The following is a 72,089-nucleotide window of genomic DNA, read 5'->3' as shown; positions in this document are numbered from 1 at the left end:
TTTCTCCTTTTTAGCTATGTCCAAATTACCTGTTTTTCTCACTCAGTAATTATTTATTGCACTAACTTCAGAATTAGTTACATTAATATTTTAATCAGTTAAATTAGTAGATAAAAAAGTTGAGGAACAGATGTTTTTAAAATAAAACTAAACACAGTCTTTTGAGTTTTATAATTATGTTCTGTTATGTAAAGATGCTTGATGTTTTTATTATTTATTTTCTAGCAAAAGATTAAGTAGACAGAGATCAGAGTATAGAATTGTTTTGTAAATGACATCATTAATTTCCTGATACATCTTGAAGTGAATATAGTAACATCATAAGATTACAATACATGTGACTATACCTAGAATTAAACATGCAAGATAAAATATACAATATTCACTGGTAAAAAATAATATATAATACCTTCTGTTTTATTATAAAAATCAGTGAAAGGCCACTGGGAAATAAAAACAGATTTAGTAAAAACCTTGGGATGATTTCATGAAATGCTTTTGTCATTATGTATCCTTGAAAGAAGCAAATGTGTAGTCTTAACTATACCTTATTCCATGAAGACTGTATTACTAGAAGTCTCCCTAAATGTATATATTTTCCAAATTAAATTTCAAATAAAGTGTTGCTTTTGCTGAATATGGACTCTATCAACATTACCTTAAAGTTCTATATTAAATGCACACAGCATCCCCATACTAGTTGGAACAACTCTATAGAGAGCTTTGAAAATTCTTCTTGTGAGGAAAGGGATAATATGAATATAGCAAGATTTTGTTGCTATGACAACTATGACTTCTCTATTTCTAGTCTTATTTGCACTTAAACTTTCAGCCTTCAGGTTGTATTGCCATTTTTCCTTGCTAATCTATCTGATACAAATGTGAAAATGCTGACTAAAATATAACAAGGAAAAATATTCATAGAGTTTTTAGAAATATTATCCCTCATTGAAAAGAAACTTTAAAGTAAAAAATGCTGACTCTAGCACACTGAATATTTATTTCCAATAATACTACAATATATATATGTTTATAGGAAATGTTATTAAAAGTATACTGTTTTGTTAAAACATTGAGTCTTAGAAAAAATCAACAATAGCAAAACAAATCTAATATCCTCTCTTATAAATATATTTTACCAAATAACACAAGAAAGATTTTGTTGGAGTCAATGTATTATCTCATCTCACTTATTGATATATATGCACATCCATCTATATCTACATATTATGTAATTGACCTAAACATCTTATTTGTAGAATAAATATATACATGCACACACATATGTTTGTGTGTGTGTGTGTGTATAAGTCAGGCTTCCCTGGTAGCTCAGTTGGTAAAGAATCTGCCTGCAATGCTGGAGACCCAGGTTCAAACCCTGGGTGGAGAAGATGCCCTGGAGAAGGAAATGGCAATTCCTACTCCAGTATTCTTATCTGGAAAGTCCCATAGACAGAGGAGCCTGGCAGGCTACAGTCCATGGGGTTACCATGAGTGGAACATGACTTAGAGACTTAATCACCACCATAGGTATTTAAAAGTTACCATTTCTCTGTAAAAAGTGTCACATCTATAGCCATGCTTTGAAGTGATAGTTTCGTTGTTAGGTCATGTCCAGTTCTTGTGACCCCATGGCCTGGAATCTGCCAGGCTCCTCTGTCCATAGGACTACCCAATTAAGAACATTGGAGGGGGTTGCCGTTTTCTTCTCCAGTATATCTTCCTGTCCCAGGAATCAAATTAGGGTCTTCTGCATTGCAGGAGGTCTGCTGTATTGCAGCTGGAATATTTAAAGTAAAACTATTCAAATTATTTAGAAAAGATTTTCCTGGCTCAGCAAGTTTAAATAATTTACATAATTTAATTGAAATGATTAAATATTGCTAGATAAATAGGAAATCATAATTTGTATCTGTAGGTATTTTATTATCACTCAAAATAATGTTTGAGTCAGAAACTTGGTCTAGAATGTTTTTTATTAATCTTTTAGGGATTACCTGATAACTTAGATACAGACCTGATAACTTTAGATTGATATTCAGTCTTTGAAAGAAAAAAAATGTACCTGAAGCCCTGGCTTGTGCGTGCATGCTCAGTCGCTCAGTCACTTTGGATTGTTTGCGTCCCCATGGACTGGCCTGTCAGGCTCCTGTGTCCTTGGAATTTTCCAGGGAAGAATACTGGAGTGCGTTGCCATTTCTTCCTCCAGGGCTTCTTCCCAACCCAGGGATTAAACTCAAATCTTCTGCATCTACCACACTGGAAGGTGGATTCTTTACCACTGAGCCAGTTGGGAAGCCCAAGCTTACCATGAGCGATACATCCATTTTTTTGAGTGAACTAAAGCAATAATCTTTTAAGTCATGAATGTTTTAAAATCACTGATGTTTAATCTATTGACTTTTTACAGGTATAGGTAGGTAAGTTCCAGCTTTTTAGAAGTTCTAAAAGAGTCAGTTCTTTGATATTATTTGTAAAGAGAAAAAATTATCTTCGCTAAAAATTTTGTGTGGGTGTGAGTTTGTGTGTGTGTATGTCTTTACATGTATAGGAGACTATTCTAGAAAAATACATTTTGTTTTTGGAAAATTTTAGAACGAAAACTATAGTGTGAAAACTTTATTAAGTTGTGGGTTCGTGATCTGTACTTTAAGCAGAAGAGGTTTTTATATAAATTCATATTTTTAGATGATTTCCTCATAGAAATGTTATATAACTTTAAAACAACAACAACAAAAAAAACTAAAATACTCTGATAGTAACCCAGTATCCACAAAAATCTAATCTCTCATGAAATCTCACCTCCATTGTGCATGCCTAATCAGGAGGGATTGTTTTTGCTTTGGCTCCATCCCTTCATTCTTTCTGGAGTTATTTCTCCACTGATCTCCAGTAGCATATTGGGCACCTAATGACCGGGGGAGTTTCTCTTTTGGTATCCTATCATTTTGCCTTTTCCTACTGTTCATGGGGTTCTCAAGGCAAGAATACTGAAGTGGCTTGCCATTCCCTTCTCCAGAGGACCACATTCTGTCAGGCCTCTCCAGCAGGCATGGTTTCATTGAGTTAGACAAGGCTGTGGTCCTAGTGTGATTAGATTGACTAGTTTTCTGTGAGTATGGTTTCAGTGTGTCTGCCCTCTGATGCCCTCTTGCAACACTTACCATCTTACTTGGGTTTCTCTTACCTTGGCGTGGGGTATCTCTTCACGGCTGCTCCAGCAAAGCACAGCTGCTGTTCCTTACCTTGGATGAGGGGTATCTCCTTACCGCCACTGTTCTGAACTTCAACATGGGATAGCTCCTCTAGGCCCTCCTGTGCCTGTGCAGCCACAACTCCTCGGGTTGCTTCTCCCGGCCTCAGGCCCTGGCCTTGGGCGTGGGTGGCTCCTCAAGGTCACTGCCCCTGTCCTCAGGCACGAGGTGGCTTCTCCTGGCCACCCCTGATCTCGGACACGGGGTGCCTCCTCACAGGTGCCACTGGCCTCGGGTGTGGGGTAGCTCCTCCTGGCCACCGCCCTGACCTCGGACATGGGGTGTCTCCTCCCAGCTGCCACTGACTTCGGACGTGGGGTAGCTCCTCTCGGCCACTGCCCCTGACCTCGGATGTGGGGTGTCTCCTCCCAGCTGCCGCCACTGACCTCGGGCGCGGGGTGTTTCCTCCCAGCCGCCGCCACTGACCTCGGACACAGGGTAGCTCCTCTTGGCCGCCGCCCCGACCTTGGACGCACGGGAGCTCCTCTCCGCCGTTCTTGTGCCGTCACAGCCTGGCACTCTAGGCTGCTGCCCCTGACCTCGGACATGGGGTAGCTCCTCTTGGACGGGCTTAGTGAGCCGGCTCGCAGCCGCCTGCGCTTAGTGGATGTAACTGGTGATAGAAGCAAGATCCGATGATGTAAAGAGCAATATTGCATAGGAACCTGGAATGTCAGGTCCACGAATCAAGGCAAATTGGAAGTGGTCAAACAAGAGATGGCAAGGGTGAACATCGACAATCAGAGAACTAAAATGGACTGGAATGGGTGAATTTAACTCAGATGACCATTACATCTACTACTGCGGGCAGGAATCCCTCAGAAGAAATGGAGTAGCCATCATGGTCAACAAGAGTCTGAAATGCAGTACTTGGATGCAATCTCAAAAAAGACAGAATGAACCTTGTTCATCTCCAAGGCAAACCATTCAATAGCACAGTTATCCAAGCCTATGCCCCAACCAGTAATGCTGAAGAAACTGAACTTGAACGGTTTTATGAAGACCTACAAGACCTTTTAGAACTAACACCCAAAAAGATGTCCTTTTCATTATAGGGGAGTGGAATGCAAAAGTAGGAAATCAAGAAACACCTGGAGTAACAGGCAAATTTGGCCTTGGAATGCGGAATGAAGCAGGGCAAGACTAATACAGTTTTGTCAAGAAAATGAACTGGTCATAGCAAACACCCTCTTCCAACAACACAAGAGAAGACTCTACACATGGACATCACCAGATGGTCAACACCGAAATCAGATTGATTATACTGTTTGCAGCCAAAGATGGAGAAGCTCTATACAGTTAACAAAAACAAGACCGGGAGCTGACTGTGGCTCAGATCATGAACTCCTTATTGCCAAATTCAGACTTAAATTGAAGAAAGTAGGGAAAACCACCAGACCATTCAGGTATGACCTAAATCAAATCCCTTATATTATACAGTGGAAGTGAGTAATAGATTTAAGGGTCTAGATCTGATAGATAGAGTGCCTGATGAACTATGGAATGAGGTTTGTGACCTTGTACAGGAGACAGGGATCAAGACCATCCCCATGGAAAAGAAATGCAAAAAAGCAAAATGGCTGTCTGAGGAGGCCTTACAAATAGCTGTGAAAAGAAGAGAAGCAAAAAGCAAAGGAGAAAAGAAAAGATATAAGCATCTGAATGCAGAATTCCAAAGAATAGCAAGAAGAGATAAGAAAGCCTTCTTCAGCGATCAATGCAAAGAAATAGAGCAAAAAAAAAAAAAACAGAATGGGAAAGACCAGAGATCTCTTCAAGAAAATTAGAGATACCAAGGGAACATTTCATGCAAAGATGGGCTCAATAAAGGACAGAAATGGTCTGGACCTAACAGAAGCAGAAGATATTAAGAAGAGGTGGCAAGAATACACGGAAGAACTGTACAAAAAAGATCTTCACGACCCAGATAATCATGATGATGCGATCAGTAATCTAGAGCCAGACATCTTGGAATGTGAAGTCAAGTGGGCCTTAGAAAGCATCACTACGAACAAAGCTAGTGGAGGGTGATGGAATTCCAGTGGAGCTATTTCAAATCCTGAAAGATGATGTTGTGAAAGTGCTGTACTCAATATGCCAGCCAATTTGGAAAACTCAGCAGTGGCCACAGGACTGGAAAAGGTCAGTTTTCATTCCAATTCCAAAGAAAGGCAATGCCAAAGAATGCTCAAACTACCGCACAATTGAGCTCATCTCACATGCTAGTAAAGTAATGCTCAAGATTCTCCAAGCCAGACTTCAGCAATACATGAACCATGAACTCCCTGATGTTCAAGCTGGTTTTAGAAAAGGCAGAGGAACCAGAGATCAAATTGCCAACATCCACTGGATCGTGGAAAAAGCAAGAGAGTTCCGGAAATCATCTATTTCTGCTTTATTGACTATGCCAAAGCCTTTGGCTGTGTGGATCACAATAAACTGTGGAAAATTCTGAAAGAGATTGGAATACCAGACCACCTGACCTGCCTCTTAAGAAATTTGTATGCAGGTCAAGAAGCAACAGTTAGAACTGGACATGGAACAACAGACTGGTTCCAAATAGGAAAAGGAGTACGTCAAGGCTGTATATTGTCACCCTGCTTATTTAACTTATATGCAGAGTACATCATGAGTAACGCTGGACTGGAAGAAACACAAGCTGCGAGAAATATCAATTACCTCCAATATGCAGATGACAGCACCCTTATGGCAGAAAGTGAAGAGGAACTAAAAAGCCTCTTGATGAAAGTGAAAGAGAAGAGCAAAAAAGTTGGCTTAAAGCTCAACATTCAGAAAACAAAGATCATGGCATCCGGTCCCATCACTTCATGGGAAATAGATGAGGAAACAGTGGAAACAGTGTCAGACTTTATTTTTGGGGGGCCACAAAATCACTACAGATGGTGACTGCAGCCATGAAATTAAAGACGCTTATTCCTTGGAAGAAAAGTTATGACCAACCTAGATAGTGTATTCAAAAGCAGAGACATTACTTTGCTGACTAAGGTCTGTCTAGTCAAGGATATGGTTTTTTCACTAGTCATGTATGGATGTGAGAGTTGGACTGTGAAGAAGGCTGAGCTCCAAAGAATTTACGCGTTTGAACTGTGGTGTTGGAGAAGACTCTTGAGGGTCCCTTGGACTGCAAGGAGATCCAACCAGTCCATTCTGAAGATCAGTCCTGGGATTCCTTTGGAAGGATTGATGCTAAAGCTGAAGCTCCAGTACTTTGGCCACCTCATGCGAAGAGTTGACTCATTGGAAAAGACTCTGATGCTGGGAAAGATTGGGGGCAGGAGCAGAAGGGGACGACAGAGGATGAGATGGCTGGATGGCATCACTAACTCGATGGACGTGAATCTGAGTGAACTCCGGGAGATGGTGATGGACAGGGAGGCCTGGCGTGCTGCAATTCATGGGGTCGCAAAGAGTCAGACACAACTGAGCTACTGAACTGAACTGAACTGAATCAAGAGGGAAGAATGAGGCAGTAAAGTTAAACTACTACCATTCTTATAATAGCTACAAATTTACTAAATTTACTACTATTGCTAATGGCTGCTGTATACTATATAGGATTGCATAATCCTGTATTAAGTAATTTGTGATAGGTGCCTATATCATCTTTGACAGGGGAAGATTCTGGAATTCAGAAAAGATAACTAATTTCTCCAGGAGGAAACAATATGTACATGGCATATCCAGCAGTTTAGACACCAGTGTAACTGAGTCAAAGTCCGTTGTTTCTAGTTAGTTGAATTGAATTATTAAATGAGGCAAAAAATAGTCAACAAGGTATAAGAAATAATAGAGACCTCATTTAAAATAAAGTCAAGAGGACAGAGGGGAAACTCTAACACCCTACAAGCCATGTTAGTATTACTAACAGACCTATGAAAGTCGTGCCTATATAGCTCCAAAAAGAAAGTTACTACTTTATTACCTAGCAGGAGGAAAGAATTTTTCTTTGTCTAGAAACAGCCCAGCAAATGAGAGTCTGTCAAAACACAGCCAAGCAAAGGCACTACTCTTTGAATTCCCAGTTTTCTGCAATGTACTCTTCCGTTATAGTGTCTCCTCCCAGCTCCCCCTTCTCTTCTGTCTTTCTGTCTCGCCTGGGGTTGGCCATAGATTGCACATCCTGAAATGTAATTCTTTACTGTTCCTGAATAACTCAAATTGGTTCATGAAATAACTGACTGTTTTTATTGTTTTAGGTAAATAAAAGAATAATCTATCATAATTGGAAATTACATTAGTTTCATTGAAGTAGTAGCAATATCTGACCTTGGTAAAACACCTACAAGCACCCATTGCTCTGTTAAGAAATTTAAATGGTTTCTCATGTAATGGACAAAACAACTCTGTGTTATAGCTACCCTATGTACACCATTTTATATTTGATGAAATTGTGGCTTAAAGAATTTAAATGAGTAAAACAATTGAGTTGCTCAATTGTTTCCAACTCTTTGTGACCCCATGGACCATAGCCTGCCAGGCTCCTCCATCCATGGGATTTTTCCAGGCCAGTATACTGGAGTGGGTTACCATTTCCTTCTCCAGAGGATCTTCCTGAACTAGGGGTCAATCCCCAGTCTCCTGCATTGCAGGTAGAATATTTACCCTCTGAGCCACCAGGGAATCAAAATGACATACACATTGTAAATTGTGATGCTGGAATTTGAATTCAGGCAATCTGACTCCAGAAAACAGATAGATATTGTTGGTGAGGTTGTATCCTTTGAATTAAGAGTGCTTGACTTCTTATCTATAAATTCTAAATTTCTGCATGATTTTGGATAAGTTGCTATATTAGGGTTAGGGTTCTTCAGAGAAACAGGATCAAGAGGATGTGTATATATAAAGAAAAAAATTTATTTTAAGAACTGGTTCATGAAATTGTGGAGGTTTGGTGAGTCCAAACTCTGATAGAGACAGGCAGGATGGAGGCTCGGGGAAAAGCTGCAGATAGAGTCCAAAGGCTGTGGAATCAGGAAGAAACAATGTTGCACATGAAGTCTAAAGATCATATGCCAAAGAATTCTCTCTTGTTTCAAAAGGTCAGCCTTTTGTTCTATTCAGATCTTCAACTGATTGGATGAGGCAAACTCAAAATATGGAGGATATTTTCTGTTACTGAAAGCCTACCAACTTAAACATTAATATATGCCTCATCCAAGAACACCATCATGGAAACATTCAGAAATATCTTTAGCCAAATATCTGGGCATCATGACCCAGGCAGGTTGACACATAAAATTAACCACCAGTTTGGTACTCCACTTGTACTTAATTTCCCTTACGTTTTAAGACTAACATAGCATTATTTTTTAATGGAGGTGAAATTCATATAATGCAAATTAGCATTTTATATGAGGAATTTAGCTGCATTTAGGACATTCACAGTATCTTACAACTACCACCTCTATTGAATTCCAAAATATTTTCATCACCTCACAATGATATATTTACCCAGTAAGTAGTTAATCAGTACCCATGACAGCTACCAGTTTTCTTTCTGTCACTGTGGATTTATCTATTCTGACTATTTCATGTTAGTAGACCCACTCCAGTGTTCTTGCCTGGAGAATCCCAGGGATGGGGGAGCCTGGTGGGCTGCCGTCTATGGGGTCGCACAGAGTCAGACATGACTGAAGCGACTTAGCAGCAGCAGCAGCAGCAGATTTGTCTAATATTGACATGTGTCTGTTTTTTTGCATTTAGCAATATTTGGGGGTTCACATTGCAGTACCATAGCATGTATTAGTATTTCATTCATTTTCACCACCAAATAATATTATAGTATATGCACATATCACAATTTATTCATTCTTTCATTTGCTGATGGACATTTAGTTAGTTTCTATCTATAGGTCATTATGAATAGTGCTTCTATGAACATCCGTGTACAAGTGTTTTTTTTTTTTTGGTACTTGTTTACAGTTTTCTTGGGTATATACCTATGGATGGAATAGCTAAATTATATGATAATTTCATGTTTAACTTTCTGAGCAAGTGTCAAACTCTTTTCCCATGTCTGCATCATTTTACATTCTTCCAAGCAATGCACAAATATTCCAATTTCTCCACATTCTCCACAATGTTTGTTATTTGCTATTTTTGTGAGGTAGACAGATTAATGCTCCATCATCAAAGATTTCTATCTCCTAGACTTGGAAGCCTGTGCTTGTCACCTCACCTCACCTCATCAGGCAAAAGAGACTTCTCAAGCTCAGGAAACTGAGATGGGGAAATAATCCTGGATAAAATGAGGTGTGTGCTTAGTCACCCAGACATATCTGACTTTTTGCAACCCCATAGACTGTAATCTGCCAGAATCCTCAGTCCTTGGGATTTTCCAAACATCAATGCTGGAGTGGGTTGCCATTTCCTCCTCCAGGGGCTCTTCCTTACCCGGGGACTGAACTTGCATCTCCTCCGTCTCTTGCATTATAGGCATAATTGGGTGGACTCTGTGTAATCACAAGTGTCCTTTAAAAAGTCAGAGTAGGAAATGTGAGGACATTAGCAGAGAGTCAAAATCAGAAACCTATTTAAAAGCTTTAGATTTCTATTTTTAAGGATGGGAAAAGGCACAATAAACAAAAGAATGCAGGCCACTTCTAGAAATAATTGAACATAATGGTGATCAAAAAGATCTTCCCCTAGCTTATACAGAAAGAGCAGAGTCCTGACAATGACTTGATTTTAGCTACCTAAGGCCCATTTCAGAATTCTGACTTGGAGAATTATAATAAATCTGTTGTTTTAAGCCACTCTTTATGGTAACTGTTACAGAAGTAACAGGTTACTAATACATGTGATATATTCAAAAAGCCAAAGCCAGAGACATGCAAAGCCAAAGACAACTAGATAATTTTAAACGGAACCAGAAGAAAAAGTTAGTCTACCTATAGAAGAAGAAGGGTAGGAGTTACAGTGGATTTCTCATCAGATATTGAGAATCAAATGAAATACTTAATGTTTTGAAAGGAAAAAAACAGAATAAAAGCACTAATAGACATATATACAATAAAGTTATTTTCAAAACAAAGGGTAAATGCTTTCTCAAACAAAAATATTGTTAGTATCCCTGTCCTGCAATAAGTATTATAAGGTGATTTTCAAGCACATATACCAGAAACACTGGTGTATATGTATATAAGAAAAATGTCAGTGAAGGAATGAAGTAAAATAAAATATTATATTTTATTCTTCATTGTTCTAAAAATCTAGCTGTTAGAGTGGTGACAGTAACAGTGGTTTGGGTGATTATAGTGTCAATATATGGAAGATGAATCTTTGAGAAAAACACTGTAAAGTGGAGAAGAGAGCAACACTTCAATACAAAGTACCTGGTGTATGTATAAGCAGCATATTATTATTTAAAGTGGAATTAAAAGAGTTAAAAATTGTAACATAAACTTGACAGTTTAAAGGAAGTGATCCAATTCTTTGAAAGATACAAACCACCCAAACATACACAAGGAGAAATAGATAACATGGATAGCTCTATATCTGTTAAATAAATTAAACATATTAAATGAATTCTATGAAACATGTAAAGAATAGATAATGTAAATCTTCAACAATTTTTTAAACTTGTTGTGTGAGCTCAGAGTTATCATAATACCAACTTAGAGAAAAACACTTCAAAAAGAAAATTACAGACCACTATCTCATGAACATAGATACAGAATCTTCAACAAAATTCTTGCAAATTGAATCCAACAATGTATTAAAACGATTAACTGCCATGATCAAATGTCATTAAAGATAGGCATGGATTCAGTCAAGGAAAGTCAACATAAATACATGAAAAATTTCAAAACTATTTAATCTTATCCATTAATGACAAAAATATTTGACAAAGTCTAACACAGACTCATAATAAGAACTCTAAGCAGACTGAAAAGAGGGGAGACTTCTTTAACTTGATAGAGTCCATATACAGCAAAACTCTACAGCTAGCATCACATTTAATGGCTAGAAAATGGATGATATCCCGTAAGATCAGGCACAAGGCAAGTATATCCTCTCTCACCACACTTATTGAAACTAGTACCAAAAGTATGAACTAGTGCAGAATGGTAAGGGAAAAAAAAAATGAAAGGAAGAAATTAAATAGTCTTTAACCACAGAAGACATGATTATTGTTCCTTTATATTATGATTGCTCAATTCTTCCATTTATGTATGCATGAAATTTCTCTTTTTCATAACTTTTCTCATGTTAATTTATTTAATTAAAGTCATCACTGGGTATAACCAATAAAAATATAAATTGTAAAACTTGAAGAATATTGGGTAGTTACTTTTCTTTGCACAGTTTTTTTTTTTTTTTTAATGTGATGGACTAGATTATTCCAGAAACTCCTGCTGATAAATTTGTAAATTTTTATTGTCAAGTGATTTCTTCAGCAGTGACAATTTTCTTTACCTTACTTCAAGACCAGGGAATGGGTACTGTAGGGGGCAAAATTCAGCTCAGTACTTGGAAGAACATTTGTTTCATGATGGTGGCAAAAAGTGATTCTTGCATCCTAAAGAAATGAATTAGTAGTATTTGGGGCAGAAGTTGGATGTAATTTATTCCAAGGAGTTGAAAAAATAAGCCGTTGATCCAGCTCAGTGTTGAGTCAAGCTGCCATACTGCACCCTTGTTCCTACTGTAGACTAGAGCCTGGTTTTTACTGCACTTAATTACATAATATGTAAAAAACAGTGCACGCAGGAATTCATTTGTATTTCTTTTCTTTTCTTTTTTTCTTTTCTAGATAGGATTTCATAACTGCTTTTTGCAAATCTGTCCTTAAACGGCAGTTATAACTTTTTTTCCATTTTTTTCTTACTACATTGCTGTTAAAATGTTCGAAATTTAGAGATCAATAAATAATACCACTACCCAAATACTGAACAATTAAAAGTAACGCAGAAGACGTAGGTGACAGCTGTTAATAGTAAACACTTACTAGATGACAAAAACTATCTAAGCATTTGATGCTTATTAACCCATTTAAATTTTACACACACACACAAAAAAAAACTTGATTAAGAAGGTTGTATCATTTTCATTTACATTTGAGGCAACTGAGAAACAGAGTGGTTAAGAAACTTGTCTAAAATCACAAAGCTAAGCAGTCAGGGCTAGGAACCACACCCAAATAGTGTATTCACAGGTTTAATTTTTTATCTGTTAAATCCTTGGCTGGACACTGGAGCCCATGAGAATATTGCCAAATGGACATAGCAACACTCTCCCACTCTTCAAGGCTGGACAGAACCCTCTGTTTTATCATAGGAGAGCACCTTGAATACACTTTTACTGCAGGCTGGCCAATTCCAAAATAACACAGAAGAAGCCAAAATAAGTGGTCCTTGGTTGTTTCTCTGACTAATCAAATAAAATTACCTCTGTTCAAGAAGGAACCAGTGAATCCAGGTGTGTTTCTGGAAGAGATTTCTCAATAAGAAAATATGAGAAGTTTGGAATGAATCAGTTCAGTTCAGTTCAGTCGCTCAGTCATGCCCGACTCTTTGCGACCCCATGAATCGCAGCACACCAGGCCTCCCTGTCCATCACCAACTCCAGGAGTTCACTCAAACACACATCCATTGAGTCAGTATACTATCTAGGTTGGTCATAACTTTTCTTCCAAGGAGTAAGCGTCTTTTAATTTCATGGCTGCAATCACCATCTGCAGTGACTTTGGAGCCCCAGAAAATAAAGTTCGACACTCTTGCCACTGTTTCCCCATCTATTTGCCATGAAGTAATGGGACCAGATGCCATGATCTTAGATTTTGAATGTTGACCTTTAAGCCAAATTTTTCACTCTCTTTCACTTTCATCAAGAGGCTTTTTAGTTTCTCTTCACTTTCTGCCATAAGGGTGGTGTCATCTGCATATCTGAGGTTATTGATATTTCTCCCAACAATCTTGATTCCAGCTTGTACTTCTTCCAGCCCAGCATTCCTCATGATGTACTCTGCATATAAGTTAAATAAGCAGGGTGACAATATACAACCTTGACGTACTCCTTTTCCTATTTGGAACCAGTCTGTTGTTCCATGTCCAGTTCTAAATGTGGCCTCCTGGCCTGCATATAGGTTTCTCAAGAGTCAGGTCAGCTGGTCTGGTATTCCCATCTCTTTCAGAATTTTCCACAGTTTATTGTGATCCACACAGTCAAAGGCTTTGGCATAGTCAATAAAACAGAAATAGATGTTTTCCTGGAACTCTCTTGCTTTTTCCATGATCCAGAAGATGTTGGCAATTTGATCTCTGGTTCCTCTGCCTTTTCTAAAACCAGCTTGAACATCTAGATGTTCACGGTTCGCGTATTGCTGAAGCCTGGCTTGGAGAATTTTGAGCATTACTTTATTAGCATGTGACATGAGTGCAATTGTGTGGTAGTTTGAGCATTCTTTCTCATTGTGTTTCCTTGGGATTGGAATGCAAACTGACATTTTCAAGTCCTGTGGCCACTGCTGAGTTTTCCAAATTTGCTGGCATATTGAGTGCAGCACTTTCACAGTATCATCTTTCAGGATTTGAAATAGCTCAACTGGAATTCCATCACCTCCACTAGCTTTGTTCGTAGTGATGCTTTCTAAGGCCCACTTGACTTCACATTCCAAGATGTCTGGCTCTAGATGAGTGATCACACCATCGTGATTATCTTGTTCGTGAAGATCTTTTTTGTACAGTTCTTCTGTGTATTCTTGCCACCTCTTCTTAATATCTTCTGCTTCTGGTAGGTCCATACCATTTCTGTCCTTTATCGAGCTCATCTTTGAATGAAATGTTCGCTTGGTGTCTCTAATTTTCTTGAAGCGATCTCTAGTCTTTCCCATTCTCTTGTTTTCCTCTATCTCTTTGCATTGATCACTGAGGAAGGCTTTCTTACCTCTTCTTGCTATTCTTTGGAACTCTGCATTCAGATGCTTATATCTTTCCTTTTCCCCTTTTCTTTTTGCTTCTCTTCTTTTCACAGCTATTTGTAAGGCCTCCCCAGAAAGCCATTTTGCCTTTCTGAATTTTTTTTCCATGGGGATGATCTTGATCCCTGTCTCCTGTACAGTGTCATGAACCTCCATCCATAGTTCATCAGGCACTCCATCTATCAGATCTAGGCCCTTAAATCTATTTCTGTCTCCCACTGTATAATCATAAGAGATTTGATTTAGGTCATACCTGAATGGTCTATTTGTTTATCCTACTTTCTTCAATTTAAGTCTGAATTTTGCAATAAGCAGTTCATGATCTGAGCCACAGTCAGCTTCTGGTCTTATTTTTGCTGACTGTATAGAGCTTCTTCATCTTTGGCTGCAAAGAATATAATCAGTCTGATTTCAGTGTTGACCATCTGGTGATGTCCATGTGTAGAGTCTCCTCTTGTGTTGTTGGAAGAGGGTGTTTGCTATGACCAGTTCACTATCTTGGCAAAACTCTATTAGCCTTTGCCCAGCTTCGTTCCGTACTCTAAGGCCAAACTTTCCTGTTACCCATGGTGTTTCTTGACTTCCTACATCTGCGTTCCCGTTCCCTATAATAAAAAGGACATCTTTTTTGAGTGTTAGTTCTAAAATGTCTGTAGGTCTTCATAGAACCGTTCAACTTCAGCTTCTTCACTGTTACTGGTTGGGGCATAGACTTGGAGTACTGTCATATTGAATGGTCCCTTAATAAATAACAAATACACCTTATAACGTATTATGTGTGTTTCATTTGTGATTATGACTATGCTACACTATGCATTGCATAAGTTCACAGACTTGGGCATTTGGTGGAAGAAGGGAAGCTGATTCTACATGGAAATGAAATGTAGTTCATCAACTTAAAATTTTATATTGGATAAAATATGACATCATGGTTGCATATAAATGAACCAAAACAGTGCTCATAGAAGTTAAAAGAGGAAAAGTGGTGGGAGAAATGAATCACCATGTGACACACAGGATGGATATGCTGAACTAAAAAAAATGACTCACAATGAAAATGGCAATTTAATTTCAATAAAAATTGTAATTCAGATAAATGAATATTTCCTAATTGTTTTCATTTTGTACATATTTTAAAAATATGCTTCAGATTATAAATGCATGAAAGGTAAAAGTGAAGTTCATGCCATATTATATTTTTGAAAATATAACATTATCATGAAACTCATTAAGTAAACAGTGATGGAAAATGATTTTTTGTTTTTGACTCCTTCAGGAGAACTATGGAAATAACTCAGATAAGAGTAAAGTCATTTTAACCTTAATTTGAAATTTATTTAAGACCAACTGGTATTTAAAAGTATGTTAATTATTTAATCTAGTATTTTTTCTCAAGAAGAGAAACACAAGAAGTGACTTTTGCCATGATATAGCTAAAATAAATTAAGATTTTTTGTGATTGTTTCAGTTCAGTTCAGTTGCTCAGTCATGTCTGACTCTTTGTGACCCCATGAATCACAGCACACGAGGCTTCCCTGTCCATCACCAACTCCTGGAGTTCACTCAGTTTCATGTCCATCGAGTTAGTGATGCCATCCAGCCATCTCATCCTCTGTCGTCCCCTTCTCCTCCTGCCCCCAATCCCTCCCAGCATCAGAGTCTTTTCCAATGAGTCAACCCTTTGCACGAGGTGGCCAAAGTACTGGAGTTTCAGCTTAGGAATCATTCCTTCCAAAGAAATCCCAGGGTTGATCTGCTTTAGAATGGACTGGTTGGATCTCCTTGCAGTCCAAGGGACTCTCAAGAGTCTTCTCCAACACCACAGTTCAGAAGCATCAATTCTTCGGCACTCAGCCTTCTTCACAGTCCAACTCTTATGTCCATACATGACTACTGAAAAACTCATAGCCTTAACTAGATGGACCTTACTCGGCAAAGTAATATCTCTGCTTTTGAATATGCTATCTAGGTTGGTCATAACTTTTCTTCCAAGGAATAAGTGTCTTTTAATTTCATGGCTACAATCACCAACTGCGGTGATTTTGGAGCCCCCCAAAGTAAAGTCTGACACTGTTTCCACTGTTTCCCCATCTATTTCCCATGAAGTGATGGGACTGGATGCCATGATCTTCGTTTTCTGAATGTTGAGCTTTAAGCCAACTTTTTCACTCTACTCTTTCACTTTCATCAAGAGGCTTTTTAGTTTCTCTTCACTTTCTGCCATAAGGGTGGTGTCATCTGCATATCTGAGGTTATTGATATTTCTCCTGACAATCTTGATTCCAGCTTGTGCTTCTTCCAGCCCAGCGTTTCTCATAATGTACTCTGCATAGAAGTTAAATAAGCAGGGTGACAATATACAGCCTTGATGTACTCCTTTTCCTATTTGGAACCAGTCTGTTGTTCCATGTCCAGTTCTAACTGTTGCTTCCTGGCCTGCATACAGAGATCTCAAGAGGCAGGTCAGGTGGTCTGGTATTCCCATCTCTATCAGAATTTTCCACAGTTTATTGTGGAAAATTATGTGATTGCTTAAGTATAACAATTATTAAGTATCATAAGTACATACAAGTATAAGTATTAAGTATTAAGTACTATACAATATTTCATAATATACATGAAACAAATTATTTCAGATGATATTTTTTGTGATTTGCATGTATTCATTTTATAAACATGAAACAATTTTGTCTTATTTTTATCAATGTTGAAATATATTTGAAAACTACTGGTCCCCGGGGCTGCTGTACTAAAGTATCACAAACTAGATGACGTAGAACAACAGAAATGTATTGTCTTTTGGTCTGTAGACTAGAAGACAATGATTGATGTGTCACCTGTCTTACTTTCACTGGAGGGCTGTGAAGGAGAGTCTGTTCTATGACTCTTTACTAGTTTCTGGTGATTTGCTGGTAGTCTCTGGCATTCTTTAGCTTGTAGAGCATGACCCTGATCTCTGTGTTTATTTTCATTGAGTTCTCACAGCGAGTCTGTAATGAAATGTCCCCTTTGAACTGGTTTAGGAATCCACCCTACTTCAGTACAGCCAGCAATTCCACCCTCAACAAATCAATTTTCAAATAAGATCGTATTTGGTAGTGGTGTTGTGGTTAGGACTTCATTATGGATTAAATTGGATCCCTCTCAGTATTCACATGTTAAAACTGTAATACTCAGTACCTCAGAATTTGCCAATATCTAGAGACAGAGACTATAAAGCCATAAATAATTTGAAAGGAGTTTATTAGGATAAACCTTAATCCAATACAATTTGTATCCTTTGAAGATAGGAGATTAGAGCACAGATATGTACAGAGGGAAGACCCTGTGAAGACACAGGGAGAAAGGCTTCAAGTGAAACCAACCCTGGAAATACCAATACCTTGATTTCTTAATTCTAGCCTCCAGAATTGTGAGAAAATATATTTCTGTCTTTAAAACACCCAGTCTGTGGTACTTGTTATTAGTAAACTAACACAAACTTCAACATATACATTTTTGGAAGATACGATTTGACCCATAATAGAAGGTTAGTTTTTCTCAGTATTTCTTTTTCTTTCTTCAATAACATTACTATATTTAGTCAATTTTTTTGACTTGCCTTTACTTATGGTTAATACTAACTTCATGTTTAAAGGAATTCACCTGTGGCATTTTAATTAAGAAGAATAGTTCTTAGTAATATTATAATTGTGTATTAAAACAGAAAGATGTTTAATTTAGAGAATAATTATTTTATTGCAAATTTATTCAGGAGGCAAAAATAGAATTATTGGAATTTAAAAGTACATTTAAATTCAATATAAATAAAGACCTTTCAAGAATTAAATAGTTGTAATAATATGGCCTGTCACTTCCAGAAGTAAACTTGAAATGCTCAGAGATATTGAATACTTAACAACAAAGGACTTTGTAGAATACAATTGAGATTTTGCAGATAGTTAAATCTCCTCCATTTATTTTCCAGCTCAAAGTTTTTTTAATTTTTTTGTGTTAAAATAGATGTAAAAAATTTGTGTTTTATTTTTTTCCTGTTTACATTTATTTATTTATTTATTTTAATTAATTAATTAATTTATTTTTTATTTTACTTTACAATTCTGTATTGGTTTTGCCATACATTGACATGAATCCACCACGGGTGTACATGCGTTCCCAAACATGAACCCCCCTCCCACCCCCCTCCCCACAACATCTCTCTGGGTCATCCCTGTGTACCATCCCCAAGCGTGCTGTATCCTGCATCAGACTACCAGCGATATTTTTCACAGAACTAGATCAAATAATTTCAAGATTTGTATGGAAATACAAAAAACCTTGAATAGCCAAAGCAATCTTGAGAAAGAAGAATGGAACTGGAGGAATCAGCTTGCCTAACTTCAGGGTCTACTACAAAGCCACAGTCATCAAGACAGTATGGTATTGGCACAAAGACAGAAACATAGATCAATGGAACAAAATAGAAAGCCCAGAGATAAATCCACACACATAGGGACACCTTATCTTTGACAAAGGAGGCAAGAATATACAATGGAGTAAAGACAATCTCTTTAACAAGTGGTGCTGGGAAAACTGGTCAACCGCTTGTAAAAGAATGAAACTAGATCACTTTCTAACACCGCACACAAAGATAAACTCAAAATGGATTAAAGATCTAAATGTAAGACCAGAAACTATAAAACTCCTAGAGGAGAACATAGGCAAAACACTCTCCGACATAAACCACAGCAGAATCCTCTATGATCCACCTCCCAGAATTCTGGAAATAAAAGCAAAAATAAACAAATGGGACCTAATTAAAATTAAAAGCTTCTGCACAACAAAGGGAAATATAAGCAAAGTGAAAAGACAGCCTTCCGAATGGGAGAAAATAATAGCAAATGTGTTTTAAATTTATATTTAATTTTACATTGGTATACTTTAAGGGCTTTCCCAGTGGTTCAGACGGTAAAGAATCTGTCTGCACCATAGGAGACATGGGTTCAAACCTTGGGTCAGGAAGATCCCCTGGAGAAGGAAATGGCAACCCACTCCACTATTCTCGCCTGGAGAATTCCATGGACATGGAGTCTGGTGGACCACATTCCATGGGATCACAATGAGTCAGACATGATTGAGTGGCCAACATTTTCATACATTAAATTGTATATTTGAATTCCCATAGGATATGAAAAAAGAGCTATTTAATTTACAACATTTTACAAAAATACTAATATTTCAATAAATAATATACTTGCTTATTTTATAAGCTGTAACATCCATATTTATTTTGTTATTTTATTCCCATAATTTAAATTAATTTTCAAACACCACCTTTATCTAACACAAAATAGCTCATCGAACACAAACTGGTTCCCAAACTTGGTTCCAGATAGTATCACTTACAGAGTTTACACTAAATTAATTCCTGGGTCTTATCTCTAAGGAGTTTGATTAATTAATCCAGTGAAACCAGGTGTGGGATTTTTCTAAACTATACCCTAAGCATCTTAAGGTGTGGGGAATTTTAAGAAAATCAGTCTTAAAGTATGGTTTTGATGAAAATGAGTCAGTAGAGAAAGATAACACATCTAGGTGAAGAAGGTAAAAGAGAACACAATTCAGGAGAAAACAACTGTCCAGTTTTTGACAAGAACACGTTTCCAGTATTTTAATTCTGTTCGATTCAGTCCAGCCGCTCAGTTGTGTCCGACTCTGCAACCCCATGAATCGCAGCACGCTAGGCCTCCCTGTCCATCACCAACTTCTGGAGTTTACCAAACTCGCATCCATTGAGTCGGTGATGCCATCCAGCCATCTCATCCTCTGTCGTTCCCTTCTCCTGCCCCTAATCCCACCCAGCATCAGTGTCTTTTCCAATGAGTCAACTCTTTGCATGAGGTGGCCAAATTATTGGAGTTTCAGCTTCAGCATCAGTCCCTCCAATGAACACCCAGGACTGATCTCCTTTAGGATGAACTGGTTGGATCTCCTTGCAGTCCAAGGGACTCTCAGAGTCTTCTCCAGTGCCACAGTTCAAAAGCATCAACTCTTCAGCGCTCAGCTTTCTTCACAGTCCAACTCTCACATCCATACATGACCACTGGTAAAACCATTCTATAGTGAAAGATGGTTTTAATGTAGTGAAAGAGTTTTAATGGCTGCTCTTTCTTTCGTGTTTTAATTTTATCTGTGTCTGTATTATTATAACTTTTGCTGTAGAATATTTTAATATGCAAAAGGAAGTATTTCTTTTTATAGTAATGGAAAACTTTTACATAACCAAACTAATACAAGTCATCATTCATGTATTTGATATTTTCCTGGTGTTAGTTTCCACTCATTTAAGCACCAATTACTTAAAACTTTAGAATTCCCAACTTTAAGATGAGAAAAGTCTTTTGAACATCTACATCTGTTCAAATCTCACAGATGGCCTTTTGTGCTTTTTTCTAAGTTCTTTATAATTATGTGTGACACTGTTCTTCTTTGAGAGTTGGTGTGAATGTACTAAAACATTATATTTTAACTTGAATCCAAACATATTCAAAAAGGTTTGCAGTAAAAGCTGTAATCATATCTTCTGTATGTGTAGCTCTAGGGCCAAGATTAATTTTTCATACATTGTCTTTTGCTTACTGCTAAAACATTTTTTCTAAAAGTATTGTCATTGGGAAAAACAAATATAGCTCACTAAACACAGATCCCAGGGCAAGACAATTTGTCTCATTTATGATAATAAGTTTCTAACTATCTACTAGAGTTTTAAGATTAAATGAGGATAGAAACTTTTGTTGTATCTCTTTTATTTATTTGTTTTTTATTTAAATATCTGGTTTTAACTTACCCTTATAATTAATATAGGCAATATACAATGAGTTCCACTATTTATATAATATATATAGTCAAGGGGATTGAAACACAGATAAATAGGCTGCTTTCCAACTTATTTGTTTTTTGATATAAATATATTCTATTGAAATTTGAGTAATAATAAAAGCTAACATTCTGAATATTAATGCTCTAAGTGACTTTATATATTTTTATTCAATTCTCATGATGATTCAGTATTTTAGGTAATTTGATTACAAACGAATAAATAAGGGAACTGATGCAGAGAGAAATAAGGAACTTTGAAGAAGGTTGTAGAGGACTAAGTGAAAACCTGGGATTTGAAATGAGTGTATTATATAAACTGACATTCTGCCTACCTATACTGGTCAAATAAAAAAAAAAATCACAAGAAAGACTCTTAAAGCACTGAATGAAAATTTTACCAAAAGACTCTGTACTTTCAGTAATGACAGAGTAAGTATTCAGGCCACTGCTTCAGCTAAGGAGAAACAATAAAATCTAAATAAGAATTATTAAAAACATTTTCTTGAAAGCATGGGTGAATGTAGTAAAAACCGCCAAGATAATCCCATGTGCTAATGCCTGGTACAGTCAGTAACTCTAGATATTGTACCTGTGCATTTGTTAAGGCTAAATGGAGTTTGCAATGTGATTAATGCCATTTAACAGTTGACTTTAAGGGAGATTATCCTGAATTATCTAGGTAGGACAATGTAATCCAAGAACCCTTAGAAGAAGAAGTTAGAAGACACAGAACTTTCAAACACAGAAAGAATTCATATTGCCTTTGTGGCTTGAGGTTGCATAGAGCATGTGAATGTGTGAAGGCAATGACTCCTGTCAACCACTAGAAAGTGCAGAAAGAATCCTAAGACTCCGTTGAGAACCACAGCTCTACCAACACCTTGACTTGGGGTTTATGAAACCAGGGGAAGAAATCCTATCATGTTCTGCTCCAGCTTGTAACCCACAGAAACTGTAAGAAAAATGTCTGTATTTTTAAGATGCTAGGTGTGTGATAAATTCTTGTGATATGAATATAAGATTCATACAGAGAGCTGGTCTGAAATTTAGAGAACCCGTCATTTGGGAAGCCTTTACCTTGGGGACATTTACTGATTCAGAAGGGGCTGGGAGAGCAAATGATACAATGTCACCTTACATCCAAAGGAAAGCAAAAGTAAAGCCTGGATCACACCATATTTCAAACTGTGGTAAAAATCTAAACTTTGGATGGGGACCCTGAAGAACTATACCTTAGATTTAAGACTGGAATCAGTAAAAGAGTCATCATGTGAACTCTAGCATGACTTCAATCATTGTGGGAGTGCCAGTGGACCTCATTCCCTGAAACTGGGTTAAGCCAGTGAATCTCAACTGGTGGTGATTTTTTTCTTCAAGGAACATTTGGCAGTGACTTGAGATATTTATGGCTGTTACAACCAGGGAAAAGGAGCTGCTGTATTTTTCTAATGAGCAGAGACCAGGAAGGTTGCTCAATCCCCTAAAAAACATAGAATAGTCTCCGAAGAAAAATATTTATCTGTCCCCAGTTGCCAATAATCCTACAATTCATACATCCTGTGTTAAACTGATCCCAGATGGTTATTGCCTCCAGATGTCTACAAAGAGCAAAGACAAATCTTATCTGGAATAATTTAATATTATGCTAGACCTCAAGTATCACTACCAACAGTTTTATGAATAAAATATCTCATATAAGATAAAAATCAATGAAGCAGTTGAAAAGATAAGACAGCATAAAAGACAAAAAAAAAAAAGAAATATGACAATTGAAGGCGATTCAGAGAACTTCTTGATGAACAGAATCATTATCGACTTTAAATAATGGTCTATCCTACTCGAATGATAGATAACAGGATTTAAAATTTGGGCAGATAACTGGGACACATACAAAATTATGTAACAGAATTACTAAATAGAATAATAAAGGTACCAAATAAAATTACTAGAATTGATAAAAAATACAATAAGTGGAACTGAGAACCCAATCAGTGGGTTTAAAATCAGAGTGTATAAGATAAAGGGAAAATTAATGAGGGAGAGGCTATGGGTCAAAGAAGCACAAAAATCCAAAGCAATTTTTTAAAGTGTGATATATAAACTATTAAAAATTGAATTAGAACATATATAGTTATCTAGAATCTTATAAAGAAATAAGAAAAGTAATGAAGCAGAAGTTATATTTGAAATTATTATGGCTCAGATTTATTAGAAATGAATGAAACAGATATTTATAGATTAAAAAATTTGACAACTTTTCAACAGAATAAATGCAATGTAATTTGCAATTAGACAACTACTAGTAGCAATGTAAGATTGCAGACAAAAAGCGTAAAAGATCGTAACAAAAACTGGGTAAGGAAATGATATACTCTTTTCAGAGGAACAATTGAGAATTGATCACTACAAAGAAATAAGGTCAGAAGCCAGAAGGTCATGAAAAGTCTTCAGTGTGATGAAAGAAATTAAAAGTAGCCAACATAAAATTCTTGACAAAGTTGAAAGGTGAAATCAATTCACTTTCAGACAAAACAGAAAGGAAGTGATTATCAGAAGATATAAACTTAACACTAGATTATTCTTCTAAAGAAATACTAGAGTATATTTCATATTTCACAGATATTGGAAGAAACAGCAAGGCCTGAGATGGTAAATATGTGGTAAATCGAAATGGCTGCCTACTAGATAAATAATATCATATATAAATAAATTATAAAATTGCATGTCAGTAATGGATGTAGTAAATAGTGTTCAAATTTTCCTGTCTTGTCTAGCAGGATGAGTTATAATTATAAATAAACTAAGTGTCACTATCTTCTTTTTTTTAACTAATAATAAAAAAGAAATAGGAATCATAATTTGAATTCTTCAATTTTCCTCTTGGAGATAGTTATCAAGAAAAGATATACTAAAATAGACTGATCAACAGTTAAATCATATAAACAACAAATGTTCTATTTAATGTTTCTTTGTAATTAGTACTGAACAGAAACCATTATGAAAGACCTATTCAAGGTGTTGTCCATTAAATATTTTATATTGCAAGTTTCTGGTTAACTTACAGTAACACAGCTGACCAAGATAAAAATGGAAGGTCAATGATTATATATATTTTAAGAGATTAAGAAGCTTATAAAAGAAAGCAATGAATTAGCATTTGTTTTAGTTTTTATTTGCATACATAATTTACTGCTCCAGCAGTCACTATAGGTCCTATTTGTACTACTTCTAGAATAAAGATCAGAAGTTCTTTTTTGTTCTGAGGGCATTTGAATAATAAATCTATTGAAAAAATCTGTTCAATTTTAGTGAAATAAACCAAAAAACCTTGAACTTTGAACTGCTGTCTGTTACAAAAATATCATATCTAAAATTACAATATACTAGTAGAATGGCCAAAACCCCAAACATTGGCAGCACTAAATACCAGTGATAATATGGAGCAACAGAATTCTGATTCATTACTGGTGGGAATGCAAAGTGGTACAGCTACTTTGGGAAGAGAGTTTTCAGTTTTCTTACAAAACTAATCATACTATTACCATATGATCTAGCAATGGTGTTCTTTGGTATTTACCCAAAGGAGTTGAACAGTTATATTTACACAAAAACCTGCACATGGATTTTTAGAGCAGCTTTATTTAGATTTGCCAATACCTGGAAATAACCAAGATGCCTCTCAGTAGGTGAATGGATAAATATACTATGATACATCCAGACAATGGAATATTATTTAGTGCTAAAAAGAAATGAGCTATAAAGCCATGCAAATCCATGGAGGAAACTTAAATATATATTACTAAGATGATCCGAAAATATTGACACTAAATATTGTATTCTGGAAAAACCAAAAGTGTGGAAGCAATAAAAGCAAATGTAGTTGCCAGGTTTGGAGATGAAGGATTGATAAACAGGCCAAGTAAAGAGGATTTTTAGGGCATTGCAAATCTTGCCATATGACCCTATAAAGGTATATAAATGTTATTTTACATTTGTCAAAACCCACAGAATATACAAAACCAAGAGTGAGCCTAGTGAAACCATGACCTTTGGGTGATAATGTTGTGTCAACGTAGGTCCATCAGTTTTTAGTAAATGTACTGCTGAGGAATGTTGATAGTAGGGAGGCTATGTTAGAGGGAGTGGTGAGTGGAGATAAATGAAAACTCCCTACTTTCTGCTCAGTTTTGCTGTGAACCTAAAATTGCTTTAAAAAATAAGTCTCCTTATGATTACCAGGGGGATGAATAGGAAGAAGAGATAGACAATTTGGGGAGGACAAGTACACACTGCTATATATAAAATGGATAACCAACAAGGACCTACTGTATAACACATGGGACTCTCCTCAATGGTATGAGGCAGGCTGGATGGGAGGGGAGTTTGTGGCAGAATGGATATATATATATCTCCCTTCACTGTTGACCTGAAACTATCAAAACATTATTAATTGGCTATATCCCAATACAAAATAAATTCTACCAAAAAATAAAGATTAAAAAATCATGTCTGAAATGAGTGTATGCTATAAAATATGTCTTTATGCCTTAAAAGAGAATCACATCTATGGATCTTATTCTGTCTGCCTCATGACCCTAAAGAATATATATCTATTAATGTTATTTTTTAAACATATATTGTAGATTGGCAAAAAATTTCATTAAATTCATACAAAATAAATAGGTCACAGTCAAGGATTAAAGAAAGATTGAGTTGTGTTAGTTTCAAAGCTATCATGGATACAATAAATGGTAATGGTGTCTTCAGAGTTTCCTGCACCATGTGGTTCTTGCTGTTTAGTCAAGTCATGTCTAACGCTCTGTATGATTCCATAGACTGTAGCCTGAAAGGCCCTTCTGTCCATGGAATTTTCCAGGCAAGGATACTGGTGTGATTTGCTATTTCTTTCTATGGGAGATCTTCCCAAAACAAGGATCAAACTCATGTCTCCTGCATTGGCAGGTGGATTTTTTTTTTTACCACTGAGACACCAGGGAAGCCCTTCTGCACCATAGTAAAGCATATGATGTTTCAAAACACCATAAAATGTATGATTAATTCATCCATTCTTTATGTAATCAACAACTAGCAGCATAAGCTTAGATAGCACTTGACAGCTGACAAAGTGTGCTCGCATAGTGTTTTCTTACTTTTTCTTTAATCAGAAGTCAGTCAATTATAGGTTGCAGGTCACAGACTTTTTGGATAGGTGAGAAACTGAAGCTGAAAGATAATTTATGTTTGATATCAAACAGTTAACAATTGTAAGAATTGCATTTGGATCTAGAATTTCTTTTCTGTTTTACTGTTTTACTTCATGGAAACAATCAGAAGTCTTCATATAGACCTGAGAACTATCTTAAAGACCACAAAATCTCAACAGACTAAAATTAAGCTGGTAATGGTGTATATTACTGAGAGTACACTGAGTTGAGTATTCTTATAAGCTTCTGATAAAAATGGTAAAGTTCTATTGGGAAACAATTTGAAAATATATGATTTCTTTTTAAATTTCAACTGAGTTATTTTTTTTTTCTTAGTAAAAAGTTATTTATTTTTTTCACTATTCTGGCAACAACACAGCTGAATTTGTGGTTTGTTTTTATTGTTAGTCACTAGTCATGTCCAATTCTTTGTGACCCCATGGACTACAACTCGCAAGGCTTCCCTGTCCTTCACTATCTCTCAGTGTTTGCTCATACTCATGTCCATTGAGTCGATGATGCCATCCAACCATCTCATCTTCTGTCACCCTCTTCTCTCTCCTGCCCTCAGTCTTGTCCAGCATCAGGGTCTTCTCGCATGAGTGGGCTCTTTGCATCACGTGACCAAAGGAGCGAAGCTTCAGCTTCAGCATCAGCCCTTCCAGTGAACATTCAGTGCTGATTTCCTTTAGGACTGATTGGTTTGATCTCCTTGCTGTCCAAACGACTCTCAAGAGTCTCAGTTCAGTCAAGAGTCTAGAAACAATCTAAAAATAGAAGAATGATTAGTTGAATGAAAGATGGACCATTATGCAGCCATATAATTTGATAATTCTGTTTTAAAGAATTTGTAGTGACATCAAAATGCAATTTTGGGGGAAAATGTGAAATAACATGTTAACAATAAATAATTCTAAATTCTCTGTTGCAATGATTATGAATTGAGACCCCAGTTCCAGAGTGCCTGAGCATATAGTCTGTCTTTGGTTGTTGCTACCTCTGTGGTGCCAAGAAGCTTACATAACTTTTGTGTGCCTCAGTTTATCCAACTGTGAAATGGACAAAATAGTAGGATATATTGCTCAAGTTGTGAGAATTGAGGAGAGGATAGTCATAAATAGTTGAAAGAGTGAAAGTATTAGTTGCCCAGTGGTGCCCTACTCTTTGTGACCTCATGGACTGCAGCCAATCAGGTTGCTCTGTCCATGGAACTCTCCAAGCAAGAATACTGGAGTGGGTTGTCATTCCCTTCTCCAGGAAATCTTTCTGACCCAGAGTTTAAACCCAGGTCTCTTGCATTGCAGGCAGACTCTTTAACATCTGAGCCAACAAGGAAGACCCAATAGCTGAGAAATGGTCTCAAAACATAGTACATTTACTTATTATTATCACCTCATGAACTGAGAGTATGGTTATTTTAATTATTTGTCAGATTTCTTTTCCAGAAACTGTATTTCAAGAAACCAGAGGAAACTGTCCCTAAACTCACTTACCAATTCTAAATCTCTTTCCTTTTCCCACTTGTAATTACCCATGAAAAATATTTTAGAAATAGGGAGGAAAAAAAATGACCTTTCTTGAGTTAGCATCTCGAAGTTTATAATCAACACTGGGGCTACAAAGATACCAGGAATGATGACTATGCCAAGAAGTGTCCTAAAGTCTCAGGTCTTTAACTAGGGTGAGGGACAGTGGCTGTGTTATCTGTCCACTGGGCCTTCACGACCACCTTAGCTCTTAGCCCCTGACTGAACTGCTGCTCTAGTTTGAATATTCCTATAGATGTTTCCTTTACCCACTCACAGGCCCAGTTTGGGATTAACATTTTTTAACTAATCCTCTCTCTTCTGTTGTCTTGGGCAGTTTATAGACAGTCAAACAGACCTATAATCTAATAGTAGTTCTTTCTACTTCCTACTTTTCTCACAAATATAATACTTTGTGCAAAACTGATATAGTTATGTGGATGTGACTGAGGGCTGTGGGAAGCATGTGAATTTATTTATTTTATATCCAAACCCTTTCTACCTTTTGTACCTTTGTGAAATTTTGAAATGTTCTCCAATGAATATGTCTTGCATTTGTAATAATAAAAGAGGCTATAAAATGAAAGTCTTATAAACCTTTTAGAGGAGAGCATTAGCAATTATCTTCTTTACAGTAGCATTATATTTTCTGATCTTCCTTAGGGTTACTATAGAGACATGTTGAATTATATGGTCCCTCAAATACAAAGTGCTTTTCAGTGTTTACAAGCTATATTTAAGGGATGCCCCAGTGAAATGCAGCTTCACTTAGGGTGATATTTTACAATAACTCTCTGCCAGAATGATGCAACAGGAATAGAAACACCAGAATTATACACTTTGCTCATATGTGACTCAAGGTGTATAAACACATATGGGTAAAAACACTAATCTAGCATCAATTTTAGAGTTTTCCCTTAGAGAGCAGTTATTTTCATCTGCACACTCATTCTTCTTTTAAACTTGGTATGCAAGTATGCTCTATTTCCTGAGTGAATATGGATATACATCTGCTTCAAGGGGACATATGTACGCAGTTGCTAAAGACTGCAGCTATGCGTACTCATATTTGGCAAGGCATCTGGGTGGATTTATTTTACCTAATTTAACTGCAAAATGTGTGTTTCACTTGAATTTGTGAATGTTTAAATCAATTGCAAGCTCTTGATCCTGCCTTGACTTAGGATTGATGACATTATACATTATTTTTCATAGTTACAGTTGAAAATATAGGGGTGAGTTATTGTGTATTTTGACTGTATATATTTAAGGAAACATCACTCATTTATTGTTAAAGACCATGATCTTTAAAACAAAGAATGATTTTAAAACAGAGGTGTCATAACATGGCTTCATGCGAGACTGCAAGAAGTGGAGTAGCTTAAAGATGTGCAAGATACCAGCACACACACACACAAACACACGACTCTCTGTTTCAGGTTATTTATAAGACAAAATCATACTGATCCCATATCCCATGTCAGGCAATGTCATTGTTGCTGGGGATTCAGGGATGCACAAGATATATTAGCAACTTCTAGGAGCTCCTAGGGCAGCAGAGAAACAGATAAATAAGTAGAGCCCAACTGGGTAGATTTTATGATGCATGCTCCAATAGTATCAAAATGGTGACAGAAAATGCTCAAGGGTATAATCATAAGACAAAGGGTGATGGGCAAGTGTCTCTAAAAAACCTGTCCACAGAAAACTCATTTTGGAGATGTCACAAAAGTCATTCCATTCCATTTCACCTGATTCTCCATAAATGCTAGTAGAGAGGCAGCAGTGCATGGGTGGAGAAACACACAGGGACGGCATTGTCTCAGCATCTGAAGTGTTTTTGTTGAGGGTGAGGGGATGAACTGAGAGACTGACATATATACACTATTGATACTATGTATAAAATAGGTAACTAATGAGAGCTTACTGTAGAGCAAGGATCTCTACTCAATGCTTTGTCGTGACATAAATGGGAAGGAAATCCAAAAGAGAGGAGATATTTGTAAACATATAGAGCTGATTCACTTTACTGTACAGCAGAAACTAATGCCGTATTGTAAATCAGCTATACTCTAATTAAATTAATTAAAAAAAATAAGGTGTTGTTGAAAATGAAGTTGAGAGGCTGCTAGGCATTTTTGAGCCCCCATGGCCCTGAGAAGATTCAGTGAAGCAAGGGTCTCTCAGATGAAGCTCTAGCACTCAACCAGACTGCTGTCTATAACAGGAAACACCAAATAAGCATATTGTTGACATGCAGAGCAAAAAAGCTAAAGTCTAAAGTATGCACAGAGCATTGGGAGAAGCACAGAGAACTGAGTAACTGCCCTCATAGGAGGGGTTTGTCCAATAAACGTTTAAATATATGATGTATCTTGCTTTTAGAAACATTAACATAAAAAGGTATTTTAGGGTTGAAGAAGTTGTGAAATTAAAAGTGCTCATAAAGAGTATGAAAAATCTTACTAGATATAGAAGATAGGCTTTTATCTGTAAAGATAACAGCAAAGTTGTGAAATCCAAGAAAGGACATACACCTTTCTAAGAAAGATAATTATTTTGCGATTGCATTGGGGATACAAATGTGTATTTACATGGTACATAGGCATATTGATAAATATAGTATGATATTTTCATTATGAGGTCAAGTTTTGTGAAATGTATTAGTATATTTTCTCAGAAGAGAGTAATTTAATTTGTTATATATTAAATGCATCCCTATTTAACTTGAAACATTTATGAGATAATTTTTTAAAGTTACAAGTATTTAATCCTAGTAAATTTTCTGAATATTGCACACAGTGTTCCTATGTATATTTTCATGATTTATTTAAATTTTATTTGTGTTTAGTTTTAGTGAGATATAATTAACACACAGCACTGTATAAGTTTAGAGTGTATAGTATAATGACTTTATTTACATTTATTGTGAAATGATAATCACAATAAGTTTAGCTAACATCCACAATATTGTATAGATACCAAAAAAGGGTTTTTATTTGTGATAAAAGCTGTTATGATTTCTTCTCTTAGCAGTTTTCCAGTAAACAATAAGGCATTGTTAACTATACTCTTCATATTGTATGTTCAGTTCAGTTCAGTCGCTCAGTCATGTCTGACTCTTTGCGACCCCATGAATCGCAGCACGCCAGGCCTCCCTGTCCATCACCAACTCCCGGAGTTCACTCAAACTCACATCCATCGAGTCAGTGATGCCATCCAGCCATCTCATCCTCTGTCGTCCCCTTCTTCTCCTGCCCCTAAATCCCTCCCAGAATCAGGATTTTTTCCAATGAGTCAGCTCTTCGCATGAGGTGGCGAAAGTACTGGAGTTTCAGCTTTAGAATCAGTCCTTCCAATGAACACCCAGGGCTAATCTCCTTTAGGATGGATTGGTTGGATCTCCTTGCTGTCCAAGGGACTCTCAAGAGTCTTCTCCAACACCACAGTTCAAAAGCATCAATTCTTTGGCGCTCAGCTTTCTTCACAGTCCAACTCTCACATCCATACATATGACCACTGGAAAAACCATAGGCTTGACTAGACAGACCTTTGTTGCAAAGTAATTTCTCTGCTTTTCAATATACTATCTAGGTTGGTCATAACTTTTCTCCCAAGGAGTAAGCTTCTCTTAATTTCATGGCTGCAATCACCATCTGCAGTGATTTTGGAGTTCCAAAAAATAAAGTCTGACACTGTTTCCACTGTTTCCCCATCTATTTGACATGAAGTGATGGGACCAGATTCCATGATTTTAGTTTTCTGAATGTTAAGCTTTAAGCCAACTTTTTCACTCTCCTCTTTCACTTTCATCAAGAGGCTTTTAGTTCCTCTTCACTTTCTGCTATAAGGGTGGTGTTATCTGCATATCTGAGGTTCTTGATATTTCTCCCAACAATCTTGATTCCAGCTTGTGCTTCTTCCAGCCCAACGTTTCTCATGATGTACTCTGCATATAAGTTAAATAAGCAGGGTGACAATATACAGCCTTGACGTACAATATTGTATGTTACCTCCCCAGTATTTATCTTATAACTGGATGTTTGTTCCTTTTTACCAGTTTCATCCAATTCCCTCAACATTCACCACCCCCTCATACCTCTGGTAACCACAAATTTGATCTCTTTTCCTCTGAGTTTTTTTTTGGAGGGTTGTTTTGTTTCTATGTTCCAAATATAAGTGAGATCATTAAGTGTCTGTCTTTCTCTATTTGACATATTTCACTTAGCATAATGCTCTTAATGTCCATTCATTTGTTAAAAAGGGCAGGGTTTCCTCTTTTATGGCTAAATAATATTCAATGGAATTATTGTCATATGTATGTATGTGTATATATATGTATGTATGTTTATTGCAGCTTCTTTATTCATTCATCTGTCAGTGGACACTTGAGTTGTTTCCATATCTTGGTTATTGTAAGTAATGCTGCAATAAACACTGAGTACAGATATTTCTTTAATAATCATTTTCTTTTTAAAGAAAGAAAACATCCATTATAAGTACAAGTTGTAGACATGTTTTGGGTGAGAACTAATTATTTCAGCTCCTCTCTCTCTATTATTCCATGATCTGAGTTACTAGAGGAAGTTGCGACCTGCAGCTGTTTCTTCCCATTCAAGAGAGGAAAGAAGAAAGGACACAATCAAATAAGGTGTTTTATCAGAATGGGAGGCCAGCTCCTGCAGTTAACAGAAGTAATAAGACTCTTGTGTTGGTAGACATTACATCATTTAAAACCTACAAAAGTTCTTTGAAATTGATGATAATATTGCATTCATATGGATATGAATTTGGAAACCAAGTCTGAGACAAATGGATTCTCAAGTCCAAGGTCACACAGCTAATTAGTAGGGGAGGCAAGAATCTAAGATCTTTCTGGAAACCATGTAGAGTCAGCTAAGTCTTTAAAGTGAAATAGTGCACATTATTTGAGGAACTATAAATTATTCCTTTTTGTTGTCTCCCTCAAGAAAGGTATCTAAATGCCTGCTTCCTCCTGCACAGGGCAAAGTAAGAAAAGAAATTGTGGTCCACAGAGAGGAATGTTTTATGACACCAGGCTGAGGGAACAGTCTCCACAAGACTCATTTCAGCCTGGAGATTGGGGGTGGGGGGGTCTCAGGATCACTTTCACTTCAAATCAGCTGGCTACAAATTTGAGAGTCCCAACAACCATAATTCACTGCAACAACTCACAGGGCTCAATGAAAGCAATATATTTACATTTACAAAGCATTATAATGAAAGGATACCAATTAAATTCAGCCAAGGGAAGAAACTTATAGGGCAGGACCAGGAGGGACCATAGTGGTAAAGAACACGCTTGCCAGTGCAGGAGACATAAGAGGCATGTTTTGATCCCTGCATCAGGAAGATCACCTGCAGGAACGCAGGGCAACACTCTGCAATATTCTTGCCTGGAAAATCCCATGGACAGAAGAGCCTGGAGGGCTATAGTCCATAGGGTCACAAAGAGTCGGACAGGAATAAAGTGACTTGGCACGCATGCAGGAGGGGTCTACAAACAAATCTTCCAGCCGTCTTCTGTCTGGAGCATCAGAATGCTTTACCTCCTCTCAACCATAATGTTTGACAATATGCAGAGAATATTGCAAACCAAAGAAGAGCACCCAAGCTTTTGGTGTCTAGAATTTCAGTTGGAGCTTCACACATACAAGCTGCTTGCATGACCTTTAATCTCTAACCTCTCCCAAAAGTTTGAGTTAATATATGTACTCTCTAAAATCTCCCATCACAACTTACATTATTAGATTGTCTGATGATCAGTGACCTAGCAAAATAAAGATACTCCTTCCAGAATGATATCCCAGGAGTCTATAGATCAACTCACAATAACTAAAGCTTGCATTATTCACTACACAATATCATATAAATTTAAATTAAGGAACTAGTATGTATAATCATTTTAAAATTTTAACATTTATTCCTTGAATAAATACCCAATGAAGTATAAATTATAAGAACAACAACAAAAATCTCTGTAAAGCACTTACCATCATTAAAGTACTAGAGCTCTCACATTATAGGGAGAGGGTTGTGAGTGTGGATTGAAAGAATGGTATGATTTTTAGACCTTTATTTACTATTCTATTTTTTGGGGACAAAGCATGCTATAGCTTCTTGTAATCTACATTGTATAACTGGTTACTTGAATGGAAATTGAGGGTTTGCTGATTTTGAGTAATTTTCTCAATAAATGTGTATCTGATAAACATATATTAGCTCAAATAGCCATTCTTAAAATGCAGGATGCAGTCAAAACAGGAAAAACTTAGTTGTCTCTAGGGCTCTGCTTGTGAATTAAACACACAAATATTTTATGAAAAGCCCAAATGATAGAAAACTCTCAATTTAAATAGAATTTTCTCTATGGTATATGCCTATTTTTCTTAATGGATACACACTAATCTTTCAGGCAATTTCAGGAAAAATATTAATATTTAGACAAAAAGATCTATATTAAAGTTAGAGCATTATATGGGACTGAGCAGGAGGTATTTCTCTGATCGCCAAAACCATGAAGCATTGTAATGATTTGGTCTCTTTGAACCAGTTAGAAACCTGCCCCTTAACCCCATTTTACATGCTTTAGCAGATAATACAAATATTTATTCCAGAGACAGCAGTCCTCTAAGAAATGAATTCTAGGAAACAGCTTCTGTCCAAATTAAATATCTACCTAACATTTCTAAATGTGGGAGACCTGGGTTTTATCCCTGGGTTGGGAAGATCCCCTAGAGAAGGGCACAACAACCCATTCCAGTATTCTTGCCTGGAAAATTCCATGGACAGAGGAGCCTGGTGGGCTACCATCCATGGGGTCACACGGAGTCATACACGACTGAGTGTATGACGCATGGCATGGTGTCACGCATGGCACCATTCTAAACGTGCCTGGTATTTTGGGTCACATTTGCACATCCTTCCTTCTTTAGGGCATATTCTCCAGTTACCCATATCCTCAACTCACTCTTCATCAGTCTCTCAGTGAAAGCTCAGCTTCTATAATCCCTCTGATTCTCATAGTATTTTGGTTTTCGCTTCTAATAATCTGCCATTGCATTGAGTTGTACCTATTTCAATGCATCAGTTTCTGTGTTGAACTCTGAGAGTAACATATTCTCATTTATCCCTTTCTATTATTGCCTCCTAAAACAATCACAGTGCTTTATACAGACCCAAAAGATAATAAGTAATTGATGAATCAGTGAATATGTGACATAACTAACACTTTCACACAGGTTTTTATCAAAGATGCATTCTTCAGATGGAAATGACTTTTTGTTCTTCAATAAGCTGAATAAATAATATAAAATTATAACTTCTGAAAATATGCTTAGGCAGCTGAGTTAATCAAATTATATTCCTCAGAGAAACTAAAGAGAGGGATTATTAACAAGATTTCTTAGATTTACTGATTAATATCAGAGGTCTCAAATAATACTGTGATTTTTAAGGTTTAATTTTTGACAAGCATTTGAGTGCCTGTGCTGCTGATTAAAAAGGAATTTAGATGCTCCAGATAACAGATGTCCAGGATGGCAAAGTTAATGCTATGTTAACAGAAAGTTTGGAAACATAACTTGTACTTTACCCAAACAGAAATGCAGTTCTCTTACACATGGGACAGTCTTTCCAAGGCTGGTGATTAGGGCTGGCATTTCTTCTAAAAGGAGATTTGAATATTCCAGGTTCAACCCGAGTTTGATTTCAAATAGCCTGAGAAAGATCGCTTTGGCCTGAATACTTTGTTGGAACCAGTTTCATGAAACAAATGGACTTCAATATGTTTACTAAAGAACATCACATTTAAAACATTCATTATTGCAGTGTGAGGTGGGACTTTTGTGGTAAATATGCTATTCCATGTACCGTGTGGCAGTAATGAGGTCTTTAGTAGGGCAGGGTAATTTAAAAGTATATGAGTTATCCCAGTATTAAGTTAAACTTTTTTCTCTTCTTTCTTTTTTTCTATACATATGTACCAAAAAGGTCTAATTGCTTCTTAAATGAACTGTCATCAGATAAGAGAGTTTATCTTCTAATTATTTTGCTCAAAAAATCAGTACAATAATTGAACATCAGTAATATATGGAATGGGCTGGATGTCAAGGGAGAAGAGCTATTCTTATTCCATGGAGCATAAACATTTTTCTATAACACACCCACTCATGCCAGAAAGGAGAAGGCAATGGCACCCCGCTCCAGTACTCTTGCCTGGAAAACCCCATGGACAGAGGCTGCAGTCCATGGAGTCTCTAAAAGTCGGACACGACTGATTGACTTCACTTTCACTTTTCACTTTCACCCATTGGAGAAGGAAATGGCAACCCACTCCAGTGTTCTTGCCTGGAGAATCCCAGGGACAGGGGAGCCTGGTGGGCTGCCGTCTATGGGGTCGCACAGAGTCAGACGCGACTGAAGTGACTTAGCAGCAGCAGCAGCATGCCAGACAATGAGAAACTCCCTCATCATGCTGAGGTATTCTGTTTAGAAAATAACCTAAATAAATACTTTGAAGAGAAAGTTTAGGCTCTGAGGACCTGTCAACTGATGGTCTAATTAGAATCAGATGCTTGGAGTGCGGTACGTACAAAACAAACAAACAAAAACATCTAGCAGAAATGAGGACAATGCAAAGAGAACCAACTGTTGCTTGAATGCTGGATTTTCAGTTGAAGGAATGGATTGGGGCAATATAGAAATAGCCATGTGTAATATGAAAAGATAACTCATTACTGAAGAAATTAGGGAGTGGAAATGAAGGAGATGGATTGAATTTTATTCCTAGAATGGCATATTGAGGAACAGGGCAACAACAATCAGATGAGTCCCAGGTTTAAATTACTAAATATGAATACTGACTTAAAGCCATGAGTGAGAATGAAAAACTGCATACTTCTAACCTTGAAGATATGTTGGTTCTAGCATTATAATTGCCAGAAGCCCTGGAATGTGCAGAAGTGGGGTTTTGATGGTCAGGATAAATAACCTGACTTCTGGGTTACACAAAAAGCAGGAAGAGGATGTTGTAGGACCAAGCAATAGAATGAAAAATTGTATCCAGTAGTACAAACACACCCTCTTCCATCTTCTATCTGTCCATCATGTCTATACATCATGAAAACACACACACACACATATATATACACATACACACACAGAGAACCTTGTAATATTACATGTATCCCTTAGATCAGATCAGATCAGTCGCTCAGTCATGTCCGACTCTTTGCGACCCCATGAATCGCAGCACGCCAGGCCTCCCTGTCCATCACTAACTCCTGGAGTTCACTCAGACTCACGTCCATCTAGCTGGTGAAGCCATCCAGCCATCTCATCCTCTGCCGTCCCCTTCTCCTCCTGCCCCCTGCCCCTCCCGTGTATCCCTAGTATATACACAAAAATACTTACGGACTGGATACTGTGTGTTAGACATTTTCCCAACCACTTTCCATCTGTCAGCTCGCTTAATCTTTTTGCTGTTGTTCTCATTTTACAGATGAGGAAAACAAGGCAAAAAGTTTAAAGAATTAGCCTTGGGCTCTATGATGAGTAAGATGTGGAGCAGAGATTTGGATCCAAATGTGGGGATTTTAACTGTTTTCCTCTGATGTGAGCCAAGTGACCACAGTGTTCTATTGTTAGCATCCCCAGGCACTAAAACGGAACTCATTACAAGATAGGTTGTAAATCAAACAGCTGAATTTAGAGAGATGATATGGGGTGGGAGGGGGGTTCAGGATTGGGAACTCATGTACACCTGTGGCTGATTCATATCAATGTATGGCAAAACCAATACAGTATTGTAAAGCAAAATGAAGTAAAAATAAAAATTAAAAAAAAAATTTTTAAGGAGTTTCCAAATGTTCATTTACAGCTATTTAAATATGTTCTACGATATCCATTTCTACCAAGGGTTTGTATGGTGTTGGGAGAAGTAGTATATTACTTATTCATTGGAAAAATGACTTCTGGACAGTGGCTTGTTTGTTTTGGTACAAATCCTGTTTTCTTCTCTTATTAGCTTTGTGACATTAAAAACATACCATAAAACTTCATTATGATTTAACTGTCCCTTTCTAATGTGTACATAAGGTTATTGTAAGGAATAAAAAAGGACCTATTAATGTGTACCTCATAAGGTTAATGTAAGAAATAAACTGATATGTGTAAATTTTTAGAGCATTGTCTCCCATGGAGGAAGCCATCAAAAATGTTATTTTTAAACCATAGTTATTTTAAAGAAAAAATTTAAGATGCTGAGAAAATAAAAGATGTTTTTACCATTTTACCTGTGAAATGGTCCAGGTCTGTGGTCCCTAAACTGATTGCCAAAAGACCTTTTACCAATTAAAGCAAATGTCAAAGGAAGATTTTTGATAACTAAGCAACTTGTAAATTCTATTTTATATTATTGATCAACCTAAAAGGATAAAAAGCCTGCAACTCTAATAGCTGAACCCATTTGTGTCAGCACAAATGAATATATGAATTTTCAGGTGTAGTATTTGCAATTATATTTCTATGCCAAAGCATTGAAAAATCATTGTTATTTACCAATTTAAGATATTTCATTCACTATGTTATCATGGCAGGCATATGTACTTAAAATATTTATGAAGTAAGATTTAATTTGGACTCAAAAAAGTATTGCATACTAATGAAGTGAATATTTGAAAATGTAGATCTTATATAGTAACTTTCAGTTCAAAAACTGCAAGTTCACCTTAGCCTTAAGGATTCAGTTTTCTGATAATGCCCTAAGGTATTCCATTCAGAGATACAAAGATATTCCTTCTGTATCATCAGGCTTTTATTTCAAGTGTTTTCAGAAAATCAATCAACTATTAATTTATCCTTTTTTTTTATTTCATAAACATATTTTAGTTTTCATTTAAAAATAGAGTACGTTGACAAATTACTTAGGAAAATTAATGTAAAAATTTTCCTGAGACTTCATGTATGGAAAATCATATTTCATTTAGTATAGAGTCATTTACCAGGAATTTATATTTCTAGACATAGATAGATTTACATGTTGTTTTAATGCTTTATGACAAGACTTGCTTCTTAGTGAATTTACAGGAATATTTAAAGGTAAAAACAAGTAAAACTATATTTCTTTCCTAAGGATGGATGGGGAAACAGTGGAAACAGTGTCAGACTTTATTTTTTGGGGCTCCAAAATCACTGCAGATGGTGACTGCAGCCATGAAATTAAAAGACGCTTACTCCTTGGAAGGAAAGTTATGACCAACCTAGATAGCATATTCAAAAGCAGAGACATTACTTTGCTGACTAAGGTCTGTCTAGTCAAGGCTATGGTTTTTCCAGTAGTCATGTATGGATGTGAGAGTTGGACTGTGAAGAAGGCTGAGCGCCAAAGAATTGATGCTTTTGAACTGTGGTGTTGGAGAAGACTCTTGAGAGTCCCTTGGACTGCAAGGAGATCCAACCAGTCCATTCTGAAGGAGATCAGCCCTGGGATTTCTTTAGAAGGAATGATGCTAAAGCTGAAACTCCAGTACTTTGGCTACCTCATGCGAAGAGTTGACTCATTGGGAAAGACTCTGATGCTGGGAGGGATTGGGGGCAGGAGGAGAAGAGACAACAGAGGATGAGATGGCTGGATGGCATCACGGACTCAATGGACGTGAGTCTGAGTGAACTCCGGGAGTTGGTGATGGACAGGGACGCCTGGTGTGCTGCGATTCATCGGGTCGCAAAGAGTCGAACACGACTGAGCGACTGAACTGAACTGAACTGAAGGATGAATTTTCTTTATTCAAAGATAAGATCCTTTTGAAGTCTATTTTGTTTGTGGATTGCTGAACTTTTAAAATTAGTGTTAGGTTTACATATGGAGTGGCAAACACTCCATAGGACTATTTCCACTCCCTATGATTTCATATAAATTCATTTAATCTTCCACCATGGTTTGGTGTCTAGAATCTATTACAGAGTAATGTGAATACTCAGATTCCTGATATATTCCCATTACTTTACTTTGACCTTATCAAATGCCAGATGACTCTGTAACATATATTTTTATTGTTAAAATCTCCTTTATTATATATATTTATTATTATTACATGTATTTTATTGTTGCCTCTTTATTATAAGTTTTGTTTTTTATCATTTGCTTTTTCTTCTGGATATTCTCAATTTTACAAATGATTGGGAAAGCACTATGATAAAGAACACTGTGTAGTGCCCTATGAGATAATCAAACAATTTAAGATGAAGACCTTTGATTCTATGTAGTCTAGTTGACACAGGACATTCAGACATGATGTATAGTTACTAAAGAAATATTAAGGAAATAATAGATGTAAATAATATTGCCAGTAATTTTCAAATATTTCATTTTTAACCATAAAAATCCTGGGAAGTTATCATTAATCTTACTTTTTGAAGGCCATTAGCAGATCCTTTTAAATGCCAAAAACCTGGTAGGAACAGCTTTTCCAGCCCACATACCATGCCCTTTCCACTGAGGGTATCAACTAGAATAAGCAAAAGACAGCTATTGTGAGGAAGCTTTTGAAACTTCTTGGTTCTGTGATGGGAGGATGTGAATATCTTATTTCTGGTTGTGGTTTTTCCTTTGTAAATTATAAGTTCAATTGCATCGGAAGCCAGAAGAAGCCATTTTCATACTGTGTGCATTAGGCAAAAATCCTTCCACCCAAAGGCTGTGGTAACTAACATCAGGTAATTTTAAGGAAGTCAACTCATTGGTCCTGTGTAGAAACCTTATTCTGAAAATCACAATGTAGTTGAGTTGTCAGCAGCCCTTACTATCTGAGCTCCTGAGGCTGATGGTGTCTTTTTTCCTGTTAGAATCTGAACAGCACACATGTGGAAGGACAATTTTAAATGTGACGCATAAAAAATTGTTTTGAAAGTCAACCGTTACTTTAAATAAACCTAAATATATTTTATATCTCTTGACTCACATGCAGACCAGATTTGGAAATTAAAATGAAGAGTGAAACATAACTTATATTAAGTTCTCAAAGTCGAAGCTAGTAACTTGAGATATCTGAGTTAGTTGTTTTGTATTTTTTTAAATCAATTTGAGTTCTGTACTGGTTAGGAAAGAAACTGGACTGTGAAATAGAAACAAAAAATATAAGTGATAATAAATAGATTATATCTCTTTCTTGTAACAGTCTGAACTTAAGCCATCCAGTTAAGCTAGTATTGTAGTGTATTTATCAGGAAACTCAGCTGCTTGTATTTGATTGTATCATCTTTGCTAGGGTATGAACTTTATCCTCATGATCTAAGGTAACTCACCAATGCTATGTTCCCACTGACCAGAAATCCTATGTAATCACACCTAAATAAAAAGTAACTAGAAGATATAGACTCTACTCCAGTGTGGCTATCTATCAGTGAAAATAAAAAGGATCTAAGTTTCTATTATTATCTTAGAAATGCAACTCTTGGTCTCTGTCATAGGCTCAATGGTCCAAGCTCTCTGTTTTGTTCCAAATATTTTTTTAAACTGTATAAATAATTTACTCCAGTGGTAATCTATCAGTATTACATGAGCTTCTACTTTTTGATGGATTATTCATTTTTAACTTACATCTCTTCTTCTGTAAAGGTGGCTCTGTGCACTCTCTTTAAACTTCATTGAGAATGCTCTGTGATTAATTTTTATAAATAGTCCATTTGTGTAAGAAAAGAATGAGTACTCTCTACTGTCTTGGTACAGAAATGCTCATAGGTCAAGATCATTATTTGTGCCATTTAACTGGCACACATTTAAATACTATTTCCTTTTAATTTGATTGAAAAATTAATGAATGATAACTTATTATATCTTCTGTTAAAATCAAGGATAGCTCAGCTTCTCCCTGTAATTGCATCAATTTTTGTTGTACTTTTTTTTTTTTAGGTCATTTGTTAGTACATACATATTTTAAATTTCTGTATATTTCTACCTACTTTTATGCACTCCTTTGTGCCAAATATAGCTCTTTAAATTAAAGTCTATTTATCTTCTTCTGGTTATTGTTGTTATTTGCTTGAGTTACCATTTTTCCATTATTTGCCTTCCCTAGATCTCATGAGGACCAGCTTGTATTGAACAGTTCTTGGCACACTCCTGTGCCTCCTATGGCCACATAGGCCTGGAAGTGGTTGACCATCTTTCTTGACTTCTGTTGGTGGGAACATTTTTTCTCCATCCACATCTTCATATCTGAGTATCCTTCTTCATGTTTAGGTCTCAGTTTAAGCTCCCACTTGCTGGTAAAGAAGACCTGTTCCCTTTCTTCTTGGGACCAAGAGTCTAAGCTCTCTGCTTAGAAATACAGACAAGCGACCTCAGAGTGGCAGCAATTTCTGGGCAGATTGCATATTGATATCCAACTCCTGCTGACTTTGTCATTTCTGAAGTACTTTCCTGAATTTCTTGCAACTCCAATTTTATACACATATTTGTCCAGCATTTCAAGGTATTTTAATTTTCATCTCTAAGGTAGCTGTTCTTTATTAATGTCAAAAGTAGTTTGATGGTAAAAAATGGTAGTTTACATTTAGAATAACTACTTCTACACTTATATGATACATATTATTTTTCTTGTATTTTTTTTCACACTAGATATCTCTTGTCTGTGTCTTTACTAAATTCTAAAAATTATCCTACCACTCAGAAGTGTCTGATTCTTTGCGGCCATATGAACTGTGGCCTGCCAGGCTCCTCTGCCAATGGCATTTGCTCCGGAATACTGAAGTGGGGTGATATTTCCTACTTTAAGGGATCTTCCTGACCCAAGAATTGAACATACATCTCTTGTGTCTCCTGCAATAACAAGCAGATTCTTAGCCAGCAGCACCACCTGGGAGGCTCAACCCTAGCATAGGAAAATCCTAGCGTAGCTCTGGTGAGCTACAGTCCATAGTGTCACAAAGAGTCGGACAGGACTAAAGTGACTTAGGATAGACGGACCTCATCAAAACGAACCTAAATAACTGACTCCATGCCCACAGCCCCCGTTACTTCTAAGGTCATATTCTATGCTCCAGCCACACTGACCTGAAAATGTCCATGCTTCCTTCTATCACAATCTCTTTGCATGTACCATACAGCTATATCCCTTCCCTTGTTAAGTTCCTAAGTTGTATCCAGCTCTTTGTTAACCAATTAACTGCAGCACTCTGGGCTTTCCTGTCCTTCACTTTCTCCTGGAATTTGCTCAAACTCACATCCACTGAGCCGGTGGTACCATCCAGCTACCTCATCCTCTGCCATCCCCTTCTCATCCTGCCTTCAATCTTTTCCAGCAATGCTAGCCCTTCCCTAGGGATGCTTTCACTTCCCTTGCTTTCAGGCAACCCTCCAGTCTCCTTGTGGTGAACACTTTTTAAAAGGAAACTCTGCCAACTTCCCTTAACTTATCCAATTAATTATAATTTCTCAGTATAACTGCAGAGATCTTAGAACAATTGTTAATTCACATTTCTGTTAATATAGGCTTAAGAGAATTTATTTCTCTGTGTGTACATATTTATTTTGATTAAGAGTATTGTGAAGAGGGTTCCAGTGTGTCCAGTTTAAGTTTCTGTCTCTAAACCCCCTCATAGTGCCTAGTACAGGGTAAAGAGTTGATATATATCTGTTTCATAAATCAACTACTGTTTGAATAATATATTTGAATGACAAAGTCATGGACCAGGTCTTGCTAATATATTTTTCATTTGAATGTACAGTGTTTTCTGAAATAGAGATGTATTTATTTACAAGAGACTAGATTTTTTTTTAAAGGCAAAGAATAAAAAGTTTATTCACTCAGCAAGACTTATTAAATACCTATATTTCTAGGTATTCTATATTAATTTTTTTTGCTTAATCTTCCAGAAGTGCTAAAGGGAAAAATTAGTGTCTTCATTTTACTGAAGCTCAGTAACCTTTTCACTATCACACTGTGAATTGTGGGTAGGAGTCCAGTTAACTTCAGTGCTAGAGAATAGCTGCTTTCCTGTGCTGAATTTCTACCTCAAGCCAGCCTATAAGTCATCTTATTCATTGAGAATAGATTAGATTCATTGTATTTGAAAATTAAAGAAAATCTAGAGTATTTTCCCAATGACTGTAGTTTCCTCAAATTAGCATGTTTTGGGAGATTGTTTTAGTATCTGCCATACCCTTATGATCAAATGATACCCCCCAAATAAAATTATTACTGATTTTAATTTAGAAGAAACCATGTTCTAGCATCAAATATATAACAGGAGCGAATGGACAATTCAAGCAAATATTCTGGTTTTTAATTTTAAAAAGGATAGGGGCACAAGATTTCAGATTCAATCCTAGATGAAGTGAATTAAAATATTTTGCAAGGTATAATAAAGAAAGCAACTATTTTTTACTGAAATTCTCAAAAAGTATAGTTTCCTCATGAAAACAATAATTTTTTTGGAAAGTTCACTCAATATGATGGCTCTGTTGTTTTATTGTTTTTATTTTTGGTTTTATTGTTTTATTGTTCCTGTGAGTTAAATACACCATTTCCTCCTTCTATAACCTTAATGTCTAAAATGCAGATGGAAGATGATACACAGAAATAATTTTAAAAAATGATACTGGAGATCAAGTTGAATGTTGAAATAGTGGTGCAATCCTAGTTAATGTTAGCTATCATTTCAACAGAGAAAATGTTTCTTTCCTGTTATTACTGAATATGAAATTTTCAGGAAAAATATAAAGAAAAATGTAATTTGCACAAATAATTGCATTAGCACAGTGAATGGGGTATTAACAATTAGTCTGTATGTTCAACATGAAAGTGATTTGGCAGAATTTTAATTGAAGGGATTTATGCATGTTTAGTCGGAGAAGGCAATGTCGACCCAGTACTCTTGCCTTGAAAATCCCATGGACGGAGGAGCCTAATAGGCTGCAGTCCAGGGGGTCGCAAAGAGTCTGACAGGACTGAGCGACTTCACTTTCACTTTTTGAAAGGTTGTTGTTGAATCATGACGCCGGGATTCTTGGACCCCGGAGGAGAAGAATTCAATCCGGGGACAGAGACGAGGCTTGATCGCTCAGAGCTTTTGTGTAATAAAGTTTTATTAAAGTATAAAGGATAGAGAAAGCTTCTGACATAGGTACCAGAAGGGGGCAGAAAGAGTGCCCCCTTGCTAGTGTTAACAATGGAGTTATATACTCTCCAGTAAATCAAAAGAATGTCTGGAGGTTGTAAAGACCTCATCAGACCTACTCCCATAATTTACATTTTAAGATAACGGAATTAGAAGGTTTAATCCAGAGACTGCCCTCAGGCAGAATACATGATATATTGTTGTTATATAATCCTTGTAAAGAGCAGGTCTACTCCCATAATTTACAGAATTAGCCAGAAGGTTTAATCCAGAGACTGTCCTCAGGCATAACACATTGTTGTTATATAATCCTAAGGAATGTAGAGAAGGAAAAAAAGTTTGTCCTTTCTTCCTTCTTGAGAATTCCAGACCCCTCTCTCCTTGGGGACCCCTAGACTTCTTATCAGCCTGCCTAGGAAATGACTCTCTCATTCTCACTTTCACTTTTCACTTTCATGCATTGGAGAAGGAAATGGCAACCCACTCCAGTGTTTTTGCCTGGAGAATCCCAGGGACAGCTGAACCTGATGGGCTGCCATGTATGGGGTTGCACAGAGTCGGACACGACTTAGCAGCAGCAGCAGCCGCAGCATGCAAGTTTAGTAGGCTTAACGTTGCATTTTCTTGAATCACTCTGCTGAGTAATGTGGGTGGGGTGTGATTAGGATGTAGTAAGGCCAATTCACAGCAGAGCATCCAAAATGAGGTTCTAGATGTGTGTTAAGTGTGACTGGGACACTACTAGAGAAAACTACTATCCCTGCAGAAAAGATACTTACGCTTACTTAGTTCTGGGATAGATTCTAGAAATGAGCTTATCTTGTTCTTGCTGAAATCCATTTAGTTATGCAGAATGTAATGGGATATGACAGTGGGATTTTCTTCCTCTTTCAGATTAGTGGTGAAAAACAAAGGGATATAATGTGACCACATATTATAGAGAAATTAAAACCTTGGTATCTCTGGATTTGATGACCAAGATCAGCATTTAAATTAATAAATTTGATGCAATAATTCAAATAGTAAAACTTTAATGTCATGAAAACCTATATAGAGAGACTCTCATTGTAGCAATATTTATACAATAATAGTAATATGTTAGGAGAAGGCAATGGCACCCCACTCCAGTACTCTTGCCTGGAAAATCCCATGGACAGAGGAGCCTGGTGGGCTGCAGTCCATGGGGTCGCTGAGGGTTGGACATGACTGAGCGACTTCACTTTCACTTTTCACTTTCATGCATTGGAGAAGGAAATGGCAACCCACTCCAGTGTTCTTGCCTGGAGAGTCCCAGGGATGGGGGAGCCTGGCGGGCTGCCGTCTATGGGGTCGCACAGAGTCAGACACGACTGCAGTGACTTAGCAGCAGCAGTAATATATTAAAAACACATATGTGCATAAATGAGGACTTCCCCAGTAGCTGAGCAGTAAAGAAGCCCCTGCAATGCAGAAAGTGCAGAACAGGGTTAGATCCCCAGGTTGCAGAAATCCCCTGGAGAAGCACATGGCAACCCACTTCAGTATTCTTGCCTGAAAAATCCCATGAACAGAGAAGCCTGGTGGGCTACAGTCCATTAGGGTTAAAGAGAGTCAGAAGCAACTGAGCAAACAAGCACAAATGAGTGAAGGATTAACCAAATTACAATGCATTGAATAACTTAAACATTATATGGTGTTAAATATAACATTTTCTAATGCATAAAAGAACTTAAAGTGAAGAGACAAAATTTAAAATTCAATTTGGAATATGAAACCAAGGAAAACAAATTATTGAAAAGTGTAAACATGAATGTTATTTTTACTAAAGATAACCAAGGGAGTAATAACTTCAACTATATGATAATATAAAAATTTAAAAACACATCAGAGACATATTTTAAAAGATACAAAATATGTAGAAATCAAATGGCATGGGTGTCTGTACGTGCTAGTGAAAATTTAATTAATCCTTTAGAACTAACCAGTTGAGTCAGCTACACTTTAACTCAAAAGTACTTCTTAATGCCCCAGGTTCATTTAATTCTTTGAGATAAAATTTATGTAATAAACATTTTTTTCAGCTATCTGAAGTCTCTTCAAAATTAAATGATGTAAATAATATATACCACTAGACCATTCAGGTGTGACCTAAATCAAAACCCTTATGATTATACCATGGAAGTGACAAATAGATTCAAGGGATTAGATCTGATAGACAGAGTGGCTGAAGAACTATGGATGGAGGTTCCTGACATTGTACAGGAGGCAGAGATCAAGACCATCCCCAAGAAAAATAAATGCAAAAAGGCAAAATGTTTGTCTGAGGAGGCCTTACAAATAGCTATGAAAAGAAGAGAAGTGAAAGACAAAGGAGAAGAAGAAAGGTATACCCATTTAAATGCAGAGTTCCAAAGAATAGCAAGCAGAGATAAGAAAGCCTTCCTCCGTGAGCAATGCAAAGAAATAGAGGGAAACAATGGAATGGGAAAGACTAGACATCTCTTTAAGAAATTTAGAGATACCAAGGGAATTTTTTGTGCAAAGATGGACACAATAAAGGACAGAAATGGTATGGGCCTAACAGAAGCAGAAGATATTAAAAAGAGAGAGCAAGAATACACAGAAGAACTATACAAAAAAAAAAGAAAAAAAACTTCACAACCCAGATAAGCACGATGGTGTGATCACTCATCTAGAGCTAGACATCCTGGAATGTGAAGTCAAGTGGGCCTCAGGAAGCATAACTACAAACAAAGCCAGTGGAGGTGATGGAATTCAGTTGAGCTATTTCAAATCCTGGAAGATGATGCTGTGAAAGTGTTGCACTCAATATGCCAGCAAATTTGGAAAACTGAGCAGTGGCCACAGGACTGGAAAAGGTCAGTTTTCATTCCAATCCCAAAGAAAGGCAATGCCAAACAATGCTCAAACTACCGCATAATTGCACTCATCTCACATGCTAACAAAGTGATGCTCAGAATTCTCCAAGCCAGGCTTTAACAATATGTGAACAGTGAACTTCCAGATGTTCAAGCTGGTTTTAGAAAAGGCAGAGGAACCAGAGATCAAGTTGCCAACATCTCTTGGATCATTGAAAAAGCAAGAAATGTCCGTCTAGTCAAGGCTATGGTTTTTCCAGTGGTCATATATGGATGTGAGAGTTGGACTGTGAAGAAAGCTGAGTGCCGAAGAATTGATGCTTTTGAACTGTGGTGTTGGAGAGGACTCTTGAGAGTCCCTTGGACAGCAAGCAGTCTGAACAAGTCCATCCTAAAGCAAATCAGTCCTGAATATACATTGAAAGGACTGGTGTGAAAGCAGAAACTCCAATACTTTGGCCACCTGATATAAAGAACTGACCTATTGCAAAAGACCCTGATGCTGAGAAAGGTTGATGGCAGGAGAAAGGGATGACAGAGGATGAGATGGTTGTACAGCATCACTGACTCAATGGACATGAGTTTGAGTAAACTCCAGGAATTGGTGATGGTCAGGGAGGCTTGGCATCCTGCAGTCCATGGGGTCACAAAGAATTGGACCTGATTGAGAAACTGAACTGAACTGATGCTGGGAAAGATTGAAGGCAGAAGGAGAAGGGGACGACAGAGTATGGGATGGTTGGATGGCATCACCGACTCAACAGACATGAGAATGAGTAAACTCTGTGAGTTGGTGATGGACAAGGAGGCCTGGCCGTGCTACAGTCCATGGGGTCACAAAGTGTTGGACATGACTAAGTGACTGAACTGAACTGAATATATATCATGTCAGTTTTATGACAATTATTCAAGGAAAAATGCAAGTAAACCATAATATATGGAAATATCTTCCCATTCACCTATTATAGCATTTCGATAAAGTATGATAGAGCAAAAAGTGATGCTGAAGGATTTTTATCATTTTTAGTCTTATTAACAAACACATAAAAGTAATGATTAAATACCAACAATGTGGTAATATGGGTTTTTCTTTCCACTTTATTATAACTCTTTATCCCTTTGTGCATATTAAAAGGAAAAAGTAATTATCATCTCCCTTGGTGGCATACATAGCCTTATTTTTTCAGATATGCCATGTATTGAGTTTGACTATGCTCTCTCTTTTTTCATCCCCTAAATGGTTTGAAATTGATAATCTTTTAATAATTCCCACTTTGTGCTTCATAAACTGGGAAATGTATGTGTGTTTGTATGAGTTTATTTCAACCTTTTTTTTTTTAAATTTCCAAAATGGTTGCCTTTTTTCAGTTTGTAAGATGGAATCTAAAGTTTATATTGCTAACAATTTCCCATAGAGTCTGAAGCTGAAAGCTAGGTGATATGATTTTGTGATGGAAAAGCAGTGAATGTGTTTCACTGACCTTGTTAATATCCTTGCTGCTCAAACATTCATTAGCTTTGTCACCCTAAGCAAGTATATTTAAACTTTCTGCATCTCAAATCCTTCTTCTATATTTTGGGGAAATAAAAGTTACTACCTCAGAGAACTAAAAGAACTGATGTATATCACCACGTATATATATAAAGGTAGCCAGATCCATATAATATACAAAGAAGATTAATAATTCATTCAATTAGTTTTTTTGTATAAGCCAAGGAGAAGACTTATCTCCATATCTAACAATAGGTTATTTATACATAGTGTAGGGAACGTGACACTTTATGAATCCAATCTGTAATTTGTGAGCCAAAATAAAGCTAATTTATATTGGCTGTATCAGAAAATTGAACTCTGCAAAGGATAAAAACCGGAGTATATACAACTCATTTGATAATGTAGATTCAAAATCTGCCTAAAAATTCCTTGGGTACATAGTACTCTAAAGAACATAAAGGATGTGAATGACCTTATCAATAATTGTAAAATATTATATGTAATTTTTTTCCTGAAAACTAAATATAGCCTCTTTTGTCACCTTAGGTAGTTCTGAATTCCCTATTATTATTAATGTTATTAACATTATGTTATTACTATATGTTGTAAACACTCTACAAGTCGTTTGTAAGCTGCCACATGTAATAATGCTCAAAAATGGCACAAAATCAACCTTTAAAGTAAAGTTTACTCCATCACAGCTTCTTGCTTGTGAATTTATTGCTGTAGCATTGGGACTTAAGTGACATAACCCTAACATTTCATGTAATTTCCCTTGAGAGTATTTTAAAATAGTTTGGGCTTGCCTGAAAATATCTTGGATTGCAAATAACAGAAAGTCACTTGAACTGGATTAAACAAATAGCTTTTATTACAAACTTCCAGGGCTATTTTAAGATCTTCAGGTCAGTAGCATCCTTTAGCCAGATATTGCTCCCCCATTTCTTTGCATACCACTTCTAGCACTATTTCTTAGCTGCTTCTCTTTCTATAGAGTTCACTGCCTCTGTGTACATGTGAGAAGATGAGCATAGAAAGATTCCAAGTTTAGAAATCCTCAGTTGTGATAACTTTTAGAATCTATCTCTGAAAAAGGTTATCAGATTTTTGTGGAGAGAATTTTTAAAGATTTTTTTTGATGTGGGCCACTTCTTAAAGTATTTAATTTGTTACAATTTTACTTTTGTTCTATATTTCTTAGTGTTTTTGGCTGTGAGGCACTTGAGACCCTGCATAGGGTCAAACCTGCATCCCCTGCTTTGGAAGGTGAAGTCTTAACCACTGGCCCACTAGGGAAGTCCCTGGTGGAGAGAATTCAAATGTCATAAATTAAAACCTAAGTCAGTGATGTGGAGAGCACATGACACAAAATTAAAAAAAAAAAAAAGAAAGAAAACCAGTTAGATGACCATTTTCTGTGAAAGGCTAGCTCTCAAAGAATACAGATGGTTTTACACTGGGCAGCCACCCCAGAATGTGTCTGCTATATTAACCTGAACTATTTGTGAGTTTAAATAAAAATAGCAGATGTACTTAGTGCATTGACTTTATTTTCTTTGTGAACAACCACTAATTTGTGATTCAAGAGGACATTTGAGATAGAAAACCAGCAACAATATTTCCTATTAAAATTATATGTTATTTAAGTGCGGTTGGCTTTTCTATGATCTTTAGTTTGTCATTTACGCACCATGTGTTTATTTTGGCTGACTAACACATGCAATGACACCAAATTGACTCTGTTGGGGGATAGAAGTATAAAGGTAAGGTTCATAGAATGCTGAACATACTTTAAACAATATTTGCCATGTTTTCTTTAGTTATGGACTATCATTTTGTGATTATCACTTCTTCTTTGGCATCTTGTTTCACAGTTACAGGGGCCTGACTAATTTTTTCACTTGGACACTTACTTTGTTGATAATTAATGTTGAGTACCTATACTTTTGGGAGAAAAAAAGTTGATAAGTATTATAAAATACCATTTTTAAAATAGTTTTCTATTAACAAGGAGCCAACAAACTTAGGTGAAGGACATTTATCTTGGAATAATGTCAGACAGATGGTGTAGGATGTACAAATTACATTTAGAGAAAAGAGATTTGCAAGGCTATGCTGCTCTGAAAGGAAGAGATGACATTTCAGCTGGAAGTTTAGCTAGAAAAGGACGATATGGTGTACAAGTTTGAGGAAAGGTTATCTGAAGACACACAGAAAGATAACACAGTGTCTATGGTGTGCAGCAGAAAATCCCTTTGACTGTAACAGGGTGTTTTTACACAGACTGTGGAGAGAAAAGTTGGAAATGTTAGTAAGGATTGGAGTGTGCATAGATATATGGTTTTAAATGGCAGAGATGTGGAATGTTATTCTTTAACAAATGGAAAACTACTGAAAAATTTTGAACAGGGAAGTGAAATATAGAGAGGAGAGACAATGAAATTCATCTCAGTTGTTTAGCAAGTTGGGCTGAATCAGGGAAAAGGAAAGGAGAGAAAGGATCTCTTATTGCATAAAACAGTTTATTTAACAAAGTTAAGTTTTAGGGAAAATCAGTGAGAGAGAAGGAAAGTAAGAGAGAGGGAGAGGCAGAGGGATGGGAAAGGGGAAGAGAGAGAGAGAGAGAAAGAGAAAAGAAAGAATTTCTTGATCCATAATACCACTCTCTTCAACTGGGTATAAACTAAAAAAAATACTAAGAAGGAGGGCCCAGGCAGTGTCCTACTCTTTGAGACCCCATGGACTGTAACGCACCTGGCTTCCCTGTCCTTCACTATCTTTCAGAGATTGTCTCGGTTCATATTGGTGCTTTGAATCAGGATTGATTTACTTTAGGATTGACTGGTTTGATGTCCTATCGGTCCAAGGGATTCTCAAGAGTCTTCTCCTTCTCCTAAAGGAAATTAATCTTGAATATTTCATTGGAAGGACAGATGCTAAGGCTGAAGTGCCAGTACTTCAGCCACCTGATGGGAAGAGCTGACTCATTGGAAAACAACTGATGGTGGGGAAGATTGAGGGCAGGAGAGAGAATGGGCAGACAGAAGATGAGATGGTTGGATGGCATCACTGACTTAATGAACATGCTTTTGAGCAAACTCTGAGAGATAGTGAAGGACAGGGAAGCCTGGCATGCTGTAGTTCATGTTGTTGTAAAGAGTCAGACATGACTGAGAAACTGAAAAACAACAGTCTAAATGCTATGTAAACAGGTGTGAATGCAATGCAACTATTATGTAAATAGTTGCTAGAGTACAGTAAATTCCAGTTTTGTTTTTTGAAGGTATGTGGAAATTTTTTTCTAATATTTTTGATCCACTGTTTGTTTAATCCATGGGTGAGGAAATCCATGGGTGAGGGATATGAAGGCCTGATGTATATCTATAGGAAAAAAACATTTTGTCAAAAAGTATCTGTATCTCTTATAATACCTTCTGCCTTATATCTACATTTATACTTCTGAATTTGACTGACATGCAGTTATTCCCGTGTGATCGATTATATTTGTATATCTTTGGCAAAACCTCTGTGGTACCCTTGTCCAACCAGATCTTAAGCACTGAACCATCTACTGCTTCCATCCAGTCCTGCTCAGTATTCAACATATCTTCCCCAGGGCCACTGACCTCCTGTTTGGCTGCTTGTTTGTTTGTTTGTTTGTTTTTGTTGTTGTTGGTTGTTTTGTTTTTTCCTTTTATACTATGATTCACATGTACTTTAGGGGTTTTGTATAGTAAAGCCTTTTCAATATTTTAGTGGATCAGTAAATCTTAGATAGACCCTAGGGGGAGCTCTTTCACACTAAATTATACTTTCTAATGAGTTGTATTAATGCATGTTTATTGCTATCATGTCTAAACATTTATTGTAAACTGAACTTATGTACAAAGATAACCACAGGTTTAAAGATGCATTTTCAATTACTGAATCACCAGTAAGTAATAGTAGTTCAGTCTCTAAGTCATGTCTGGCTCTTTGTGACCACGTGGACTGTAGCACGCCAGGCTTCCCTATCCTCCACTATATCCTGGAGTTTGCTCATGTTCATGTCCATTGAGTCAGTAATGCCATCGTACCATCTCATCCTCTGACACCTTCTTCTCCTTTTGCCTTCAATATTTCCCATCATCCCAATGACTAATAAAGTAATGAGTGACAGAGTCTAGAAAATGATTCTTTTGTGGATAGAGAAAAAAGCACCAGATATATAAATAAGCCCAAATTCTTCTTTTATTATTCTTTTAGCTTTTTATACACATAAGCAGAAATGTGTAAGCAGCCACAGCCTTTTATTTCTTTCTTGTTTGCATCACTGCTTCAGAGGCAACATACCATATTATTTTTCAGATCAGTACACCCTCATGCATTTTGGTTCACAGAATGCACAACTTACTACTCTGCCTTAACAAGAAATGCAGTGCACATCAAATACAAAGAAATACAGGTATCACAGCTACTACTATCAGGGAATCACAGGACATTATTCTGTTTCTCTCTTGCTGTTTATGTCTTTTTAAAAATATTCTCAAGATAGAGAAGAGCTACATCAAACTGCAAATGGATAAAACTCATTTCTCACATCATAAAGCATGTGTGCACAAATTATTTAGTATTTATCCTTGGATTACCAGATTTCTAATTCAAGGATAAATACTAAATAATTGTCTAATTCACTTTCACACACACGCTACACATCTGTGTATCTGGCAACAGCACGCCGCTCACCATAATGCTTTTCAATAAACATGCTTTGTAGGTGGGAATGGCATGGATTACAATTTCTGTGATTGACACATTTAGACAGTTTCATCCTTTCAGTCATCCATGAAAAAGGCATGCTTGTGATTTTTTCAGTATGAATATCACAATGCATTTTCAGACTCGGGAGGTGCTCTAAGAGAGTGTAGGATTATGTAAATTTTAAAAAGCTAGATTTTCCTAGTATAGTGCTTTAATCTATGTGGCTATTAAGAGAGTGTCATCTCTGTGATAGTTGCTAGAACATAAAGTGAGTTCAACTGCATTTGTCTGCTCTCACTACCATAACAAAATGCCACAGACTCTTTGGCTTAAACAATTCATTTTCTCACAGTTCTGGAGGCCGGAGGTCCAGGATTAAGCATTATCAGGGTTTGTTTCCGGTGAGGCCTCTCTTCCTAGCTTGTGAAAGGTGGCCTCTTTCCATGTTCTCCCATGACCTTTCACTCTTTGCCTAAGGATACTGATGCTGTTAAATTAGAGCCTCCCCATTATAATCAGATGATCTCTTTAAAGACATCTCCAGTTACTGTCACAGTGAGGGTCAGTGCTTTAGCATATGAGCTTGACATAATCTGATCCTTAACACCAGTATTTTGTCAAAGCAATAAGGAGTCACTTAAAACTGAGTTGCTCAGTAGATGAAAATGTGAGCTCTTCAGGGTCTCGTTATGTCTCATTTTCTATAAGCAGGGTCTAGTTTTGAACTTAGCCTGTAACATCTCTGTATCAAGTCCTTTACACCATCACTGAAATCATCCATTCTGTATAATTTAATAGAATTTGCTTTGCTATTTCTTCTTTAAAAAATATTATGGTAGCATGTTATGTCATCAGATGACAGTTTTTATGATAATGGACTGAACATATCCCCATGGTGAACTGCAATATGGATCTAACCCTGGACTAAGGATTAGTATCCCTGGTCTAATGAAAAAAACCTAAAGACTAAAATCATTTTAGTCTGTTACAAAATAGAAATTATTTTTAAGATGTTACTTTCTTAGAAAGATATGCACTTGGTTTAGGTGCCAGATCACCCAGGGTTCTGTATAGTCTTCCAGATAGTTTAATTGTTAGAACAGCAAGGGAATGCATGGTGTTTTAAATTTGCAATATTATGGAGAATATTAAATGAAACACTACATGCAGAGATGTTTTTAAAACACTAAGAGGAGATACAGTTGAAATGTGAAGTGAAATATTTATTGGTATGCCAGGAAGAGTAATACAAAAGTAATTCTGTTGGAAGCCTAAATCATTTTCTTAAAGCTTATTTTCTTTTAAGAAACATATCATGACTTTTTAAAAAATTATGGTTATATAATGGAGATAATGGAATTCCAGCTGAGCTATTTCAAACCCTAAAAGATGATGCTGTTAAAAGTGCTTGACTCAGTATGCCAGTAAATTTGGAAAACTCAGTAGTGGCCACAGGACTGGAAAAGGTCAGTTTTCATTTCAATCCCAAAGAAGGGCAACACAAAAGTTCAAACTACCGTACACTTGCACTCATTCCATGGCTAGCAAAACTTCCAAACTAGGCCTCAACAGTACATGAACCAAGAACTTCCAGATGTTCAAACTGTATTGAGAAAAGGCAGAGAAATCAGAGATCAAATTGTTGATGTCTGTTGGATCATAGAAAAGCAAGGGAAAGCCAGAAAATCATCTGCTTCATTAGGTATGCTAAAGCCTTTGACTGTGTGGTCCACAATAAATACTGTGGAACATTCTTAAAGAGATGGGAATATCAAACCACCTCACCTGCCTCCTGAGAAACCTGTATGCAGGTCAAGAAGCAATAGTTAGAACTGAACATGGAACAATAGACTGGTTCAAAATTGAGAAAGGAGTATATCAATGCTGTATATTATCACCCTGCTTATATGCAGAGTACATCATGCAAAATGCGGGACTGGATGAAGCACAAGCTGGAATCAAGATTTCCAGGAGAAATATCAATAACCTCATATGTGCATATAATACCATCCTTATGGCAGAAAACAAAGAGGAACTAAAGAGCCCCTTGATGAAGGTGAAAGTGAAGTGAGAAACCTGGATTAAAACTCAACATTCAAAAAACTAAGATCGTGGCATCTTGCCCCATCACTTCATGGCAAATAGATGGGGAAACAAACTCTTTTTTGGGAGGGGGTGCTCCAGAATTACTGCAGATGGTGACTGGAGCCAAGAAATTAATAGAAACTTGCTCCTTGGGAGAAAAGCTATGACAAACATAGCCTATCAAAAAGCAGAGACATTACTTTGCTGACAAAGGTCCATCTAGTCAAAGCTATGGTTTTTCCCATAGTCATGTATGGATATGAGAGCTTGACCATGAAGAAGGCTGAGCACAGAAGAATTGATGCTTTTGAACTGTTGTGTTGGGGGAGACTCTTGAGAGTCCTTTGGTGTACAAGGAATCAAACCAGTCAATTCTAAAGGAAATCAGTCTTGAATATTCATTGGAAGGACTGATGCTGCAGCTGAAGCTCCAATACTTTGGCCACCAGATATGAACAGCTGACTCATTAGAAACGACCCTGATGCTGGGAAAGATAGAAGGCAGGAGGAGAAGGTGATGACAGAGGATGAGATGGTTAGATGGCATCACCGATTAAATGGGCATGGGTCTGAGCGAGCTCTGGGCGATGGTGAAGGACAGGGAAGCAAGGCGTGCTGCAGTCCATGAGCTCACAAAGAGTCAGACATGACTGAGCAATTGAACAACAGCAATAATGTAAGTAGAAAATATGTACTGATATACATTCTGATACATGTAAATAGAAAAATGATTTTGAATAAGTGTATTGGCCTATAAAAAGGAATGAATAGGGAAAATATTTACTACAAAAAATACGTGCTAAATGTATTTGACAGAATCTGATATCTTTACTGACAAGAATAGAGGATTTATGTTGTGATATAAAATCAGTATGCTATTTTCCTTTGATGCAAAGGGAGCAAAAGTAAAATTAAGTGGAAAATGTGTATTTTTTGATGTTTAGCACTGCAGTTAATTTTTTATGGGAGTTAAAAACATGTATTATTTGCAGATAAATTTATATTGCTTAAAAATCAACTGTAAGTGTGTGGCCAACACGATGGAATTGGATCACCCTGAACTCACCTTCACCTGAATTCCATTGCAGATAAAATATTTTAAACAAAGCCTGGGACAGACTTACTTGATGATTCTGCAGAAATTCCCATAAAGGCTTGAAGCAACAGTGATTTCCTCTGAGAACATTTGCTGCTGCTGCTAAGTCACTTGAGTCGTGTCCGACTCTGTGCAACCCCATAGATGGCAGCCTACCAGGCTCCCCCATCCCTAGGATTCTCCAGGCAAGAACACTGGAGTGGGTTGCCATTTCCTTCTCCAATGCATGAAAGTGAAAAGTGAAAGTGAAGTCTCTCAGTTATGTCCAACTCTTCGCAACCCCATGGACTGCAGCCTACCAGGCTCCTCCGCCCATGGGATTTTCCAGGCAAGAGTACTGGAGTGGGGTGCCATTGCCTTCTCCGAGAACATTTGCTAGTGGCTGCCAATTTTGAAATCTCATTCAAATGATGGCATGTACAATTTTAGAGTCCTCTTTCTAGCATATGAGCCCCAGAGGCTTACCCCCTAACCAGTGGACCAATATCAATCCTGGTACTCCCCAGGCCATACAGTAACCCATGGAGGGACTTAGTACTTTCCACCAGTGAGCTAGGACCCATTACACAAGGCAGGACTAGTAGCCAACTGCACCCAGAGCCAGCTCTCCCTCCCATACCCACCACAGTTTCTACCAGAGCTTTTCTAGGCTCTGGTAGCCCACATGGGGGCAACCTTAGTATGTGATGACCAGTGGGAAGTGTGCTTCTGTGCCCCACAGGAAATATCCTATATAAGACCACTTCTGTAAGATTTGGGGAGACATAACCAACCTACCTCCATCCACAGTTCTTCAGGCACTCCGTCTATCGGATCTAGTCCCTTGAATCTGTTTGTCATTCCACTGTATAGTTGTAAGGGATTTGATTTAGGTCATACCTGAATGGTCCAGTGGTTTTCCCTACCCTCTTCAATTTAAGTCTGAATTTGGCAATAAGAAGTTCATAGTCATGTTCATAGCAAATAGATGAAGAAACAAGGAAGACCGTGACAGACTTTATTTATTTATTTGTTTGTTTTTGGAGGGGCTCCAAAATCACTTCAGATGGTGACTTGCAGCAAGGAAATTAAAAGATGCTTGCTCCTTGGAAGAAAAGTTATGACCAACCTAGACAGCATATTAAAAAGCAGAGACATTATTTTGCCAACAAAGGTCCATCTAGTCAAAGCTATGGTTTTTCCAGTAGTTGTGTATGGATGTGAGAGTTGGACTATAAAGAAAGCTAAGGGCCAAAGAATCAATGCTTTTGAACTGTGGTGTTGATCCCTGGTTGGGAAGATCCCCTGGAGAATGGCTACACACTCCAATATTTTGCCTGGAGAATTCCATGGCTAGAGGAGCCTGGTGGGCTGTAGTCCATGGCATCACAAAGAGTCAGACATGACTGAGTGATTAGCACACACATATATATTTTTGTAACATATATATTTTTATATTTTAGCATAAACATTTTTATAAATATGCTGTACATATATATGTGAACATGTATATGTTTTTGTGAACATCATAGTAACACAAACTAAAAATCTATAATAAATACATACATATACACACACAAAAATAGTGATTCAAATAAACTCTACAGATAGTCATTAAATGACAAAAAAGAGAGGAAAAGAAGGAAAAAAAAGAAAAATAAGAATAACCAGAAAGTGATTAATTAAGTAACAATACTAGCAATAATTACTTTAAATTAAAAGAGTCTCAATGCCCCAATCAAAATATATAGTGACTGAATGGTTAAAAACAAGACCCATATATTTGCTCCCTACAAAAGATGAACTTCAGATCTAAAGACACACACACTAAAGTGAAGTGATGGAAAAAAGATATTTAATACAAATGGAAAAAGGAAAAAATGTGGGAGTAGCAATACATATATCAGACAAAGTGATTTTAAAACAAAGCTTAACAAGAGACAAGGAATATTACATAGTAATAAACTGATTGATCCAACAAGAAGATACATATAATTGTAATATGTATACACTCAACATAGGAGCACCTAAATATAGAAAGTGGTCATTAATACATGTAAATGGAGAAATTGACAGTAACACAACAATAGAAGGAGGCTTCACCATATCACTTATATCAAGGAATGGGTCATCCATGTGGTGGTTTAGTAACTAAGTCATGTCTGGCTCGTGCAACCCCATGGAATGTTGTGACCCCATGATCTGTAGCCCAACAGGCTCCTCTGTCTAGGAGATTTTCCAGGCAAGAATACTGGAGTGGTTTGTCTTTTCCTCCTCCAGGGGATCTTCATGACCCAGTAACTGAACTCAGGTCTCCTGCACTGCAGGCAGATTCTTTCCCAACTGAACTACAAAGGAAGCCCATCCGTATAGATAATCCATATAGAAAATCAACATGAAAATATTGGTCTTAAAGGACACATTAGACCAGATTAGATATACTGTGTGTGTGTGTGTGTGTGTGTGTGTGTGTGTGTGTGTATGTGTGTATCCATTCCAACCAAAAGCAGCAGAATACAGTTTTTAAGTACATGGAACATTATCCATGGGAGAACACATGCAAGAACACAAAACAAATATCCATAAATTTGAGAAAATTGAAATTAAGCATATTTTCAGACAATAATGATATTATAATAGAATTCAGCTACAAGAGAAAATAAAAAATAAAAACAAGTAAATAAAGGAAAATTGGGACGGAAGAAGTAAAATTGTCACTATTTGTAGATGGCAATGCTGTTTATAGAAAGTTCTAGAGAAATCACTGAAATCGCATTAGAATTTATGAATGAATTCAGTAAAGTCGAAGGGTACAATGTTTCTATGTACTAACAACAAACTATCAGAAAGATAAATTAAGAAAGCAATCTCTTTTACAATTGTATCAAAAATTTTAAAAATACCGAAGAATAAATCTAAACAGAGAGGTAAAAGGCCTATATTCAGAAAACTATAAGACATGGTGAATGAAATTGAAGATGACACAAACAAATGGACAGATATACTGTGTTCATGGTTTGGAAGAATCAATGTTATTAAAATGGCCAATTATGAATGAACAAATCAAATTAATAATATTCTCACTGAGAAAATAAGGGGTAAAATCTTTATCAAGAAATATAAAGAATATATAGGGAAAAAAGTCTTCCTAAAATCAATTAAAAAATTGAGTATATTGATACTAAATTTTTAGATTTGTCTAAAGTATCTTATCCAGATTTCAATCATTGTAGATTTGATCTCTAAGTTCCAAGTTTAAATAAATAAACAAAGTTTTCAAGAAGAAAACGAATAACAACAAGAATGCTGTGTTATAAATAATTTTAAAATTTATTATAATAATTTTAATGAAAGATATTAATAATAGGAGCATTGAGTCACGGTATATGAGGTATAAGATAACTACAAACATAAAATAGTTTCCAAAGAAGTACATTTGAAAATGTATTAGAATTCTTCAGTAATCTAAATGAACAAGTGCTGAACTAGAAATGCTCTTGTGAAAAAAAAATATATAATGAACAAATTCTAGAATACAGGGTAAATGATTGCTTAATAAATGTGCCAGCTAAAGAAATAGAATATGTTGTAACTGTGTTGAGCAATTAATCATTTTGAATTAATTGGAGAAATAGTCTAATAGTCTCACTCTGTTAACATATCAAATTAACTTCAAAGTAATTAAAATCTAATACAGAAATGAGGCCATATAAATAACATAATCAATTGTATCTAAATTCTTATTAGGTTTTGGAATGTTGAAGAATTTTCTAAGGAGAAAATTATTGATGGAGACAAAAAAAAAGATGCAACATTCTCTAAAGCAATTTGTCACTTCATGTGAAAGTTTTAATAATCTTATTTGTCCAAAATTATTCTAATTTTGCAATTTATCCTAATCTCATACTGGTAAAATAACTAAGCATTTTAAAACAGTGAGATAGGCAGCTGCTCTTCCCGCCGCTACCGGAGCATCATCTACCCTTTGGTACAGACCAAAAAGCAAGTAGTAATTGGACAGAAGAGTGGCATTGAAACAGGTTTCCAGCAGCAAGTGCTTTGGAGGACTGCAGAAAGTTTTTGAACATCACAGTGTTGAACTGAAGTGCAAAATGAAATTTGCTGTCTATTTACCACCAAAGGCAGAAACTGGAAAATGCCTTGTGCTATGTTGGCTGTCTGGTTTAACTTGCACAGAACAAAATTTTGTATCAAAATCTGGTTATCATCAAGCTGCTTCAGAACACGGCCTTGTTGTCATTGCTCCAGATACCAGCCCTCATGGCTGCAGTATTAAAGGAGAAGAGGACAGCTGGGATGTTGGCACTGGTGCTGGGTTTTATGTCGACTCTACTGAATATCTTTGGAAAACTAACTATGGAATGTATGCTTACGTAACGAAGGAGCTTCCCCAACTCGTAAATGACAATTTTCCAGTGGACCCCCAAAGGATGTCTGTGTTTGGCCACTCTATGGGAGGCCATGGAGCTCTGATTTGTGCTTTGAAGAATTCTAGAAAATACAAATCTGTGTCAGCATTTGCTCCACTTTGCAACCCAGTGCTCTGTTGTTGGGGCAAAAAAGCCTTTACCAGATATTTGGGAACAGATCAAAGTAAATGGGAGGCTTATGATGCTACCTATCTTGTGAAGTCCTATGCAGGTTCTCAGCTGGATATACTAACTGATCAAGGGAAAGATGACGAGTTCCTTTCAGATGGACAGTTACTTCCTGATAATGTCATAGCTGCCTGTACAGAAAAGAAAATCCCTGTTGTTTTCAGATTACCAGAGGGTTATGATCATAGCTACTACTTTATTGCAACCTTTATTGCTGATCACATCAGACATCATGCAAAATACTTGAATGCATGAAAAACTTCTCATAAGAGAATCTCTTCAGGATTATAGAATTGTAATAAACAGAATTGCAAGGAAATAAGATTTTAAAACTTTGGATTTCATAATGCTAAAAATGCTTTATTCTGTAGTTGAAACACCCTCTAAATAAATATATCAAACCTGAAAAAACAATAGTGAGATAGACAAGTATCATGAAACAGCAGACTACTATGCTACCATCAAATTAATAGTCTAAAAATGTACAAATATTTGGGAACAGATCAAAGTAAATGGGAGGCTTATGATGCTACCTATCTTGTGAAGTCCTATGCAGTAACAAAGCACATATACAACATTTGTGTACATATACATATATATGTAATAACTGGCTTCCCTGGTGGCTCAGTGGTAAAGAATCTGCCTGCAATTCAGGAGTTGCAGGATACAAGGATTCGATCCCTGGGTTGGCAATACTCCCTGGAGGAGGGCATGGCAACCCACTCCAGTATTCTTGCCTGGAGAATCCCATGGACAGAGGAGCCTGGCGGGTTACAGTCCATAGGATCGCAGAATCGAGCATAACTGAAGCAACTTAGCATGCTTGCATGTACTACATAACATAACATCAACAAATACATTTTGATTGATAAATTATATAATATAAAGCTTGTTCTTTATTTTGTGTTGGAGAAGGAAATGGCAACCTACTCCTGGAGAATCCCATGGATGGAGGAGCATGGTAGGCTACAGTCCATGGGGTCGCAGAGTCGGATACGACTGAGTGACTTCACTTTCTTTCTTTATTTTGTATGACATCCTCTTAGGTAAAATACGTGTCATTTTGTATAATTTATATGCATATAAGGGTACCCTGATGGCTCAGATGGTAAAGAATTCTCCTGCAATGCAGGGGATCTAGGTCCAATCCCAGGGTTGGGAAGATCCCCTGGAGGAGGGCATGGCAACCCACTCCAGAATTCTGGTCTGGAGAACTCCATGGACAGAGGAGACTGGCAGGCTACAGTCAGTGGGGTTGCAAAGAGTCGGACACGACTGAGCGACTAAGCACAGCGAAACCATATGCATATGGATGCATATATATGCACAGAAATTAATATACATATTATGTATATATATTAAAATTTATATATATTAAGATAAAAGTTCTCCTCTTTACATTCTGAGTGTCAGATTAACTTTTAGAATTGCTTTCTGGCAACTTTGGCTTTTTCTAGCATATACTTCAAAACTTTTCCAATCTATACCCAATACTCAGGTCCAAAACTACTTCCACATTTTGGGGTATGAATTTGTTATAGTAGGGCTTCCTGATAGTTCAGTTGGTAAAGAATCTGCCCGCAATGCAGGTGACCCTGGTTCAATTCCTGGGTTGGGAAATAGTAATACCTGACTCTTGGTAAGAAAATATGTATGGTTGTAGTTCTCCAGAGAAATAGACCTACAAGTCTGTGTGTGTGTTAATTTTGCTCAGTTGTGTCCAACTCTTTGTGACCCTGTGGACTGTAGCTCGCTAGGTTCCTCCTCTGTCCATGGAACTCCCTAGGCAAGAATACTGGAGTACCCTACAAGTTTCTACATGTATCCATTTCTGACTATACAGTTTTCTCTTTCCTGTCTGTCTATGTATCTACAAGTTAGGGAGAAAGAGAGATTTGGGAAATTGACTCACATGACTATGGAGGCTGAGAAGGCCCACCATCTCCCACTTGTAAACAGGAGGCCTGCAAAGGCTGGTGGGCATAGTTCCAATCTGAGTCCGAAGGGCTAAGATCCGAAGGTGCAAGTTCCTATCTGAAAGCAGGAGACTGATGGCACAACTCAAGCTCTCAGTGTGCGCTAAGTTGCTTCAGCCCTGTCCTACTCTTTGAGACCCTGTGGACTGTAGCCCACCAGGCTCCTCTGTCTGTGGGATTCTCCAGGCAAGAATACTGCAGTGGGTTGCCATTCCCTTCTCCAGGAGATCTCCTTGACCCAGGGATCGAACCTGTGTCTCACAGGTCTCCTGCATTGGCAGGTGGGTTCTTTACCACTAGCACCACCTGGGAAACCCTAGCTATTAGATTGCTCTTGCCGTTCAGTCTCCCAGTCATGTCCAACTCTTTACAACTCCATGGACTGCAGCACCTCAGGCCTATCCATCCCTCACCATCCCCTGGAGATTGCCCAGGTTCATGTTCATTGCATCAGTGAGGCTGTCCAGCATCAGATAGAAAGTGTGAGTTCTTCCTTCCTCTGTTTTGTATTCTGTTCAAGCCTTCAGTGATTGAATAATGCCCATATCATTCCATATGATTCCAATGATGCCATATCATGGAGAGTCCATCTGTTTACTTAGCCTACCCACTCCAATGCTAATCTCTTCTGGAAATACTCTCACAGACACATCCAGAAATAATGTTTAACCAGATATCTGGGTATCTCATCAGCAAGTGAAGTTGACATATAAAATTAATCGTCATATAAGAGAATTTGGGCTTCCCTGGTGGTTCAGATGGTAAAGAATCCAATTGCAATACAGGAGGCTCTGGTTCAATTCCAGGATCAGAAAGATCCACTGGAGAAAGGAGAAGCTACCCACTCCAGTACTCTTGGGCTTCCATAGTGACTCAGATGGTAAAGAATCTACCTATAATGTAGGAGACCTGGGTGTGATCCCTGGGTTGGGATGATCCCTTGGAGGATGGCATGGCAACCCACTCCAGTGTTCTTGCCTGGAGAATCCCCATGAACAGAGGAACCTGGCAGTCTACAGTCCATGGGGTCAAAAAGAGTCAGACACCACTGAGCAACTAAGCCCAGTACATAAGAGAATTTAATAAAATTCATTTTATTATACTTATTTGTAACCATGACTTTGCCCATAGTTTGTGTGATTTTAAGAATCAAGCATATGTTGTGTTTCTACCTTGATTCATATCCCCAAACCTTATCCCTTTCAACTTAGCTATACAGGTAATCTATGCAGAGTTTGTTTAATTGTTATTAAATATTGCTTGAATAAAACTGAACATTTGGAATCTAAGTAGAATTATTGACACATCCCTGTCCAGTTTGAACCTTGTGTATCTTCCCAATCTTTATTCGTTTGTTAACTCTTGCGATTTATAAGAATAAACACTTTTGGAGCCAAAATGTGGGTACATTTCTGTTATGTGTTTCTCCTTAAGGTCAGGAAATTATTTTCCAATTTTAATCATTTTTATTTTGGCTTTGTAACCATTTCATTATAATGTTAGAAAAGTACCTCAAAGATGTGCTCTCAATACTATGCACCTGTTCCACATATGCCATATTTGTAAGGATTCTACGAACAAGAATTTTTATTAGTACATTAATTGTAGTATGGCACAAACATTTCTACTGTTAGCTGAGGACCAAAGATATTTTGATGGCCATGTAGATACCACCTAAATGCAGCATATCCTTTCACACCATTCCTTAATCCACCTTCTAGATACTCCTTATCCATTCCTTATTCCTTATCCTTATTCTCTTGCTACCTTATATGCTTTGTCTCCATAGTTCTGAAAGTTTAAAATCAGGACATTTTTCAAATTCTTTTGGACTATTGCTGAATATGCTGAAAGAAAAATATGTATTACTGATACATACTGGAATATTAGAGATTATCCATGGTGCTAATATAATTATTTAGGGCGTTATTATTTACTTGCATGTAGAAAACTTGCTCTTTTTTGGCTTCTGTTCATTTAGACTGAATATTTTTCACAGCTCTAGTTACAAAGCAAACTTTATTATCACACTTTGAAATCAATCATTTAACACCTGTTTCAAAAGTAAATAAATGTTAATTGACAGTTTTATTATCATTCAAAGCACCTTCTTGGTAATTAATGCTAGGTGAGATTCTCAGTCATCATTTAGTTCTAACCTGAGTGTCAAGAGACTTAAAATATGAGATTTCTGTAATTAATAACACTGAGTGCTATGCCTCCATTGATGATGTTTATTTATGTTGATGTGTTATGGTTTTATATAAAGTTATAAAACATCTCAACATATTTAGCACTCTTTTCTCATCCAATGCAACAAGAAAATGTTTCTTCCATTTCCTTTTCTTGAGAAATTCCATTTCAGTGGGATAATTACACACTCATTTGGTTTTCAGTGATGAGAAAAATACTCATGTTGGCAGATGGTACTATTGGTTATTGAGAAAAGAATATCATAGAAATATTCCATTATGGTTGGGTTCACTAATAGTTAGTCAATGGATCCAAAAATGTGTGCAATATGAAGTCATAGTAAAGAGAAAAAAGAGGTCCAGGTTCAGGTAATTCACCATTATTTTTTATTTGAAAATCTGTGTCAATAATTTAAATATGCAAGCAATAGTATGGCTTATATTCTTTTACATCATTATACCCATAGAGCTTATTAGACTATTTTAAATCTTTTAAATAATCATTATTTTTATATTTCTAAAAATGTGGTTCTGAATTGTCTTTTCTTTCTCAAGTTGAAGTTAACTTAAAAGTAAATAACATTTGTCTAGTGCTTCATATCTTGCCAGCTCTTCCACGTATACTATCTCATTTAATTCTCAGGGAATCACTGAGAGTAATTGTTAACCTCATGCAACAAACAAAATGGTCTCAAGGTCACATAGCTGGCAACTTGCAAAGGTTACTTTTACCTTTGATTAACTCACACATACTTCTGATTGAACAGCTATAAGTCAGGAGCGCACCCTCAAATTTGATAATTTGCTAAAATATCTCATACAACTCAGGAAAATGACTTATTACTGTTTCCAATTTATTTAGAAACATACAACAGAGGAACAGCCAAATGCAAAAGATGAATAGAGCATCATACAGTGAGATGGTGTAGAATTTCCATGCCCTCGAGGTGTACCACTCCTCTAGCACAAACACCTTAAGAACTCTGAACCCTGTCCTCATCCTGAAGCTATTGAGGGGCCATAAAAATTGCCTCATTAAAACAAAGGATGCTCCTTTCACCCTTATCACTCAGGAAACTTCAAAGGTTTTAGGAGCCCTGTGCTAGCAATGAGGATAAAGATCAAGTATCTTTCTCATTATTCCACAGTAGAGGACACTTGTATTAGTAGCCTCAATCAACAAACAAATGACGCTAATGAATGTTAGGTACTGTAACTGTATGAACAAGAAAACAGTATAATCCCATTGAAGAATAGCGTGTTCTCAGTCATTCTCTGTTTCTCAGGGTGGTTTGTCTTATGAGACAGTTCTTAAGGAGAGGCTGAGAGAGAGTCGCATGTTGACAACTTTCCTCCTTTCTTAGTGGTAGTAGTAGTGTCAGTTGCTGTGTAGTAATGTCCGACTCTTTGCAATCCCACAGATTGTAGCCCACCAAGCTCCTCTGTCCATGGCATTCTCCAGGCAAGAATAATGGAGTAGATTGCCATACCCTTCTCCAGAGGCTCTTCCTGACCCAGGGATTGAACCTGGGTCTCCTGTGTTGCAGGAAGATTCTTTACCGTTTGAGCTACAGGGAAGAACTTTCTTTCTTATTTCTCTTTTATCCTTTACTCAAGGATAAGAAAAAAAGGAACATTTTTAAGAATAGAATTCTTTCCCAAGCACCAGGTGATATTCAGGAGACCTGACTCAGGAGGAAAAATAGGTAAAGGTATGCTATGAAGACCTATTACAAGCCAAAATGCAGGTATTATACTATGCATTAAATATTATATTAGAAATTTCATATATATTACTGAATTCAATCCTAAAGCTACCTTAGTGAATTAAAAACTTTTATCAGTTACCCCATCCTAGTAATGAAGACACTAGGTTTAGAACAGATAAATATCTTATTCAATATGAAAAACTAAATAACTAGGCTTGTCAGCAAATGATGCTAGGGTAACTGAATGTCCTTATAGAATACATAAATTTGGGCCTTTCCCCAAAACACACAAAAATCAACTCAAAGTGAATCATGGATGAAAATCTAAGAATTATGTATGATAGAACTCTTAGAAGAAAACATAGAAATAATACATTACTTTGGGTTAGGTAAAGTCTTCCTAGACATAATACCAAAAGAAGAAACAACAGAAAGAAAATTAAATGAATTGAATGACATGAGAGCTTAAAATCCTTGTGCATCAAAGGACACTATCAATGAAGTGAAAGATAACTCACAGTAAGGGAAAAATATCTTCAAGACAAATGTATTAGAATTATATGCAGAATATAAAACTAATTTCTATGACTCAATAATAAAGAGACAACTCAAATTAAAAATGGCATGGAATCCAAAGAATATGCAAATGCCCAATAAACACTTGAAAAATGTTCAATATCAACAGTCATTAAGGAAATTCAAATCAAAACCATAATGAAGTGACACAACACTTCTCACACACTAGGATAGCTATAATAACAAGCGTTGTAATGGTTTGAAAACCCTGAAACACTTGTAGACTGATGATGGGAATGCAAATTGTGCAGTTGCTTTCAAAATAGTTTCATATTTCCTCAAAATATTAGTGTTTCACGTGACCCAGCAACTCTACTCCTTGTATATACTTAAGAGAAATGAAAACATATGTCCACACACAAACTAGTTAACAATTGTTCAGTTTAGTTCAGCTCAGTTGCTCAGCCATGTCCAACTCTTTGTGACCCCATAGACTGTAGTACACCCGGCTTCCCTGTCCATCACCAACCCCCAGAGTTTATTCAAACTCATCAAGTCAGTGATGCCATCCAACCATCTCATCCTCTGTCGTCCCCTTCTCCTCCTGCCTTCAATCTTTCCCAGCATCAGGGTCTTTTCCAATGAGTCAGTTCTTTGCATCAGGTGGCCAAAATATTGGAGTTTCAGCTTCAGCATCAGTCCTTCTAATGAATATTCAGGACTGATTTCATTTGGATTGACTGGTTGGATCTCCTTGAAGTCCAAGGGACTCTCAAGAGTTTTTTCCAACATGACAGTTCAAAAGCATCTATTCTTGGGTGCTCAGCTATCTTAATAGTCCAACTGTCCCATCCATACATGACTACTGGAAAAACCATAGCTTTGACTAGATGGACCTTTGTTGGCAAAGTAATGTCTCTTCTTTTTAATATGCTGTCTAGGTTGGTCATAGCTTTTCTTCCAAGGAGCAAACGTCTTTTAATTTCATGGCTGCAGTCGCCATCTGCAGTGATTTTGGAACCCCCCAAAATAAAATCTGTCACTGTTTGCATTGTTTCCCCATCTATTTGCCATGAAATGATGGGACCAGCTGCCATAATCTTAATTTTCTGTTCATAACAACACTATCCCTAATCTTAGAAGAGTTGCAACAATCCAGATGTTCACCACCTGAGGAATGGAACAAAAAAATGTGTTGTATTCACACAATAGAATATTTTTCTACACTGTAATGAAATATGAATGCATACTACAAGGGTGAACCTTGAAATACACTAAATGGCCAGATATTTTATCCCCTGCATGGATCATTGCCTTGTCATGGCAAAGGGGCTTGCGTAACTCAGTGAAACTATGAGTCATGCCATGCAGGATCATATAAAATGCACAAATCATAGTGGAAAATTCTGAGAAAATGCCGTCCACTGGAGGAGGGAATGGCAAACTGTTCTAGTATTCTTGCTGCAAGAACACCATGAACAGTATGAAAAGGCAAAAAGTTATGATACCGGAAGATAAGCCTCCCAAGTTGGAAGGTGTCTAATATGCTGCTGGGGAAGAGTGAAGGGCAATTGCTAATTGCTCCAGAAAGAATGAATTGGCTGGGCCTAAGTGGGAATGACACCTAGTTGTGGATGTGTCTGGTGAGGAAAGTAAAGTCTGATGCTGTAAAGAATAATATTTCATAGGAACATGGAATGTACTCAATCCTTTCATTTTATGGCAAATGAATGGGGAAAACAGTGGAAACCATGACAGATCTTATTTTCCTGGGCTGCAAAATCACTGTGGATGGTGACTGTGGGCATGAAATTAAAAGACATATGCTCTTTGGAAGGAAAGCTATGACAAACATAGTTAGCATATTGAAAAGCAAAGATATTACTTTGCTGACAAAGGTCCGTATAGCCAAAGCTATGGTTTTTCCAATTGTCATGTCTGAATGTGAGAGTTCAATTATAAAGAAGGCTGAATGGCAATGAATTGTGGCTTTTGAATTGTGGTGCTGGCAAAGACTCTTGAGAGTCCCTTGGACAGTAAGGAGATCAAACCAGTCAATCCTAAATAAAATCAAACCTGAGTATTCATTGGGAGGACAGATGCTGAAGCTCCAATATTTTAGCCACATGATGTGAAGAACCAACTCATTGAAAAAGACCATGAGGATGGAAAGGTTGAAGGCAAAAGGAGAAGGGGGCAACAGGTGATGAGATGGCTCGATAGCATCTCAGACTCGATGGACATGAGTCAAGCTCCAGGAGATAGTGAAGGACAGGGAAGGCTGGTGTGCTGCAATCCATGGTGTGCTTACAGTCACAAAGAGATGGGCATGACAGTGATTGAAAAACAACACAAAGGTGAACCTTAAAAATACACTAAATGGCCATGTATTGTTTGATTCTATTATGACTTATGAAGAATTGGCAAATATATAGAACCAGAATAAATTCTAGTTTCCTAGAAACTGAGGGTGGGCTGGCTTAGTGGCTCAGTGGTAAAAATCCAACTGGCAATGCAGGATATGGAGGTTTGATCCCTGGGCTGGAAAGATGCCCTGGAGAAAGAAATGGCAACCTGCTTCAGTATTCTTTCTTGGAAAATCCCATGACAGGACTGTGGTGGGTTATAGTCCATAGGATCGCCAAGAGTCAGACAGGATATAGCAACTAAACAACACATAACTGAGGATAGGATGTAGGACTAGGGAGTGATTGTTAATCAGTAGAGGGTTTCATTTTGGGGGATGAAAATGTTGTATAATGGTATTATGGTGAAGATTTCACAAACTGTGAATTAAATCCAAATAACTGTACATTTTAAATGGGTGAATTATTTTTATGTGAATTTTATTTATTAAGGATGCATTTAAAATAACCAATAGAATATGAAGCCAAGATGCTGACTTCAAATAAACACATAAAATGTATTTTTAAAGGGTCCACAAAAAGCCTACTTTTATTATCAAAGGAAGAAACTTACCCCTTTGCAAAATTCATTCTGCACTTGACTTTTTGATCCCATCAGAAAAAAAAATACTCATATATATCTTGTTTAGTATTATTAACTGAGAAACACTGATATTGATTTGATTAAAGATGAAGATGTAATTTGGTATTGATTCTGAACAAAGGGATATGTGTACTTAGACACAGAACTGTGTGTATGAGCTGTGTGGTGTATGCAAAAGTCTAAATGCAGGCTCAGACATAACTCCTAGAAACCTAATGCCAATTATTTTAGCCCTTTTCTGTACATTCCTTCACTGTGAAGTGAAGTGAAATCGCTCAGTCGTGTCCAACTCTTTGCAACCCCATGGACAGTAGCCTGCACCAGGCTCCTCCATCCATAGGATTTTCTAGGCAAGAGTACTGGAGTGGGTTGCCATTCCTTCACTAGCAGTACAGGAAGAAAATGTCATGTTACCCATGCAAATGTTTCTTCTATTTAGTAAGTCTGTGTTCATCCAGGCTCTTAAAAACTGAATAAAGTTGTGGTCTACATATTGATATTATGTTTTACCTGGAAATATACAGCTAAGTAGAGAAAGCATTCTTACTCACGTGAACACTGTAATAGCATTGCTCAAATAAGTGTATATCTAGAACTTCAGCTACTTTTTTAACTTTATTTTTATTTTTTTAACTTTTTATTCTGTATCTGAGTGTAGCCAAGTAACAATGTTATGGTAGTTTCTGGTGGACAGCAAAGGAATTCAGCCTTACATATACATGTACCCATTCTTCTCAAAACTCCCCTTCCAGCCAGTCTGCTACGTAACATTGAGCAGAGTTCCCTGTGCTGTTCAGTAGAAACTTGTTGGGCCCTCAGCTTTAACTCACTAGAATTTCTCCTTTCTCTGAGCATTATTTACATTAAGTTCTTCTTAAATAATTTTGCT

General features: G+C 36.9%; 1 protein-coding gene across 1 annotated transcript; it reads left to right on the top strand.

Annotated features, from left to right (window-relative positions):
• Positions 1-42,917: 42,917 nt before the first annotated feature.
• LOC120879476 (S-formylglutathione hydrolase-like) lies at positions 42,918-62,214 on the top strand. The gene is made up of 3 exons (XM_040262495.1): positions 42,918-42,929; positions 51,342-51,346; positions 61,124-62,214. The coding sequence occupies exon 3, from the start codon at positions 61,292-61,294 to the stop codon at positions 62,051-62,053; it is 762 nt and encodes a 253-aa protein (XP_040118429.1). The 5' UTR covers positions 42,918-42,929; positions 51,342-51,346; positions 61,124-61,291; the 3' UTR covers positions 62,054-62,214.
• The last annotated feature ends 9,875 nt before the right edge of the window (positions 62,215-72,089 follow it).

Source organism: Oryx dammah, unplaced genomic scaffold, assembly GCF_014754425.2.
Source record: "Oryx dammah isolate SB20612 unplaced genomic scaffold, SCBI_Odam_1.1 HiC_scaffold_20, whole genome shotgun sequence".
NCBI lineage: Eukaryota > Metazoa > Chordata > Mammalia > Artiodactyla > Bovidae > Oryx > Oryx dammah.
The sequence above is the reverse complement of the archived record's forward strand: the minus strand, read 5'-3'. Positions and strand labels throughout refer to the sequence as shown.

Coding starts and splice junctions, on each gene's coding strand:
- LOC120879476 (XM_040262495.1), top strand. CDS start 61,292: ATGAAATTTGCTGTCTATTTACCACCAAAGGCAGAAACTGGAAAATGC.